Raw genomic sequence first — 60,948 nt, forward strand, 5'->3', positions numbered from 1 at the left:
CTTCTGAGAGGATTACTGAGAACTCTGGGGCCAATTACTAAGTATCCATTTACTGTGTGCACAACTGCACTCACTGACAGTCACACCTAAATAATCTACTCTGCTGGAGCAGCATGTGATGGTGCTCAAAACAAACAACACAGACCGCAATGTTCATTTATACTATGTGAACTTATTGTTGTCTAAATGAGTGCAGGGCTTGAAATGTATGCTTTGCAGATTACTTAAAGCTGCAGGATTTTTCTGTAAACTGACACTTTGAATGCCACACATTGGATAAATTCTCCTTAACAATCCCCAAGTTATTCCGCTCCTCAGTTTAAAGGAAAAGTCTGGAGATATTCAAGATGTCTATTATTGTCAGCAAATATATGCTATTTTTCCAAAGGCAGAAAAAGCTTTAGCATGTCCCAATACACAGTGTGTCAAATGCAGTGTGAGAAAAATACCAGGATGTCCTTCTGCGTGTGGTCGCGTTTTGCTTTGTGCATGCCTGCAAGTTTTTTTCTGGTTATTCTGACCCACAATCCTTTGCATGAGCAAGAAGGTCACAGTTCAAGCCAGCATGTTAGGAGGAAGTAGAAATTGTGGGGAGGGCGGGGACTATTTGCATATTCATGACTCCTTGAATACTAAATGTATGTAAGCCATTTTAACAAGGTATTTGAACTTATTTTGCAGAAAAAAAACATATCAGACATTATTACTTCTTGCAGAGCATTTTATATTGTTAGACAATGACTGGAGGTCGACTTTAATAGTTTAATCATTTCTTTTTTATCACTTGCATGGCATTTTACTTGCACCGTGCAAGTGGACAAGCCTTATTGTTGACTCATATGTATCCATCACTGTGATGTTGTAAAGGTGTTGTAAAGGTGGAGCTTCTTTTTTTTAACTGTAATGTATATACTGTTTTCCATCCTGGGATAAATATAGTTTTATCTTGGCCTGTAATAATACATCATAATTAATCATGATTGATTTAATGATTATATATTGTATAATATAATAGTACATTAATCTCAATCTGCAAAGTATTTAAAGTCATCAAATAAATGTCATGGAGTAAAAACTACAATATTTGCCTCTAAAATGTAGTGGAGTAAGTATAAAGTTGCAGAAAATGAAATACTCAAAACTGCACTCAAGTACAGTACCTAAGTAAATGTACTTAGTTACTCTCTTCCTGCTTTGGTTCTGTGTACTCACGTTTGATTGCTGAGGTGCATGTGAGGCTCCTGCAGGAGTCCACAGAGGACAGGCGGGACGAACACTTCTTTATTTTCGCTGCTAACAAAGCTGGGCCTCTCGGGTAGGATCTGCGAGAGCTCCACTGCAACACACAACACAACAACCCAATTGTAACGCATGCTGTTTGTATTCCATACAACGCAGTCACGTCCTTACAGACTGCTGTCAAAACAACCCAGATGTAATTATACAGCACATCTTCATCATCGCCAGAAGGAATACAAAGATATTAATCTAATCAAGCGAGTCATCTAATCCTCTGTTTCAGTCTGTGAACCTCTGGCATGCAGCTGTTTGCCAGCTGTTGTTCAACAGGTTTTTTTTCTATGTGAGGGGTCATTAATGCAGTGTGAAGAAAAGATTCTCTACCTTCACATCAGTGTAATAGGCCATATTTCCACTGCATGGTTGAAGGAGGGGCTCACTTACCTCTGTTACTGTAATATTTTGTGATGCACTAATACACTGCCTGGCCAAAAAAAAAAAAGAAGTCACCACCTGGATTAAACAAATCAAATAGATTTCACTGGATAATTACTGCAGTGATTAATATGTTTCAGCTGGCAACAAGTTATTTAACCCTAAATGATGCAGTGAGCAGCTTCTCATTTCTTAAACAACCATGTCAGAAGACATATCCTGTAGAAAAGATGTTAGTCTGTTTCAGAAGGGTCGGATTATTGTCCTGCATCAAACAAAGAAAACAACTAAGGAGACTGATGAAACTACTAAAACTGGGTTAAGAACTGTCCAACACATTATTAAAACCTGGAAGGATAGAGATGAACCATCATCTTCCAGGAAGAAATGTGATTGGAAAATAAATCTTTAATGATTGTGATTGGAGATCACTTAGTTTAGTAAGAGAAGCCACTTATCAGTGAAGCAAATCAGAAAAAAAAAGGCTTCAGTCAGCTAGGGAGCACAAAGATTGGACTCTTGAACAATGGAAAAAGGTCATGTGATCAGATGAGTCCAGATTTACCCTGTTCCAGAGTGATGGGAGCATCAGGGTAAGAAGAGAGGCAGATGAAGTGATGCTCCCATCATGCCTTGTGCCTACTGTACAAGCCTGTGGGAGCAGTGTTATGATCTGGGGTTGCTTCAGCAACTTTATGTGCCCAAAAAACTGAGGTCAGCTCACCAACTGAATATACTGAATGAACAGGTTTTTACATCAATGGATTTTTTCTTCCCTGATGACACGGACAGATTCCAAGATGATTCATCAGGCTCAAATAGTGAAAAAGTGGTTCAGAGAGCATGAGGCATCATTTTCATACATGGATTGTCCACCACAGAGTCCAGACCTGAACCCCACTGAGAATCTTTGGGATGTGCTGGAGAAGACTTTACACAGTGGTCCGACTCTCCCATCATCAGTACAAGATCTTGGAGAAAAATGAATGCAGCTCTGGACAGAAATAAATATTTTGACATTGCATAAGCTTATTGAAACGATGCTGAGGCGAATCTGTGCTATAATGAAAGTTAAAGGCGGTCCAATGAAATATTAGAGTGTGACTTTTTTTGGCCAGGCAGTGTATAAATAGACCAAAAACACATTTCAAAATGCAATTTTACAAAGTGTATATATGTGTGTGCTGAACCCCTGCTGCATTCGTTCACGTGCAATGATTTAACAAGTGTTTGCAACCTCTTTCTTGCACTGACCTTTTTGTCTCGATTGGTCTTTATTGATCTTGAGGATTATCACAGCCTTATGAAACATAATGACTCGAGAATGAAGAGATTTAAAGGATTTGGATCCCCTCTGACACATTTTGTTGGCTTCAAGAGAATAGGAGTCACATAACAACAGAAGTGCAGCGGGAATGTTAAAAAAAAAAAGAAGCTACATGCAGCGCCCCCTGAGAGTAACAGGATTTAACTGCAAGTTTCCTAGGCTGACCCACAACATCACTGTAATGTTCTTACAAGACTGAACACACACTAAACACTGGTTTCAGATTCATTGCAAATCCTGCTACAAACACACACATATTCATTGACGTTATGGACGCTAATTTATGTTAAGAGCTTCGGACCAGCTGATGTATCAGCCGAAGTGACCTAACTCTGTGGTTGCAATGTTCATTACACACAAGAAAACAAAACTACTGGATGGTTGAAGAAAGACAACTTCAGTATTCTGACTGAGTTGCACTGACAAGGATTAATTTTTAAACCCGATTAAATCATGGTTTAACTTTAAATTAGCACCAAAGTTTAAAAATAGCTTCAATGTAAACCTCTGTTTAGTTTTTACTCTAAACCTGGATCAAAACTGATCCTGTATCAACTCTAAACTTACACTTGAGGAGGTTAAACTGTTAAAATTGCTGCCTTTTGAGCTGGATGAAACAAAATAATGAAATTCCTTGAAGAAAGTTAAGGGACAGACTCAACAAAAGAGACTTTCATGTTGCGTTTCTTCTTTCTTTAACTCCAGTTGATCTATTAAAACAGTGTGTCAGTTGCTGCCAGACTGTCAGTTTTTTTCTGCACTACGTTGTTGTCTGTTATTTATCTTGGTTCATATTTGCTACATTAATTCAGTCAACAAGTTTTTCTCAAAGGAGGAGAAATTAAATCTAAATTAGATTTACAAATTGATTTAATTTACTTTGGGTAAGAAGCACCTCCATACTGATTAAACAACACATAAATAAACTTTAATCAATAAACTAGTCTTTAATTATGCAACAAAGGCCTGCTTCATTTTTAATCTGGATTTATGCCTGCTCGTTTTAAACCAAGTTTTGCTAAACTTTGATCAGAACTTATCTTATATTACATTAATCTCTGTTGGTGCAACCTAGTATTAGATCTGCATGACCTGAAATTTCACATTACCTGAATAAAAAAACCTGTAAGATTTAGAGAAATAGTCTCAGATTTTGCTTCTTCATGCAATTCAAGGTCCGAAGGGGACAAAAGCAATGCTGGGTGTATCAGACTCACATATAGTCAGCGGTTTGTGTGTGTGTTTCATGGAGGCCCTGATGATGTCGGAGCCATGGATGCGATCCTGATGGCGGAGCTGCTTGGTCTCGTAGAACCATTCTCCAGTCATGTACCTCAGCTGGCCCCTGTCATTCACAGTCCTCTGCAGTTTCCTGAGCGCACAGACATAAATATACACTCACACTGTCATTCACAACGCTCGCTGCAACACTAATGAAGAATGAAAACGAATGAATAATACTGCTGTGCTGCAGGCAACCCATCCAACAAAATTAGGTTGAAGAGACGTTGAGAAAAAGGGCTTTCCCGGTTGTCCCAGAAACATTTGATTTTGCTTGAAAATGAAAGATTAAAGGACATCCACTAAAGGACATCCACCTACATCTAGTTTTAATTGAAAGAAAAAGTGAAAAGACATGTTTTTCATGTCGTTGAAAAGTTAACTATTCGAGGACTAAATTTAAAAACTTTTATAAAACACTTTTCGTGTCTGCTTTTGGGCTTCATGTGGATCAAACTGGACAGACGAAAAAATGCCTAAATTTTAACGTCTATTTTCAGGCTAAATAAAGGCCACAATGGACGGACCAGATTTAACCCAAAAGACAATGTTGAAAGAATGTTGGATACTTGGTGGGGACATCTTCAGTAGCAGATGTATTGTGTATTTTCTATATAATCTCATCTATAACAGATCAGACTCATGGACGAGACAAGTCAGTGCACTCACTGGACACGCAGCTCCTCAGCCTTCTTCAGCTCAGCGTCTCTCTTCAGCACAGCCAGGATGGTCTCCTGCTCCTCCTCCGTCAGGAAACTCAGATCGATCATGTTGACTCGCCGCCCGCGTCCTTCAGCTTCCCACCGCTTTGAGTCAACGTCTAGTGGCTGAACATGGTTCTTCTTGAAGCTGCCAAAGGTCTCGTCTTGTTCTCCCAAGTCAAGTCAGTGTCAGTGGTTTACATGAACCGGGTGATCTGAGCTTTATCCATCATAAAATGATCATATTGAGACAGTGACGAAGGCCCGTATTGCTTTTACTCCTCTGTAGCTCTGCTGGTTTTGGATATGTTCATATCTTCAGCTGGGGTTGTGCTGTGAAGCCATGTTTGACTGACTCTCTGTGGGCCGGTTTGAATCTGAAAGAAAACAGCAAAAATCAAGCGGGAATTCTGTCCACTGGTGGTAAAAACATAGTAACTTATTTCCTTGTTGTGGCAGCTGTGATTAGACTCATTTCCTCATCACTGTCAGACTTCCTTGAGAAAAACTGAAGATTTAACAACTGCATTATTCTGGTTTGCAAACATATTTTCTGTAAAAGTGACCTGTAAGTGACTGATGGCATCAAACAGAGGTCCGAGAATCAATCCTTGGGGAACTCCACATGTTACTGGGAGATGCTGTGATGTGCAGCTACCAGATGATACAAAATAGTCTCTTTCCTAAGATTTGAACCAATTCAGGCCAATGTTAGAGAGACCAGACCGGTGTGTTTATTAATATATTTTGATTACATGTAGCAAATGCAGCAGCAATTTCCAGTAACATGAAACTGTACCAAATCTACAGTATGCTGAGAATGTCATTCAGACCCTCGATAAGAGTCTTTGCACTATGCTGGGGTCTAATTCCAAACTGGCACGTGTCAAGGTAGTTATTTACTGCCAGACAGTTGCTGAGTTGTCCCCCCTACGCACTGGCCACGGCCCTTTTATTAGCTCAACAACCTTTAGCCACGTAGGTCAAGTCGAGTAGTAGCTAGTGACAGTGAATACATGCTTGTTTTTAACCTGAGTCAGGCCATAAAACAATGATAGCAATCACGTCACATCCATTCAGGTATAGTAGTGTACAGCTGTTACTGCACCAGTATTGTATTGGTACTCAATATCTGCCCACACAGAAAGGTCATTAAAGGAAACAGCAGTGGGAAGGAATAAATGCTACTGGAACATCTCTAATTGCAATAAATTGTATAAAAGAGAGAAAATAACAAGAAATGTACAAATAAAAGTGTTGTCCTGCTCAAAACAGTGGGCAGCGGGCTTTCCGGGACAATAAATTGGAATCAGATGATGACTAGTAACACATGAAACAGAGCAGTTCTCAACTGATTAAAAAAAAAAAAATCCCAAAGTTGACCCAGAAAAATATTGATACTCAAGTCACTGCAACAGCTTGATAAAACAAGCTGCTTTGCCCCGACATGTAAAGCTGACACACCGTTGACTGCTCAGTTTCTCACCAAAAACACTCCTTCTCCTTGACTAACCCTGTCTGACACACAACCACAGTCAGGAAATCTATCAGTGTGTTTGACAAAGGTTATGATACAAATATTTACCTGATAAAGAGGGATAAATAACTATCATAAAGCAGCCATATACATTTTCATAGAGATTACAACTTCAGGGTATTTATCTCGGCAACGCTGCAGGTTTTCCTTTAAGAGAGGACAAAATCTTTGTGAGGAATGTCTGCATGTTCTAACAATGTCCATATTATTCACTCACATCCAGGAGGACTGTGGGAATTTGTTGGAAATCTCATTTGATTGTTTAGAGGTTCATGTTCTTAAAATAAGCACACTTTAACTGTAACTTTAATAACTGTTCTCACCAAATAAAAAAAAAAAGGTAAAGCCACCCAGCTACTGTGGAGAAAATGATGTAATAGTGACTTTGTTGTAGAATAGTTGTGGTCACACAGGCTCCCATTGTTTATTCATTATCCAAGTGAGGAAAGTTGTAATCAAGTCTTAATCTCGAGTACAAGGCTGCATGAAGCTCTGAATAACTGTGTTTTTCCTGCATGAGGTGACACAGGCTCGTGTGGAAAAAATAGACCACTTTTTTTTTCCTTACAAAGAAGAATGTTGCAGGTCCTGCTCCTCTAAAAGATAATGGACCTACTTCCTTGTTGTGATAGCTAGGATTTTAATTATTTCCTCATCTCTGTCTGACTTCCTTGAGAAAACCGAGGATTTAAAAACCTACTTTATTCTTTTTTTTTTTTTTTTTTTTTTTTGCAAATAATATAATGTCTTTTTATCTCGGTGGTCTCTGTGGCACCAGATTCAGTAAAGTTGAAATGAATGTGAAAGCTCAAGCCAGTTAATCTCCAGCAAACTTCAGTATGATAGGAGACTGTTATTATGACTTCATTGTGCAGTTTGTGAGCATAAAAATGTTATGTGATTCACAGAGCAGCAAAAAGTAATACAGATGTGTCTTCGGCAGTCCTTATGTGGACAATAAAATGTGACAAACAGGCAGATATCTTTAGAAAATATGTCACTTAAAGGGTTTTAACTACAAGAGAAAAACAATGCTTCTATATTCCCTGAATCTAACCTCATCACATAGAAAGAAAGCAGCTGTTTGCATCATGTTCAGTCTGCAGATTCAGATACTACAGGGGGTCAAAACATCAAACTGCATGTTTCTGTCCAAACAGTCCAGCGCAGGCCAACGAGGCCAGCTGGGGATCTGAGTTAAACTGGATTTAATAGGATAACATGGATTTGAGTTTCATAATTAGTTGTTAAGCAATCAGATCAGTTCTTCTGCACAAAATAGAAAACATAACAACTGGCAGCTAGAAGGCTGTTCCAACCATTTACAGTTTCCTAATAAAAGGTTTATATCCCCATGAGAAGATTTGACACAACTTTGGTAAATGAATTTATGAAATAACTACAATGTTGTAACATTTGCCATCCGTTATGTTACCAGGTGACGGTAAGAAGAATGTGTAGTTTTACAATGAAGTAAACTGCTGAAACATTTGGCTGCTCTGACATGAACACTAAACATTCGTCCCAGACAGAAACATGCAGAGGACAGTGGAGAAGATCATTTACAGAAAGGAGAAACAGTCATTTCAAGTGTAAAGTCAGAGATCAGTCAGCTCACCTCTCGCTGTTGCTCCTCGCTGACTGAGAACTAAACTGCAGCTGGATCCTGAGCTGCTGCTGCTGCTGCTGCAGGTGGGAGGAGCTGGAAGGCAGTGGTGGAATGTAATTAAGTATATTTACTCAAGTACTTCCTTTTTATGCAGCTTTACACTTCTGGTCAACAACATTTGTCTGACAGCTTTAGTTACTTTTCAGATCATAATTTTTCATGTTTCCTGTCCAGTGAAAAAAAGGTGAATAAACTTTAAAAACCCACCTGAATCAGCTGGACAATGCATCGTCACAAAGCTGAAAACAGGCTGTTTTTCTGATTTTGTTGTACAGATACGTGGTTTTCACAGAACAGCCATGCTACAAACATATGATGATCTTATAGACCATGATGCACTGCTGTAGATGAACCTCGCCAACAGTATATAAAGTAGTTCAAAGAGCTCAGTACATTTTGCTGATTGTACTTCAACTTAAGCTTTTGAAAGCTGGCCTTTTTTCTTGCAGTGAAGAATTCTCACAGTGTGGTTTTAGTTGTTGTGTAAGATTTGGCGGCATCACCCTCCCACCTGTGTAGGAGGACCTATGACAGCAGCAAAACTCGACTGAAGCATGAAAGTTCGTATTAAGAGCGAGGGTTTGGTTTGTCCATTCTGGCCAACTGTAGAAGAACAGGAACCACTAAATGAATGAAAACACACTTATAATTATTATATTCCATTTCTGACATATTCTGCCAATAGATCCCCCTAAATCTGACACACTGGGCCTTTAGATATAATCAAAATGTATCATCTTCCAGGGTGTCATTAAATGTTGTGTGATTTCAGCATTCAGAAGTCAGTGACACATATTGTACGTCCAAACATGATGCAAATTATGTAAATAAATATCAAGTGGGTGAAACTTTGAAGGAGGACGTTTGCTTCGTGAGTTGAGTGCTATCAGTGACCAGAAGCATATATATCATTTATATATGTATAAATGGTGAGATGAACTTTACAGAAAGTAATAAACTGGGCATATTACACAATTTAAACCTAACACACACGTACATATATGAATATGAATATATTTAAGAAAAGGAATTAATTGGAATTTTGGTAGGTCAACCAATCAAGAATGAAGGCAGTTGAATCACATTTTAATTTTCAAAGATTAAAGAGAAGAAGAGAACATCAGATGCTATATAACATAGGAAAACAAACTATGGGGGAAAAAAAAAATCTGTATTTTTTTGCTATTGCAATGTATCAAATCATCATGTGGGTCATTTACAGTGATGAGCTTTTGGGAAATTCTCACCAGAATCTGAAGCTTTCTTCTTCTGTGTGAAGCTTTACTGTTCTGTTCGCTCTCACCGCTCTCAGAGTGTCGTTTTCAGCAAAGAAATCTTGATAAAAAACTACTGTACACCATCTGCTCAGCAGCAAACAGCAGACAGACACAGTTAGAGATTATAGCTGGTTGATACAGTGTGGAGCATTTATCACGTATTTTCCTCAGGAGTTGGTAGAGACCAAAAACAGAGCTAAAAGACAGTGAATACTGGGCTGAACAAACAGCTTAGAGAAACAACACAGACAATGAGAAAACACACAACATGAGATCAGTAGCACATGTCACACAGCTGCACCTGCAAACCACAAGGTGGCAGCAGAGCTCCATTCTTCACCAGGCTTCTCTCTGACATCTAACCTGCAAACATCTGAAACTGACTGATTGTTACAAATACTGTATTACTGCAATTTTGAAGAATTTAACATGACTAATCCATCAATCTATTTGAATACAATAATCATACATTAGGTGCTGTGTAGATTTATGCTGATCATAATCAATTTATTTGTGCTCACTGCTGTCTTAACATTTTTTAATGAAGCAAGATCATTTCTCAATATCATTTTGCAACCCGCTCTTTCGCAAGTTCCTTGTTTGCCAAATAGTTTTGATACTGACCCACCCTGACAGTCCTGATTCTGAATAAGCTAATGCAGACTGTTTAAAAAAAATCAAAATAAATTAAAATTAAAAGGAAAAAAGGAACTTTAACCCTTTTGTGCATAATGGACACTATAGTGGACAGCTATTAAAAAGTCATTTTCTAGTAAAAGCATGAGTTTTGATGATATAGTTGCACGTTAGCTACCACAGTGGACGCTACTGTGTCGTCTTGTACACCGCCACCCACTGGCCAGTCCTTGTAAGTGCAACAACATTTTCTCAAATCCAAGACGGCCAACAGAGAGTCAGAAAGTCAAGCAGTTTAGGAATATTTTGGCAATCCTTCTATAGCAGGAGACCCTTGCAGATTAAAAAAAAAAAAAGTTAATGAGTCATATTTCATAATAAGTCATAATTTCCAAGTATTGACTTTTTCTAAGGAGGAAATTACAATTTAGCATTTGTCAACTACTGCACTAACTTTTTTGGCTGTAATTCAACTGATTTATTTTATTAGAGTTAGCAATTTTCGTAACAAAAACAACATTATTTTTTTACATTCTAAGTTACATTATGTGAGCGACAGTTATTGTCTTTATATTTTGTGGAGCTCCAGTGCAGTTGTGTGATGAACAGGCCTACAGGATAGTGGAGTAACTACCATCTGACTCAAGTGAGGATGATGCTAGTGGCAGTGATGATGAACGGCTGCCAGAAAAAGGATTAGCAAATGCTTACAGTAGTCAAGAGTCAAGATGAAGGTGCTAAGCTGTACTTGGATATGTTATAATATGTGAAAACACTAGTTTAACTGCATTACAAATATGTGTTATATATTATTTTATTTCATCATTTTATTCATTGGTTTGTTAAATACATATTTCTTTAGTTAAAAATAATGTATGTAATGCCTTCAGACACAGATACTGTCATTTTTTATCATAAGCAGCAGAGCAAACTTCCTCCACCTTCAACATGTCGTCTCCTCAGTGCTTCTCAGAGACAGGGATGGATGAGGCGGAGGCCACACAGCATCTGGACGGGGCTGGACCAGACTGAGGCTTAAGCTCTGCACGCCAAGACCTTTGGGTGATGCCTGGCAGGAGGAGAAGGAGAGGGAATTTCTTCAGAACGTTAAAAACAGATCTTTCTCTTTAATTTTTATCATAATCCTCTTTACAAGCATGTCATTGACTCCCTGAGAGACCTGATCCAGAGGAAACAGCCCGGAGCAATTTTTAACCTGCTGGTTTTTCCACATCCAGCTCCTTTTTCTAGGGAAGGAGTGGTCGAATAAGGTTAACTGTCTGAAGGCGGAGAAGCAGAAGGCCTCAGTTCAACAGTGAGGCTTTTATTAAGTCACCAATTAATTCCATCATGAAAGTCAGAGCCTCACACAAACACACACTCACATCTCTCCGCTGCTGCATCCAGAATCAGGGGAAGTGGCAGCATGACAAAGACTCTTCTTATTGCAGGGTGGAGAGGCTTTGCCAAGCAGGATGTAGCTTTTATATCAAGGTCCGTCTGTGTGTGTGTGTATGTGTGTGTGTGTGTGTGTGTTGCACATGGATGAGCCACTGCACCTGTGGCTTCAGTGGCAGAAGCCTCCATAATGATGAAGGGTGGGACTCTGGCGCCCCAAAGGCCAAAGACTCCTCACTCCCTGAATCATCTGCCGCTTACTTCCCACAAAGGCAACGTCGCAACTTCCTGAATGAAACTCATTCTTGAGAATTGGGATAAATCATGTCTTACCAAAAAAATAAAACTTAATACTTATGTAATGGGGGAGGAGGTTGGCCTGTTACAGGGTTTAATAGCCAAGAGTTTGATCTTTTAAAATATATTTCTTCAACATAATTGAAGAGTAGAGTTCAAAAATCAAAATATTCTTTTGTTCCCATTCCTCAAAATGAGTGATCTCCAAAAAAGTCATTGGTTGGTCACTCACAACTTCTATCCTCTATATTGGAACAGCTATTTAAGGGACATCTTGTAAAGGTCACAGTATTCTTCAGATAAAAGCGTGTATAGTTAGACAGTGCCAAGTAAAAGTCAGATCACCCTGCGCGACATAGAGGTCTAATAATTCTGTCTCTAAATAAGGACAGCATTTCTTGACATTTATTAGTTATTTTTATTATAGTTCAGACTACATTTATTTTTGGTCTAACATGGCAGTCTACATTCATGTGCATGTATTAATACTTCCATGTTATATATGGATACAACTGAGAGGCAGATGCACTTACAACAAAAGAAGACAAGTGTCCAGGGTCTGTCGAAGGAGAGTTTCTGTCAAACGCCGTCTCCTGCGTTTCATATTTATGGAGTTTAATTGTCAGTCTTCCACTGTTGATAACCTAAATAAATACTGTTACAGACGTCTAATTGGTCTCTCTTTATAAAAAGGGACAATTTACTACTTTTCACATTGATGGTACATGTAGCCGCCTGAGGCAATAAATTCCTCAGTGCTGCTACACTGACAGAAAGTTGAGTTCTGCTGAAAAATCTATTGTTCTTCCTGCGTCCAGTGACATCATAGTGATGTCACTGATGTTAAGGAAGAACTACAGAGTATTTCAGCTTTGCCACAACATATCTGATATTATGACATAGTAGAGATGACTGGAGATTTTTTATATATAATCATCTGTAATATGTACATAATGACAGAACAGCTAGAACAGTCAGGTAAGTGCAGAAAATCATTTTACTGTAATGCAGTCAAAAATAACTATCTATAGAAAAATGTTCACTTTCTTCCACTTAACTGACTAACATACTACTCACTGATACTTTGTTGATACTTTGTCTGGGAAAACAAAACCACAGACTTGTTTCAGATGAATTCAAGCAGAGTCTGAGCTTGGGCCAGGTATTAAGTGAAATAAACTGTACAAAAATAGTTGATCTTCTCATGAATGGTCCGGTTATTTTTTGGGAAATGAAAATGCTGAAAATGATGTAATGCTGCTTAATCAAAGTTAGTAGCTCTTTTTAAAATTTTTCAACGGTTAAATATTTGTAAAACCCACAGACATAAAGGCCATTAGCATTGTTTGATGAGGGGGGAAATTGTGACCGGTTCATAACCACTTAAAAACTCCTTGGGAGAATTTGGCACTTATTTTTATATGAATATTCAATCAGTGCAGATGGGAAATGTAGTCAACTGAAGCAATAAAGTCCTCAGTATTTTTTGTACTGACCAAGAACATGAAGTCTCCTGCATGCAGAGCTGTGCTGGCAACGCCTACATATCCCACAATGCATTGCATGCAAACCTCTGATGCCCTCACCCATGTCGCAGTGCATCACCACCCTAGACTATAGCTGTTACTGTGTTGGTCAAAACATAGCGTTAGGTGACAGAATACTCACACTCAGGACGCGTCCTGGTTACCTAGAGGAGGAGACTAGAAATCAAAGCTGAAATAGCCTGTAGTTCTTCCTTAACACCAGCAGCATCACTGTGACATCACTAGATGCAAGAACAGACTGAGGAATTTATTGCTTTCGTTGACTACATTTCCCACCGACACACTGACTGGACATCCACATGAAAAGCGCAAAAGTTTTCAGTCGCTAGTTTTTTGATAAATACACGTGGAGCCAAAGTGTGGAAGCTTGCACTTTATTGGAAAAATCAAACAAACAAAAATATAATCTGCAGGGACAATGCAGAAAATATGCTCAGTTAATGAATTAAGGGCCACTTTTATGTTCAGACCATCTTTCATACCTGCACCCGCCCACTCCTGTGATTGGCAGGAGAAGTTTTATATACACAAAGCACCGATCAACAGTGCTCTATTCTCCTGCACAACTAGACCGCCCCCAACCCACCCCCCCTCCCAACTTGTCACCGTCTGACCCGGACCTACACCCGATGCCCCCACATTGTCCTGATGCCCCAGTGCTCTCCTATGGAAACATGATCTGAGCATGAAAGCGACCCCCTGCACATTCAGGTTGAGAAGGGCAGCCGGCAGATTTGTTAAATGTAAGAATAAATGGCATGCCAAAAGCGTCATAAGCATAAATGCAGATTCCTTTCCAATGCAATGTTGCCTCGATCACAAAATGTAGTGCTTCTGCTGATGTGAAAAATGTTCCCACGCCAAATCCATAGAAATCAACCCCACCAAATTTGACGGCGTTAATGAATTACTATGTTCATCACACATCCTCGGCGTGACCCCATCGAGCCACACGCGACTGTACAAGGCGTCGTCCGAGTACAGAGAATATTTAGTGCCCCAACAGCAAAACGTGTCATCTCTTTAAACTTTATATTAACTTTTTCTTTTTTAAAAAATCATCTCAATCACTCAAAATCCAATTCTACAATCAATCATACCTATGTATAAACCTGAAGACCTTCCACAAGCAGGAGGTCAGTGACTAGTTACATTTACATTTTCTTTTTTATGTCATCCTCTCTGTAGGTAATCATAAATAAATACAAACAATACACAAGGAATGTCTACTGCAAACAATACATAAAAAAAAGAAAGAAAACAAAAATGTGTGGTATGAAGAGGAGCTCGCAATCGTTTTCTTAATCAGGGGAAGCTTTTGAGAAGCTGATCATGACTGATAATCAAAAGAAGTGACTCTCCCAGCCTCACCTGGAGAAAGAGGAACAAAAAAAAAAAAAAAAAAAAAAAAGACTCAAACTGTGTGACAACAACCCAACTTTGATTTTTTTTTTCCCAGGTACAGAATCAGTGATGTCAGAGAGTTCTCCCTTTGGGTGTTGTGTTTCTCTTAGTCCAGGATACAGTAGGGGCTGATCCCTGTCCACATGGTTTTTGAATGGCGGCACACACTCTTCTTCTCCTTCTATGACTTAGACATGACTAGACGGGCACAATGTCCACTGTGATGCCTCTCTGAGGTGGCCAGAGCGGCTCCCGGTCACCGTGATTTTATTCAACAAGTCTGATTTGGGCCTTTCGTTCTCAGAGAGAGGTGAGTTCATTAGAAGCAGACTGGCAGGTCTGCTCAGATAGTTGACTTTGTCGTGAATCATCTTCAAACGGGAAACACTCCCCCACTCAGGTTACATAAACTGCATCTGGTGACAGAAAAACACAACAATGTCAACTCTTTTTGTGGAACAGAAAATTTCTGACATCTCTCCAATCTAGCACTCTGTGTCACACACACACTTCTCATTCATGATGAATGTTTTTTTTTTTTTCCACTTGTTTTTTACGTTTTAAAACTGGTCACCGTTCACTTATATTGTTTGGGAGATTCTGCAACACTGTTTTCCTGTGAAACTCCAGCAGTGTTTTGCGGACTAACAAAATAAACTCGACCTTCAATTGGCATGAGGGTGAGTAGATAATGACTCAATTTTCTGTTTTGGGTGAACTATCCCTTTAAAGGTCCAGCGTGTAGGATTTACGGGTATTTATTCACAGAATAACAAAGTATTTATTGCTCCAGTGCAATACAGAGCTATATTAATTGCTGTGTCTGGTTAAACAAAACGTATCTTTATCTTTTCAGGAGTCTTTCCATAATGTTGCCAGACAATCTGAGTCTGTCATTGGCAGACACAAGCACTTTTAGTGCTGTGCAATTGCTCATATGGATTGAATTACAATCCGTTTTAATGCCGAACTCAAAAAAAATCGTTGACCGCAATAGTCTCTTGGATACAGGAACAAAACTACAGTCCAGGTTGAAAAATACCCTTTAACTTATGTCATAAGACATGTCAAAACACATGCCTGTGTGAAACTACAATACATGTGTGCAGAATGTGCAGAGCAGCCAGCTGGGGAGTCGAGTGCGACAGCACCTCACAGTGAAGTGCTGTGGCTGGCACCACAATGAGCCGTTTAACGGCCACTTCCACTCAAACAAGGTGGAATTAAACATTCACTGTGTTGGCACACACTCTGGCCCCAGAGCTGCAATTAAGCACACGCAGAAGACGAGCGGCGCTTGTGAGGAAAGTTAGTCTCCTCATCGCTGCACACAGATCTGATGTTTTCAGCTCCTCACTGGAGGACGGAGTGACCAACAGGTCGCCTGTGTGATGTACGCGCCATGATAAGTTCACCAAGTCTGTTTCCACTGCAGTTTGTCACATTGCATTTTGTTTTTTTCCCCATGTATCAACTTTTTTTTTTTTAACCTCAGGCAACTGAGGCTTTTAAATGAACTTTATCTATTTATTTAAACATCTTAATGCGTTTTCCTTGTTGGCATATACTTTTATTTGATCTGCTTATCAGTATTAACTCACTTTGCATTTATTCTCTGAAATCTTTTCCTTTTAATACTGTCTGACAAATTTCTATATATACCCTCTCTTATTTATATCCTGCAGTCGGGCTTCCCCCACTTACCCTCAGTTTCTGTTTTTAATAAGTGCTGCTCTTATTTTAGCGCTTTATCAGTTACAAAGTCACTGCTGTGGGTGTATGTGTGGGGTATTGTTTTATTGTGTGAGGCACTTTGTGTTGCATTATGTATTTATGTAGAGTGCTATATATATAAAGTCTGATTGACTGAAGTCTAAAAACAATGTTGTGTTATTTTAAACATTTTTGAATATCCACCATTTCCACTCAGATATAAAAACAGGTGGATAGAAACACATTTATAGGCAGATTTTGTGACTGTGAAACTGTATAAAGATGTAAAATATATTCATTAATCACAAGTCGGCCTGTGAATGTAATGTTTAGCTGCAAACTTTCCAGTGTCACATTCACAATCTGAGAACACATTTTTGTATAATATCATAAAAGTCCCATCTCACAGAGAAACTGTAGGAGAAACACACTTGCCCATGTGAAGTTCAAGCTAAAGCCCTTTCACAGTTGCTTGATTTTAAAATAACCTCATAAAAAGACACTCTCTGACTTCCTCTACGCTGCACCAGGGCAGAACAGGTGGAGGTGGACCATCAGAGCTGAGCTGATAAGTCGTTTATTATAAGAGTGCTGAACACAAACGTCGATCTGGTTCAGAGCGGCTGGGTCACACAGGTCAGGTGTGGAGGGAGTGGGATGTGGACGTCCGTTACCTGTGCACCTGGATTGGCGCCAAAGGGGTTGGGTGGCCTCATCACAGGCTGGGAGTACATCATGGTTGGCTGTGTCGCCATCATCATGGAGCCCATGTGAGGAGGCTGATGGGAGAGAAAAGAGAACACAGACTGAGTGAATTACAACAAACAAAAACCTCTCAGAATAAGCTTCTTTGGGGCAGATGCTCCCATTTCCATCTGTTCTAAAAACAGCTCTGTGGGAAACCAGCCTGTTCAGTGAGACGACTGAGCATCACAATCGTCCTGCTGTAGTTTTTGAAAGGTATAATATGCAACATGTTCCTCCTGGTGTCTTTCTGGTGTATTTACGAACAACTCGGACAAATCTTACTGAGTCTACTTTTAAAGGACTCAATGCAGTCTGCTGTGTTGTCTGACAGTGACACATTTACTGTCCTCCTTCAGTTAAGGACTCATTCCCTCTAAGCTAACACACTAAAATATTAACACTCATCTACAATGAGAAAATAAGATACTCTACACACTGATAGACACCATCTGTTCTGTTTTTAGAGTGAAACAAGTTAAAGAGACAGTTCGACCCAAAACTACACTCATCGATCATATCACTGTGCAGAAGGAAGTGTGCATCTACACATGGATGAAGGGTTACAGCTCAGTGGAGGACACCTTTATGCTTACATCCGAGCACAAACCTTTCATCCATGAGCAGATGCATGCTTCCTTCTGCTTGGGGATGCAGCAGGCAGGTGTAGTTTGGCAGAAATAAAGTAGTTCCTACACACAACAAGGTCTGTGGCTTATTTTGAGTAACTGGGTCATGATTTCTGATTTACTGCTGAGTTGTTGAAATGTATTTTTGGCACTTTGAGCACTACAAGCTGAGCCATCTAGGACCATTATAATGAAGAGAGGACAGACCGAAATCTCCAAAACTCTGCACCTCACAACAAAACTACTTAAATTATATGTGTCAAACTCAAGGCCCATGTGGCCCGCAACAGGTTGCAAATAAAACTCATCATAAATGACATGTCCCAGAATGCATCCATGCATCAAAACTATTTAAGAAGATTTTTTTTGTTTTAACTTAAAAATAGTAGGCTAGTGTTAATAGTAGCCTGGCAGCTAAACAACATATTGTCATTTCATTTTTAAGCAAATTTGGACTTGAAGCTGGCTTGTAGGCTACCCACCCTTTTTGACTTTATTAGATTTTTGACTTAGACTTTTGTAGATTAAATATGAAGTTATTACTAAAACCAAAACCAATCAAATGTAACAGCAATAATATAATACGATAACAAGTATACACATTTATGTAACTTACATTTACAACCTGGCCCTTTAAGGACAACCCTAATGCTGTTGTGATCTGGGATGATGTTTGGCACCCCTGATCTAGATGGATAAACAGCACAGGTAAGGAGAAAATATGTATTTTGGATGTTGGGTGAACTGACCCTTTAATACACACTCTGCTACTGACTAATGCATACATAACAAACTCTCGTCCTCTTTGCAGGCTTGCAGTTTGTGTGTGCGCGTATGTGTGTGTGTGTGTGTGTGTGTCAGTCCCAGCTGACATACCATTGCATATGCCATCATGCCCGTCGGTGTGGTTGCAGGGAAGGCCATGACAGATGGTGCCTGAGGTGACACAAAAAACAAGATGATTCCTTCCACAGAATCAGGACACAGCTCACATTTAACACTTTATCACCAGATCTTCAAGTCAGGCTTCAGCATGCATGTAATTACAGGAACTAAAATGAACCTAGTCAGAATCTAGTAAGGAACGTCACGATGAAGGTTTCAGGAAGAAGTTATTTAACTTCAATTTATCTTTAATGCTGCAGGGACGTCCAGAGCTGACATTACTGGCAGGCTGAACCATGCATTTTTTTTTTTTGTATTTTTGATTCTATTTGAATGTTCCTGCATACTGGGGTCAGAGGATGGATGGCTTCCCTGGGTATAATGGCAATAAGGGGGGTGTTTGAGCAATCCCCAGAAAAGAAGCACTCAATTTCCCCAAAAATTCAATTGTTATGGATACCTCTCAAAAGGTTTGTGACACTAAATGAAGGGCATAAATATTTCTATGGTGTTCCTGAAGGTCTTGCCGTCTTAATGTGGTATTCAAAAATGGTTACATTTTGTACAAAACCTGAGTAATAAATGGTATCATTTGTGCGACATGACAGAGCATCATGGGAATGATCATTGCAATTCTATCATAATGTTTAAAGCTCTTACACACTCTAAAGGCCCTCCACACCGAGGACGATAATAATAACTATAAAAAAATATGTATTTCTGAAATTGTTCTAATTCAAGTGGATGAAGGAGTCTGAGTTAATACCAGTTCTAATTAATTCCAATCAACCTTCATTAACAGTCACAAAGGGGCTTCACAGGAGGAAGTGTGAGCAATGACACAACAAAGCTGACCTTGTTCAGACTTGCTAAGCTTACTGATGCTTCTCACAACTTCATTCAAAACTGAATGCACTGTACGCCTGCACAGATTTCATGTTTTTTAGATTTAAGTTCTACCAGAAATGATCAGACACATTTCATCTTCAGCATTAACTCCAAAACAAGAAAGTAGAAAGAGGCTGGAAAGACACCATTTACGCCATGAGACATCTAAGTTTCCACTGAAAGTGTGTCAAATTTTAGCAAAAGTCTGAATTAAAAAAGGGAAATGGCAGATAGAGGTAGAGGAGAGTAAAAAGGAGAGTGTGTTGGCTCCTGCGGGGTAAGAAGTTGGTTTGAGGGCAGGTGCAGAGCTCCTTGTGGAAAGAGATTAGAGAGAACAAAGTACAGACCCTTTCTCTGAGCGCTCCTTGCTTCTCCAACAGCCCCTGCAGTGATAACAAACCCAGATTTGTCTAACGCCCGGCCCTCTCGGGAAGGATACGTTTCATTAACTATTCAGTCATTGGCGAGGGAGGCACAAGTGAGTCAGACGTGACGCTGGTGCCAAAATTGGTGCTTTCATCACAGACTGTGCTTGTTTCATTGCACCGAGAGCTCTCCTCGCTGACAGGGTTCGGTTTGTTTCAGGGACGTCTCACTTAGCGTTCAGATAGTCTACGATGACATGAGAAGGACGGGTTTTTTGGAGGCTTTTTGTATCATGTTAGGGATTCTCCTTTAATGACTGATGGATGTTGGGTGCATCTGTGTCCTTCAAGTGACCAAGTCTGTTTCATGCTTCATCAGAGAACACTCATCAGCTGTGGCTCATCATCTGACATTCTGCCACATCATCAGTAACTCATTTGTTTCAGCATGATCACAAACACTGAGACGACAGTCAGACGTGGACTACTGGAGAATTATTGTCTAAAGCTCTCCTTTTTAAGCATTTCACTAAACCGAGACTACAGATTGATGTTTAATACAAAAACACTGAAGTTAAAAAAAAGATCAATCAGAAGAGATGGAAAACGGAGAGAAACAGGCTCTCTCTGACACTCAAGGGCCCTATTCACAGTCCTTCTGAGAATATTCTCGGAAAGCTCCTAACTTAGCCCAAAAATTCTAGCAAGGAAGCCTAGCTCTGGAGTGATTCAGGAAAACTCTCAGAGCAACTCTAAGCAAGGACGAGACAGAAACTTTGACACAGGTGAGGCTGTGTCTTTGAACCCATTGCTAGGTATGACACATGCTGTTAAAGATTGTAATTGGTTGATCCAAAAAAGAAAAAATGCAGTTTTAGTGATAATGGGAATAGAATGGATAGTAAAGTCAAATTTAGTGTCTATTAGGAAATGGTGTAATTATGAATACTATTTAAAAAGATCTCTGTTGAATCAAAAACACAGGCCTTTTCACTGATAGCTGACATATTTATTTGCTTAGGTTTATTTACCATGCTGGTAATTTTAGTACTTAATACATTTGATATTAATGGAGGAAGCCTGCTTTGTCCACCTGTGGGGACATCCGGTGAAGATGAACTGTGTCACAATTGTCACTTTCATTTCTTGCATTAGGTGGGAGATTTTTCAGCCTTGTCTGGTTTTCTTTTGTAAAACACTTCGTAACACTGTTATGAAAAGTGCTATATAAATAAAGTTTATTAGTATTATTAAGTGAGCTCAACCCTACCGATATCAATCACAAGCATCATCTCTGCACGGTCTAATCTGCAGTGTTTTACTAACTCACTGTCCTCCTTTGTCTTTCTCCATTTTCTCCTCTGCTTAAGAACCTCTTAAGCCTGTTAAAAGTCTTTTTCCCTAACAGTTTTTCAACTTAGAAGCTCTTCTAAGGGTCAAGATGCTTCTTTTTTAACAGGATCCACTCTTAAATTTAAGTGGAAATTCTTAGAAAATGTCTCAATTCTAAGAATTGCCTTAGAATTTCATCCACATCGCTACAGCCGATGTCTCCAAAACTCACACCAAAACTACCTAGATTTTTTACATTTCAAATGTGCATTTCTAATTTTGGGGTGAACTGTCCCTTTAAGTATGATGGCTCCAGTGAGACTGGAGTGTCTCTTTAACAGGTAACATTGAGTGTTTTTATATACAGTAAACGCAACATAGTTCTGTTTCCACTTCAGTCAATAAAGGTGTTGTGGTAAGTTATATTAGACAGCCACAAAAGGAGAAGTCCTTTTCATTCTTCTCCATTTCAGTTTCCAAGAGGCTACATGAACTACACTTGGATGGGCACCAAACTGCAAAAGGTTGAATGTTTACTTGGATTTTAGAACTCTTCAGTAGCTGTTATGGTGTTTGGTTACAGACTGCAAGCCTCCAGAGTATAAATCAAACTCATTTTTTGCTGTGACTGACATCTTCTCTAATAATTCAAAATACTGAGTTTGGAAAACTAAAAGACACAGAGGAAAACGGTAAATATTTCAGTGTGAAGGAGGCAGTTTGTAATCCGTCAATCTGCAGTTATGTCAAACACTGAGGGTTTAAGGGAAAGCTGGAAATGAGCCAAAGCTCCAGACACAGTGGAACTGTCATTTAGGCAAACACAAGAGGTTGTATCTTTTATGACAGTGATTAAAGAGAGTAAAGGACACTCGGGAGCCAAGACAGCTCAGTAAATACACAGTTCAGGAAAGACTGAAGGCCATCCAGGAAAGCCTTTAGTTCCACAATCATTCAACACCATCCACTGACTGGTCAGCAACAACAGAGCTAGCAGGGAAAGCGTTACTGGACATTTCTTGGCAGATAAACAGCAGAGAATAGATTTTAAATATCAGTAACATGATGCTGGTTAAAGTGGTTATACATCAATAACTTGTATAACTTAACTAACTAACTACCTTAAAGGGACTGTTTACCGCAGACTCAAAAATACATATGTGTCCCCTGGCCTGTAGCGCTGTTTATCCATCTAGATAGTTTTGGTGTGAGTGTCTGTCATCTCTCCAATATAATGAGACTAAATGCCACTCAGCTATGGTGCTCAAAGCATGAATGAAAAATGTCCCAGTTTTTCAAAGTCCAAGGTGACGTCTTAATTGTTGTTTACCACTTGCCTGATAAGACAAGTGAGTTGCCAGATTTACTTGCCCGACATGGAATTTTACTTGCCACAGCCAAGTGGCCGATCCTTATTGTTGTGGCCTGTCAAGGTTACCTTTAAGGTTAGGGCCTTCAGGTCAGCATGAGACTCAGAATGGGGTGAATTTGATTCCCTTAGTTAGTCCAGGCCTTATTGAAGCCCCCATATTTTTTCTTACTCTTACTTTCTTACTGGAGGACTTCCACTACTATGAAAGATGGCCAAAAATTCATTACTGCCAGACTCATGTGCTTTTCGGGTGCATGGTGGTGGGGGAATAAAACCAAATGGGCACAGACAGGTGACCGTGTTACCATGGTGGCAGGGTTCCAGGTGGTAGAAGGAGCTGTCTTGGGTTGCCAGTTGGTTCCACCTGTCAGCTTCTTCTCACCAGGCTGACTCCAGTGAAGATCACTGAAGAGATCACGTACAAATTAGAGTCATCATGTTTAGTATGCAGTATCAGGGACATGAAGTTAAATATTACTGGAGTGCACTTACTTCTTTGTTGTGCCGTTGCCAATTCCCAGATCTAAAGAGGATAAAAGCAAAGTAATGAATGCACAGCCATGAAAACAACACATGCAATTACATAAGACAGAATGTAGAGGGATTTTCCCTTTACTCTTTAATTTTCTTCCTAAGGTTACATTTCCTATCGTATTAAATAGGTTGAAAAACTAATCAATATACAATCTGTGGTTGAAGTAAGTTATTCTGCATTAATTTAAACTCTGATTAATGTGAAACAGACATATAAAACAGTTATTCCGTGCCTGAATGGAAATTTCAAAGAGACACACCATCACTGTAGCGCTCATGTCACGTCTCGAGTTCTAACCACCAACATGGTCATTTTAAATTTTATTATAGTAAATATTATACAGATTTCACTTTTAAATATTTGGGGTCAGCTGTGGTCCAAAGAAAAAAACAAAAAGGGGGAACTTACTTCCAACAAGATTGGCCAGTGATGAGTCCAGGTCGTTGGACACCAGTTTGTGGAGCTGTTGGCCATTGGGGGTCATGACCTGATTGGGTGAGGACGCCACTGTAGGTTTGAGGATGCCACCTAAAACATCTTAAACAAAAGGGGGCAAGACAAGGGGAAAGGAAGAGAAGGGACCACAGGGGAGGGTGAGAGGTTGGGGGTGGGGGCCCAGAACAGGTAAAGACACGATACAACAGACGGTAACACAGCAACATAAAGACAAACACGCGACAGTACGGAACATGCACACACACACACACACGGACAGGGAGAGCATGTTCAGCGTGGATGAGGCAGGAAGCACGGCTCACAGAAAAAAAATACTCATCAAGCCAAGACAGTGCATGTAAGAGGAGTGTGTGTTGAGTCAACTCACCCAGTCATGCATATGCCATGCAAAAAGCCAAGGCCCCAGGGAGTGTGTTTAACCCCAGGACGAGGGAGAAGAGGAAAAAAAAACACAATATGTTGTGAGATCGTGAGCAGCAGAGAACCCAGTGAGGGTGGAAGAGATTCAAGGTGCTTAAGTGTAGCATCAATTTATTCTTGCCAAATGAATGATGATACATTGGTGTAATTACCATACACTAATGAGGCAAAGGGTGAAACAGTCGTTAACCTCAATCACTCTCTAGTGGGACAGTTAGTGACAATGTTTATCAAAATTAAGACTAATTCTCATTAATCACAATATGGGATTTTCTCCAAAGTCTGTCTCAGCGGCACACAGTGTTAAATAAAGCGTACAGGCCATTACACACTGCCAGTGTTTCCAGTAATGGGCTCTTAAAGGGCTGTTTGAAGTGATATTTAGAATTTTAAAAACTACACTGATAGATTAATAGCTTTAAAACCTAATATTCCATTTATTTTATACTCCATTTAGACCTGGTGTTAAAATGCATATGTTAATAAATGTTAATGGAAGGTGAAGGTTCAAAGTTTTTCAGCATCTTAAAGCTAACTATTCTGTCAGAAAATGATTTATTATGAAAGTGACAATTTCAAGCAGTTTCAAGCACTTTATCCAGAATCCAAGCAGTTTACAACCCTTGAAAACATTACATTAAAATTCAAGTGTTTTCAAGGATTTCCAGCACCCCATAAGAACTCTTTTGAATTCAGGGGAGTGGATAGTGCATTCTGAGGTGAAGGACACACACACACATCTTTACTACTGGTTGAGGCTGTGACCGCCTCTCAAAGTTCACAGCTCCATGTGAAGCAAAGATGTGAATTTGTGCATGTGTGACTGCATTTTACATCTACTCTGTGTCACAAAAGGGCCAAAATATGTCTTATTTAATGGAAAATAAAAGCAATGATGGTAGGAAATGAATGATACATAGTAATAAACAACTGTGTGTGTATGAGGGCATGCGCTGCACTCATCTGTGCATCTGATCGGCTGTTAACAAGGCAGATATGCCAGGACAAACTGACTTTTTTGTAAACAGAGAAATGAATAACTTATTGAATTTCATTTGCCCAATTTACAAGAGGGGTCAAAGAATTAAGAAATGGTTTAGACAGTATTTCGCAAAGTTTATAAAGTTTTGCCCAACAACAAAAAAGAAGAAAATGATTTTTTTAAGGCTGATTGGCCTTGATCTCAAATTACTCAATTTACAGTGAACTGAGCTCAATGAGAATAAACACATAAAAATATGTGATCTTGGCTATATGCAAAGCCAAGATCAGATGGTTTATTATCTGGATGATGCATCCAGATACAGATCCCATTTTAATAGCAGGTGTTAATGGGCTTATAAGAGTCCATTGTAAGTTTGAGTGTGATTGCGTGTCCCACTCAGCTGAAATGATTTCTACTGCCACAGAAAACACACTTAACACACAATGAAACGGCATCATCTCCTGCACCTGAGCATGCTAATAATAAACATTGTGATGAGGCAGCACTTCAGCAGGTATTCACAGATGTAAAATGTGGATGACAGCTCTCTGTGATGTGGTTGTAACTATTGTACCCTCACATGACAGCTTCAAAATCACTTTGATGCTACACTGACTTGCAGTAATAAGGTGAATGGTGCCTGTCATTCTCACTCTGCAACCTGAATGTCAGCTCTCACACACTGAAACATGGGTATCCAGGTATGAAATGTGGAACTGCCTTTAAGTATATGACTGTTAGCAAAGCTGTTGACCTGCTAGTTTTTGATCATAAGTTATGTAATTGTACCAGATACACATGTACAGCTGTCTATGTTTAACACGCTGTATAAGCTAATTGCGCTGAGAAACTATAGAGAGCAAAATCTTACATAATGTTGCTTTAACACGTCTTCACTAAAGCATTATAGTGGTTTCTGAAGTAAAATCCTATCATTGTGATGATTAATAAGTCAGGGTTAAAATTGTTACAGTGCAGAGATGTTGGCAGTGAAGTGAAAATATCTGCTGGAGATTCCACTTTTGATTATTTTATCTGTGAAAACAGTGAAAAATACATCACACTGAAATATAAGAGTGCAAAGTCACCCATCACTATAAACTTGAATTGGCATGAGATGGTCATTGCACATTATGACAATACATTTTGAAAAGTAAAATAACAAAGCGGGCAAACATAACAAAAATATGTAATATAAATCTTCTATGATTGGCTTGGAAATACACAGGGCATACAGATATTCTCACTGAGACACGTTTTCAATGACAGAGTGAGCTTATTATAAAGTCTAACCATGCATTTCAGATTCTGCCACATTTTTGATGGTTCTGTAGGCTTCCTCATTTGTTGTCCATATAACAAAGAGCCACTGGCACCAACAACCTGGTGGCTTCCTTGAAAGATCAGCCTTTTGTTGTATTGAGGAGAGCCATTTTCACAGCATGATGAGGCATGAATGCTTGGTTTGTGATAGGCACAGAACATTCATAGTCCACATAAGCCACGCACACTGACAAACAAATCAAAGTCCAGCACTTTGATTGTCCACGGCCTCGACATGATCCGGCGAATGTGCAGCTGTCCCCCAAACCTTCAGGTGGCAGCAGAGTACAGGAGGTCTGCTGGTTCCCAAACGCCAAAGGGAAGAGAAAACGTCAGTGTGTGTTGGAGTGTAACACCTACCTGTAGCATCCAGGGTGTTGGCATTGGTGTTGTTGCCAAATACTGAGTCAAAGTCGACGTTAAGGCCTCGAGAGTTCTGTGGCTGCTGGGGTGTTGGGGAGGCTGTAAACCCTGGTGAGGCAAAGAGAAAACTAATCATCAGGATCTCTGTTTCTCCCAACACAATCACAGGCAGGTTAAAAATCACCAACTAATGGAAGATTCTTCCATCTGAAACAGGCACACACTTAAAAACCACTTGTTTTTCAATCTAAAAGTATTTGACAGTGCTAGACTTTATATACTGGTGTAGTTGTGTATTTATTGTATAAAGAAGTCAGGTGATGCCATCCCACACTGTCAATTTCTCTTGACAAAGACAGACAGATTAGTGTGTCAGGATACTGTCCAACTTCCCAGTGTCCACACCCCTGTCCCCTCTGCAGCAGCCAACAGGCTAGCTGCATTTTACACACAGAGATAATAATTTGATGACATTTATACAATAGTATTGTAAACATATTTATTTGCTATTATACATTCATTCTTTTGATTACTTCTTAATATCAGTGCCAATATTTCTAATGTCATGATTTAATATCATCTGTAATATTACTTTTTATTATTATCATCATCATGTAAAATAACATTTTATTACTTCTCAATCTCACTTCCAATAGTACTTTTCAATGTGACTGCAGATACTACTTTTTCTGTTTCAGCTACGTTTGCACTTCAGTTATTTTTAACTGTTATTCTTTTAGCCAGTGTTTCTTTGTATTTACTCCTTATACACTTCATATTTTTAAATTTTACTCATATTTGAAGCTCTATTTTTGTTATTCCCATGTTACAGTAATTTTTGGAGCAATCTGGCACAAAAGTTTTCTTTTAGATAACTGATTATTGAGGCTTATTCCCAGGATGACAAATACAGACCTTTTTTGTTGGTAAAGCCTCTTAAAGACAGGAAAATAGTGAGAAAATAAGAAGGTATGGGCGAAGGGAGGAAACGACTGAATGCAGGTATCATTTGACTGGAGAAGTTTCAATACTACTTCGTAGTGGGTTATTTCAATCGATACCTTAAACGGTACTGATTATTGATACCCAGACCTAGCTTCCACACTAAAGAACTGACACCAACTCCTGACATTTATCATCTGTTTTAGATCAGTGACACACTTATCAGTCAAATTCAGCTGTAGCTGTGCTGCGAAAACCTGAATATTCCTGTGGATATTTCATCAGAAGATTAAAAAAAAGGTGTATAAGGCTGGATTTTTAAGTAGGACTTGTTACCAACACCTTAATCAACCTGGGTGTACCTACCTCTGAATAGACCAGCTAATGCAGGGGGCTCAGATTGGAAGAGAGCAGTGGTGTTGTAAGGGCTTGGCCCACAGAAGGAGTCTGACACACAGCGACAACAGCAGACAGGCAGAGAACCAGACGGAGAGAGAGAAGGGAGGAAGAGGGGAGAAGATTATGAAGATACGAGACCAGAAAAAAATAAGAGCGGTGAAAGAGGAGCGAGGAAGCCGAGCAACTGTGGGAATGGCTTTTTAACAGAGGAAAAACAAAGATCAGGATTTGCGGGACAAAAGCAGAGGAAGCCGGCACTCATCACATGGCTAGACTAAATAAAGGGCAAAATTCAGGGAAGCGCACAACTGGTGGCTAACCACAAAACAATGCAGGCTCACACACAGCAGGGAAGGTGGCATGTCCAACTCTGTGTTAAACTCTGAGAATACACCAGGTCAACCCAGTTCTCATGACAATTCACAAATGTTACAGCTCACTACTCTCATGTCAGAAGTCTAGCAGGCAGACGGCTGTCCTCCATAGTACCTGTGATCAATGTCTCTATCTGTGCAGCAGCATCAAGATCAGATGCCAGGGAAGAGCTTGAGTCAAAAAAGGGATTGTAATGATCTGGAGGAAAACAAAAATTCTGCTGATAAAGATGGAAATTCATGCATCAAAGAGTTGTGGCCTTTGAAATACAAACAGAAAGACAGAAAGCAAAGATTACACAGCCTAAATCAAAGAATGTTAAGAGCTGAGAAAACAAACATGAGGAACTTAGCCTGATTGTGGAAGGAAACAAATATTTGGAGGAGGGCAGCATGCCAGATCTTTGATGGATGTGAGAAAAGTGTCAAGAAACAGTATGTTCTGACCAGTGACCCTAAACCACTCCAGGCATTTCCTCCATTTATTTCCCTACTGCTCTGAAACATTATTCTATGTTTTCACTCCATTGCCCATTGGGATAGATTTGGATTATCTGAAGTGTGGTTGTATGAGGTACTTATCCATGCAGTAGATGGAGGTTGACACACCCTGAGTTTGGAGAATGAAGTAGTACCCGACAGATACACTGGTTGGACGACGACATCTGTCTGATATTAGCCTAGTACAGTTTTATCAGTCTGTATTGGCTTATTAAAAACAAAGCCGAAATTAAGGATATAAACTGATACATTGATAGATTTCTTTTACTCCCCAGTATCAGTATCAACCCCAAAACAGGTTCAAAGGGACATCCTCAAGAGGCTCAGTTGTTCACAAGCACAGATGGGATGAGGTTCTCCACTTTGTAAAAAACTGTGGACAAATAATCCAATAATAATAATAATAATACTAATAAAAATAATATCATGAAATGATTCCAAGAATCCAGAGACATCTCTGCATGACAAGGTTTCAGAATTCATGGATGTCACATCCCCCAAGTTAAAGACAAGAAGGACCATCCAGCATTAACTTCAAAATCCAGCATCTGTTGTGATATGGGGGTGTGTTAGTGCCCATGGCACCATGGGTAACTGTCACATTTGTAAAGGCTCCATTATGGCTGAAAGGTGGATACAAGTTTTGGAGCAACATACAGTATGCCGCCAACCAGACAACATCTTTTTGAGAGACGTCCCTGCTTTTTTCAGAAAGACGCCAAGACCCATTCTGCATTTGTTACAATAGCGTGGCTTTGCAGTAAAAGAGTTCAGGTACTAGGCTGGCCTGCCTGCAATCCAGACCTGTCTCCGATTGAAAATGTGTGGTGCATTATGAAACACAAAATACAACAAGAGAGATCCCGGACTGTTGAGCACCTGGAGCCGTACATCAGGCAAGAATGAGAAAGAATTTCACTTTCAAAACTTAAACAGTTGTCCTCATTCAGTGGTAAACATGCCACTGTCACAACGTTTTTGGAAATTGGAGTTGTAGACAAAGCATACACTAAACTGATAACGATTTTACTTGAGGTGTCTGACCCTGTCCACAGCAGTACATTGCTTAGCTTTCTACAACTGTACTCCTGCTGCTTCTCCAAACTGGGGGTGTGTTGACTACCATCTACTGTAGGGAATACACTGATCACGTACCTCATACAACCACACTTCAAATAATGCAAACTATCCCTTTAAATGACAGTGAAAAAAAATCAGCAGGGTTGATGTTTTGATACTTGTTACATCAGTACAACAAGTTACTCTAACATGTTGTGTGGACATGCAATGAAATCTAGAATGTAAAAAGAAAAGACAAGATGCAGCAAAACAACCCCACCGAACACTTCATGGCTAAGTGTCCTAGAGGACAGGCTGCCAGCGTCTGAGGACGCCGTGGACGGGTGGACAGCATCGACAACAGGTAGTGTGAGGAAAGGGTTTGAGTTTGGAATGGATTCCTCCACAGCTTCTGCAGCAGAGGTGAAAGGATCTGAGCGGAGAGAAGGTGGAGAAAAGGAGGACAAGAAAAAAAAGAAGAAGGGACAGAGAGATTATGGTGGAGAGGAGGGTGAGGAAAAGTTAAAAAAAGAAGTTAAATAAGTGCATGCAAGATGACGTGCAGGGGAAAAAATGTCAGTGATGCAGGTGAGAAGGATTAAAACAGTGTTGTGAGATACAGCTACAGACAGACTGTTATCATGTACTCTGTTGCACAGCTCTTATTGGGTCAGACTTCAGGCCTGAAGAAGGACTTTATCACAGCTGCTTCAAGCAGTCCACAGGTTAAAGGTCTTCATTATCAGAATGGTCAGAGTCCAGCACAGCGGCTGATATCCACAGACAAACAGCTGCGGATGATGTTTGTGTTCAGAATGTGTGTCAGTTTGGACAATCATGCCTTACCTGTTAAAATGCAACAAGAACAAGGCAACCATATATGGTAACACTTACAGATACTGAAGTTATATAAGTTATATACTGATGCTTATTGCCTGCATAATAAAATGTTTGATTAGTTCCCCCAGTACAATAAATTGTAAAAGTTACTTAAAATGAATGAGCACGGACTCTGTGGCCTGATCTAAAAAATATATTTTGAGTCTGCTCACTACTATCTTAATTTATTACACACAAACAGAGCTGTTATCTGTGTCAACTGTAATATTTACATAATCTTTGATATGAAAGTGAAGTGAAAAGCACACAACATTATAAAAAGATATGAGACAGGGTTGCAACTGCAAGGCTGCAGTATGCAAGTTAATATAAAACCCCTAATGTCGGTTTGTTTTTCCAGAGAAAACATTGCAAAATCCATGACATATACAAAGTTCCAACATGTACTTAAAGTAATAGTTGAGGAGATTTTGAAGTGGGGTTGTATAAGGTCCTTATCCGTAGTCATTCCACTATCTACAGTAGAAGGTGGTCACACGCCATCAGTTTGGAGCGCTACTATAATTTGCACTGCTTTAAATTGACATCACACAGTCTTTCCTAACAAGAAACTGCTGTTATACAAGCCAAATATTGCTCTTGCCAAAGCACCCATATTCTTCTAACAAACAGCAATTTTACCTTGCAGGAACTAGGTGTTGCTGGTCTACCATTGCCTCAGTCTTTTAGTTTGTTTGTGTTATTGTGTGACTTTAGTGAATCTAAACTAATTCTTCTCAACACTCAACTCATACAATAACACAAGCAAACCAAGTGATTGAGGCAGTGACAGTCTGGCAACTCCTGGGTTCTGTGAGGTAAAATGACTGTTTTTGTCAATGGACTCTGATAGCAACATTTGGCTTATATAATGGCAGTTTCTTGTTGGAAAACGCTGTCTGATGACAAGGTAAAGCAATGAAACAATCTAAATACAGCATAGGCTTCTACTGTAAAGAATACACTGACTACCTCACACAACCACACTTCAAATAATCTGAACTATCCCTTTATGGTGCAGTAATAAGACACTTGCAAGAAATGTGCTCTGCAGGTATCAAAATCTCCTTAAATTAAATGTGAGACAATTTTTTATGTTTAATATTCAAATAAAAATCAGACATTCAGCTCACTAATCCAAACCCATTCACATACACATGACCTGACACGACCTGTGAATATAAATCAGGTACATGATGATATACCTGCTGTTAGGACACTGTGTTTGTAGGGCCAGTAGAACAGGTTAATATTTAACAAGAAATAAATGACACACCAACCACAGGTTACAATTTTTGCCAACACCTCACAAAACAAATATCAATTAATATATGTAGGCTTAATATAATATTTATGTTTTGTATTCTCAGCTACAACAGTAACGTAAAAGGCATAAATTCTCAGGTATCAGATTGAATGTGGGAATAATTGAGAGGTGTGTGTGTGTGTTTGTATCAGTGCGGATTGAAGAGCTGGTAAGAAGAGTGGAGCTCTCACCTCCCCATGTGTTGGTGGTGGTAACAGGCAGTGGCTGCTGGAAAGCTGGCTGCAGGTCCAGCAGGTCGTTGGCTGCCTTGGAGTTGCTGGAGGGAATGAAAACAAGGGCACAGAGGATAAATCAGTCACTCATTGACAAAACATTAGCTTCCCTCCTCAGCTCCAAGGTTGCAGTTAGAAGAAAAAAAGTTTTTCATTTTTATTGCATTCTGTGTGCTGTATCTTATGTCATCAGTACTGTTGCTGCAGCGTCCCAGTTTCTACACAGAGATCAAAGTTTCATCTGTTTTAAGAGAACCAGTGAAACCATTTTGAAATGTTTGGGAACGACCATGCTGTTAAGTAATTCTTCATTAATCAACATCAGTGTTCAAAACTTATAGATATTAAAGTACAAAAAGCTTAAACACAGTTGGCATAAAACACAAAATGGATTTAAGTCAGTTCAGTCAGTTTAAAACCAGTCTTCAAATTTCTAAACTTTATCTCCAGATATGAAACTTCTGCAAAACTGTCCGGTCCAATTTTAACGAATTAAAGAAAAAAGTGTTATAATACACACCGACCGCATTTTAACCACCTGTCTAATATTGTGCAAGTCCCACTTGTGCAGCCAAAACAGCTGTGACCTGTCGAGGCCTGGACGCAGCAGACCTCTGAAGGCGTCTTAGCAGTACATCTGATAAGTTCTGTAAGTTGTGAGGTGGGCCCTCCATCATACAGATGCTCGATTTCATTGAGATCTGAGTAATTTGGAGGCATCAGGGAATACTGTTGTCATGGAGGGGTGTAGCTGGTCTGCAACAATGTTGTGGAATGTGATACTTGTCAAAGTAGGACTAAGGATGCACGATATGAATTTTTTTCAGCCAATACTGATAATGACTGGCTTTTCATGGCCGATATCACTTTCTGATAAGTACTGGGCTATAAGTCCTTACCTGTTGGTTGAGCTGGGGGTGGAGAAGAGATCAATAGCAGGGGCGGAGTTGATGGTCCCGCCCACTGTGGAGACCGGGGAGGAGTCTGTGGTCGCTGTAGCAGGATTCTTCTGGAGCTCTTTCAGACGCTGCTCCTACAATAATTAGGGGACTAGTGTTAACAACACAGAGGCTGACTTGCATCCACCTACTCAGCACTCAAAATCTTTCAACATTTTTTAGCAACTTGCTTTAATTTAGCAGAGATAGACAGGAAATATGGAAAGAGACAGCAAGGAGCTTGACATACAACAGCTTGAATCAAACTGGAGATGTTAGAAGTACACTGTATACATCTCAGACCACTAAACCAGAGGAATGTCCAACTACTCAAAATCTATAAGAGCATCTATTTGATATAATCACTTGAAGGGGGACCTGACGTCATGTCTGGCACGACTTCATTCAACTACCAAAGTACAGCAAAATGCCTTCAGGCATGAAGTGCACTACTCTGAAAGTTATGTAGCTGAGTGAGGAAAGTATACCTTTAGTGCTTTTAGGCGAGCCTGCTCTTCTTCCAGGGCTGCCTGCTTTTCCCTCTCGTCCACTTTGGTGAAAGATATGCCCGTGTTGGCCAGGGAGGAGACGGCATTGGAGAGGGTGCTAGCCCTGGATCGAGGGACAGAAAAGACAGAAAACAGTGACTCACCAAGAATCAGTAACAATTTAAATATCAGTAAGATTTGTACACTTATACTTTTACCACTGGACTTATGTGCACTTAATGGTTTGGTAAGTTTATAAAATAAGTTTATTGTGATTTGGGTTGCCATTGTTTGTCATTTTTAAAAAGTGCGTCCCAAGAAAAAAAAGTTTGGGGTAACATTGTTCTAGACCAACCAGCTAATTCATTAATTGACAATGAAAATAATTATTAGTTGCAACCCCACAAAATTGTGCATTTTTAACCATCTTTCAAGCTGGGGAAAAAAAAAAATCAGTCCAATACTATCAGGTTGCTGAAGCAAACATGAGCCTGTGCTCTAAGTGTAAATGGCACGGAGCCAGATCCAGCAAAGAGAGATGAAGCAGACCTACCTGCTGGCTGCTGTTGAGTCTTTGACTTTCTTTCCCTCTAAAGAGGCCAAGTGCTGCTCCAGGGCATCCAGCAGGCTGCTGGGGGCCTAGCGTGAATGTCATTGACACACATTAAGTTTCAAAGACTGAGGAAAGCCTAATACAAGATGTCCTTTGAAGAAAAAAACACTGAGGCATGCCAAGTTATTGCCACAAACAGAGCTACTTTCACATACAGAGCCAGAGAGAGAAAAGGTTCAGATACTTACACACACTGTAAACTGAAGATGGAGAGATAGAAGGAAGGGAAAAATACAGAAAATAAAGGTGGTAACAGTCAAGATATTATTGTCTAATTCTGCTTTACTTGCGACAGTTACAAAGTTCTATTCTAATATTTACATCACAAACGACAGAGCCTCTGAGTAAGTGTATTTTGTACATAAAGCACCACTTCAGCAGGTCACTGGTCTGGTATCTCACACTAAAACCCTGGATTCACACCTTTATTTGCTGTATGACGTGCAAGGTCAGGAGTGAGTGTGAGCTGGAAGGTGTTTGTGAGTGCTATAGTGGGCACATGCATTGCCTGCCTAGCACAGCACTCTGTGTCAAAAGTGTTAGGCCTGAAGCTGCAGGGGGTTAGCAGCCTGTGAAAAGACAATAATAGCCAAATTTGGAAGTTCATATTATAGAGGTCACTAAACCTGTCTGAACACACACAATGACCTACAATTACACTGTGTCAATACACTTAACAGTGTAAATAAAATGCTGCATGACAGTATAGTCTTAAAAAGTTTACCTCTATCCAAGTTACCAGAAGTAGGAAAAGTACAGTAGAGCTTAAAGTATTAAAGTAAAAATTCTCCCTCTGAAGGACATTTCTACTGGCTATTTCTGTGCAAAGCTCGCTGACCCTCTCATTTTTTCCATGGTTGGGTCTCCCTCTCTTGTCCGTTTTAGTACGTCTTTTACATCATTTTCTGCTTCTTCTGTCTTGTCAAGTCGTTTTCGTCTTGTTACAAAATTTTTGTCTTGTTGCATTGTTCACTTCTTAATACTTTGTTTTCGTCTTGTCAGATTGTTTATGTGTTGTTACGCTGTTATGCTGTTTTCATCTTTTTACATTATTTTTGTCTTGTCACGTTGTTTATGTCTTCGTACATTGTTTTTGTCTCGTACATTGTTTATGTCTTCGTACATTGTTACATCGTTTACGTTTTGATATCTTTTACGTCATGTTGGGTCATTTGTGTCCTGTTTTCGTTTTATGCTATTTACATTTTGTTACATTGTTTTCATCGTTATATTGTTCATATCTTGTTATGACATTTTTGTCTTGTTACTTCTTTTACGTCTTTTTCATGTTGCTTTCATGTTGCTTTTAGTCTTTTTGTGTCGTTTTCTTCTCGTTACATCTTTTACATTGTTTTCATGTCGTGTCAGCTGTGTGATATTCATTGATGATACACAAGGAACTGTCTTTTCTATGTGTTTGGTCTTGATGTTGGGAAGGCGGCCTACAATTATACAAAATAAAAATAATTAATAATTCCCCTGAAACGCTAAAGTAACAAGACTGTTTTAAAAAATATATTGAGTAGAAAGTACAGACATTTGTATTCAAATGCAGAGTGTGAGTAAAAAGTTGTTGGGAAAATAAATACTCAAATTAAGTGCAGATAACTGACAAATCTACTTAAACTAGTAACTAAGTATTTGTACTTACAATTCTTGGACTCTTGGTAACTTACAGAGGTGGGAAGTAACTGAGTTCTGTTTTTACAGATTCTGTGACATGTTAGAGTCTAACAGTGGTAGTACTGGTAGTATTACTGTTCTACCAGATCAACTAAAACATACAAATAACCACCAAATTTTACCAAATAACTATAAACCCTAATGTCACTTATAAATCTGAGTATCCTGAGTACTAGGCAAAGCGATCATTAAGTCATCAGTACTGACAACCTTATGAGTCTCAAATAGATTAGTGTTACGCAACAGAAATGAGTTCTTGAATTTCTCACACATTTTAAGAGTCTGTTCAGCCAAATCTCAAATTTATAAGACAAAAAAATTGCACTGAAATGTCAAAAATGAAGTCTAAATTTCAGTATTAGTCCCAGGCATTGTGATAAATAAATCAGAGGAGGAAGATTTTTTAGTTTTTGTATTTTGAGAGTTAAATTGAACAGTTGAGATTTAAGTCGAAATGCCATTTTGACATTTTGATTGCATTTTAACTGTATTAAACAGTGGATATGTTAAAACCTCAGCACATAAAGAAGGCATGACTGAATACCAGTTGGGTTAAATTATAAACAGTTTTTCTTGTCATTTGGTGAACTGACCCTTTAACATACTTTACCAATGGTAAAATGTTATATCTAAAATTTTATTCCCCTAAATTTGGCCATTCTCCTCTTTTTAGTTAAGCAAAGCCAGCAAAGAGATGAGTGGTAAAGTAACTGCAAAGATGTCAAATGGATATCTTTAGAAGTGGCGTTAAGGCTTACCTGAGACAGATCTGGGATGTCTCCTCGATCAATCCCCACTTGCTGCGGGAAGAAAACAAAGACCATCAGAATTTGGATGGGAAGAAACAGCAAACCCATCTGAATGATCCCAGGCCCCTTTGTAATAACTGAAAGGCTGATCTGAAACCTGACTTACCTCTGCAACTTTAAGGAACTCTGAGATTCTCGTCATCCGTGTAAGGAATTTCTTGTAGATGTCAAGTCCTTCTTTGCACTGGACTTTCTTCATGTCAAAGTATTTCTCTGTTAACACAACAACAACAACATCTGTTACTTTTCATATCCAGAGGGTATATAAATCTGTCTCTCTCATTCCACAGTATTCAAACTACTGAGAATTGTTTTTTTCTCTACAAGAAGGTGACACCAAGGTGGTACCAGCCTTGTCCGGCAGAAGCTGAGCAGTTCATGCTCGTCATGCTAAAACTGGAGAAGAAAGCTCGCTGCATATTAATTTTTGGCTTGAGTCAGAAAAGGATTCATGAGGTCTGCAGGGAAATAGTTTGCAACCGCCGCCTCTAAACCTTCTTTGAAATTCACTTGTTAGAGGTCTGCACTTCCAGGGAGCCATCAGTTTTCAAGTCCTCCATTTTTCTTCTAATTAAAGACTTAGATGAACTGTGCGGAAATGCTAACAAACATTCCCTCAGCACATCCTTGATTTCAAAGCTGAGCTGCAAAGTATTAAATAATCGCATGGCCACTGTCCCTCATTATCTAAGCCCTTCAATCATAAGGCACAGGGATGGCATGGAAAGGCCGACGGTCCAAACAGTGAATTTGCAAATGTGAATTTTCTTGAGAATATGCCAACACAAAAGCTTGTTTTTACCCAGGAGGTTGATTATGCCCTCATTGTATGCGGCAAACAGTCGGATCGCATCTTTGAACAGAAGCATGAAGGCTGCATTGATCACACCATTTGTCAGTTCATTGGCGTTGACCTGGAAGAGAAGTGGAGGTGTTGAAAACCATCAGTTTTAAGTTCATTAGAGACAACCGTTTCGAAAACCAGCTGGGTCACAAAAACAAAAGTGTCAGGAATTTATTTAGATCCTGATCAGTGCGAGATCAGCCAAAATAAAGGGTTGTCTTTACTTATCAATACTGAGCACTCACATTGAAATCAAGTAACACATCCATCTGATTTTGGATGATAGGGATGGTCTTGAGGAGCTTCTCTGTGTTGATGGTTCTCATCACTCCATCAGACCTGTGGAAAGAAGAGGAAGGACAATGCTTTAATAAACCTGATCTATTACCTGCGGATTCCACTGGGGACGGCATGTCTTTCGCCACAGTTTTGATCCGTCTTCCACACACCGGCACATCCCACCAGCAGCATTTCAGAAGCATTTTCCAGATTTGGTCCTCTTTCCTTCATTTTTGTGCTTCTACTGTGAATTAGTAGACTATGTTGTCAAATATTTTCTTCATTGTCTGTTGTTATGATTGTGAGTCTGCACAGGGTCTTTTATTTTGAAATTTGAATGTATTCTCTATGGCTTTTCTGCTTCTGACTTCCTGCCCACTCGATCTGCTCTGTGCAAACTGACACAGCATCGACCAAAAATAGACTCAGCACACATTTGAAGCAGTGTTGAGTGGAGAGCTGCTTCTGGGAGTTGCTGAGTCGCTGCTGGTGGAATCATGCACTGTGAGGAATGGCCGTGATCAACACCGGTGGACGTGGTGCAGCTATAACACAACACAGCCATGCCTGGTGGAATCAAGTCGTTACATTGTTCATTTTTTGACTTGATGTTGTGCTGTGAATGGACATGGGTGATCCTTATCATCACAACTTCAGTGAAACAACATGCAATCAACATTCAACAGAAGTTTCGGTGAAAAAATAACATAACACCTGCCACCTACCATTTCAAGCATTACGCTTTTATAACAGGAAGTAAATGCTACATATATCTGATGGAATTATGCAACTTTTACCAAACCTGTCACAATGGGTTTTTTTTGCAGAAAATAGAACTATTGGAATGACATTTTTTGGTATTATTCTGTTCCCTCTGGGCAGTCTCTCCCAAAGACGGGGCTGAGACCCACAGGAGGGTACCAGAAGAATTTTTTGGGGTTGCAAAATAAATAAAAGCCTTTGAAAGAAATTCAGCAAATTTAAGATTTATATCTGCTTTAACCCTTTAAAAATGTAGTAAGTATTTCCTAGTTTTTCAATAATATGTGTTAAGATTATATAAGGTGATGCAGAAATGGCAGCAAAAATGGTCAAAAACACTTATTTACGTACAAATGAACTCTTCCCAAGATTTACTGACAAGACTTACTGTGAAGTGGGCTGTGATGGTTTATTTTAAAAAGGTGGGTCCCCCAAGAAAAAGAGCTTCTTACCCTCTTTTCACTTTAGTGAAGTCAAAAGCAACTTGTCTGTAGGACACAGCCTTCTCATTCAGGTAGCGGCTATACCTCCTTATGAACGTTGACATATCATAGCCTGTGTCACAAACACAAAAAGTGAGGGGACATGATAAATGTCATGTCACAGGTGAATTTTGGCTGAGTATTTAAATGTGTATTGTTGCATAACGTGTGGTGTTAGTCATGTAGATACCTTGTAGGCCACTTTTGTCCAAAAAATTGCTGAGGTTGAATAGTGTGTTCCTTGAGGCCAGATATTGTATAAATCTCTGCAAGAAAAACAACGGATGAGGAACTCGGTATGCTTGCACAAGCTGCGTTTACCACATGTAGAGCTTGTGGAAGCTCACTGTTGTGCAATGAACAGCTTTATCTGTGGGGATGTGCCATTTAGTGCAATACTACAAGATGATAAACTATCTCACACTCCATGTCAATGGGGATGGGTACCGTTTTAACTGTAAAACAACTCTTACAATACCGTTCATCAATCAATCGACAATGTATCAGATTGCTTAGTTAACAGAATTCTGCAAAGGTGGAGAACAGTCATTCTTGAAGTCCTGACCTCATTGCCATAGACCATCAGATGGTGTGTGGTGGTGAGGGACTTGAAGACAACCACCCAGCTGGTGTTGGTGGTCCTCTCAAACAGTGTGTCAGCCAGCTGAGGGATGTTCACATTCATCTCGTTTGTGCACTGAATCAAGTCTGAGGGAGGAGACAGAGAGAGAAGTATAGGCAGGGGGCAATCAATGCACAGCAGCTCAGAGGAATCACACAGGTTTGCTGTTCAGTTACAGAGGGATTTTCTCCATGAAGCTTCCACACTTTCTCTTTTTCTTTTCTTTTATCTGGCCCCTTTCATGACACCACGCTGACCACAATCGATAAAATGCTGGAGGGCAATGGAATGCTGCTGAGTCAGAGTTCAGGTAAATAGAGAATTTCAGGACAAACAAACAGTTCTAGAAAGCTAGGGTACAGGGATATCTGGCAAACTTTCTGGAAGTGGATGGTGTCGTACTCATGACCCCTGATCAGTTGCGTGTTAGTTAAAGCACAACCTCAAATCCAACAGATCAGAAAATATGAGACAAATCCCACTTCAATCAGAAATTTAGAGGACATGATAACAAAAGTGATGGAACTTCCTCTGTCACTGGGAAGTGAGAATTTATTTCAGAAAGTGAGATTGAGAGTGTATTCAACACTGGTGCTGTGTGGGCATGCCTCTGATTTGTGGACTGACACTGACAGGGTATACATCCTTAACATGGCTACCATGGCAGCACGCCACGACCATCTGGCCTGAAGTGAAAGCAAATGCCTCCTGGTTTTATCTTTCTTTGAGGGCCGTGGGACTGATCAATGATGCCAGACCTCATCAGACAGCACATATATCTTCACACACACAGAGACCTCTATCTCTCAGTGGTGTGTGCCCATTTTTAACTGCACAACGTGGGCCTGAACTTGATAGTTACCTGTAGCATCACAATTTTAAGTCTTTCACATTAAAAGGTCCAGTGTGTCAGATTTAGGGGGATATATTGGCAGAAATGCAACATAATAATCCAAAGTATGTTACTTTATAATCATCTGAAAATAAGTTTTTTTTTTGTGTTTTCATCACCTTGAAATAAGCCCTTCATCTCTACAGAGGGAGCGGCTTCTCTTTCACAGAGGCCATGTCGGTGAAAACAAACACTGGCTTGAGATATCTGTGATGGCCATGCATGTTTTGCATGAGTTTTACAACACATGCTTGGAAGTAGAGCTGCAACAATTACTTATTAACTGATTATAAGTGAATTTCCAACTATTTTGATAATCGATTAATTGGTTGGAGAATTTTTTTAAGAAAAGAAAAATTCTCTGATTCCAGATTCTCAAATCTCAGAACATTTTCTGATTTACTCCTTTATGACAGTAAACTGATCTTCTTTGGGTTGCAAGCAAAACAAGACATTTGACAACATCACCCTGGGCCTTGGGATCAACATTTTTCACCATTTTCTGACATTTTTTAGACCAAACAACTAACTGATTAATTGAGAAAATAATCAACAGATTAAGCAATGCTGAAAATAATCATTAGCTGTCGCACCAACCTGGAATCAGAGAGTGACACGAGGTGTTTGTAATCATCAATCTCAAAGCTAGGGCTGCACCATTTAGTAGAGTTTAATATTGTGATTATTTTGACTGAGATGCAATTTGAACGCTCATGTCACTGAGAAGAAAACTATTAAAATTGTGATGATGTGATATTTACTGAGGTCTGTAACATCTGGGAAACAAGACTTTCGGGCCATTTTTCATTTTTCAAAAAACTGCAACTTCGGTTCTGGTTCTACGGGTGAATATATGTGAAAAAGTGTGCCTGGTGGTTTTATATATACCGTTTCTAGATTCTACATTGGGATAATCATCTCAGACATTTGGGGTTTTTTTTAACTGACATTAACAGATTCCACACTAAGCTGAAAATGACTGAGTGAGGCGATAACTGACTGACAACTGACTGACTGAGGCGGGATAATGAGCTCAACTGACTGATATGTTCATATGACAAACAAATAAAAACAAAAAATCCTGAGCAGTAAACTCTGATAGTTACTGACCAACATCATCTGATATTATCAAATTCTGATGAAACACTGAAGAATTGCCTTTATTTCGTCCTCTTCCAGAAAATCATGTGACATACTAACTGTTGACAATGATCCCAGTTATCCAATATTCATACCCATCAGATGCCAACAAGAGTCTTGGCACACATAGCAAATAAATATTTAAGTGAATTTTATATTTGAGAGTAGATGAATGATCCTCTCCAGACCCTACCCATTCCTCAAGATGTGAAATTAAGAAAAACACTGATGTGTTCCATTTTTATATCCCAACTGCATTTCAATTATGGTTTATTGGCTGTGGTATTTCTGGAGATTAATTAAAATGGAAAGACTATGGATAGGTTTTTTGAGTAATATAGTGTACACATCTAACAACAGTCTCACTTCACAGAGCCACATCAATGAAACAAATTAAATATATAAGTTAATGGTTAACATTAACTGTTATGTAGGAGGCGGCCGTGCTACCCATTGAGGCCTGTTTACATGGGTGGTCTATGAATCCTCCTCAGTGTTTGTTGAAAGCCACACAAAAGGCTTTTTGCTCTTTACATACACAATAGGCCACCCATGTGACAACAAAAGCCTTTTCAGATGCAACTGAAACGGCTGTGGAGAGGACAAACTCACCACCAACTTTCTCCACTGCTGTTCCTGAAGTTGCTTTGGTACAGGGACAAATCACAACACCCTGCGGCTCAAGCTCATCAGATAGACAAGTTATAATGATCACTACTAGACTCATCACACACAGATAAACTGGGAGAGTCTTTTCATGTACAGACAGACAAGGTCAAACTGATATCTGGAATCTATCTGACATTTAATTCATCTGGTTCCTCTCTGTCCTATTGCTGTTTGTGAGTGACCTTCTGTTAGAAGTGTGCTGTCTCACACATGCTCATTTTCATTCCATGGTCGCGTGTATCAGGGCTTGTATAGCATGTCAGCATTCTAATGTTAGCCTTCAGCTGAGGTTGACAAATTACAGCTTTGACTGATCAATGCTTTCCTCTGGCACTGCCCTCCCACAGGCTAAATTTTACAATATTTGCAGCAACAAACTAAGAATAACAAAAGTGCCTGTCAATCTGTATTCTAATACTGACATTAAGTAGAAAATTGGCACCCTGCAGTGCATTTTAAAAGGATTAGAATTCAAAAGAGAAGAATTTCATGCTGGAAAAATAAAAACTGATTGACACAAGCGGCTAGTGAAGTCATTTTAAGATAGTTTACGTTAAGTCAGTCATTAAAAATAGTTTGTACAACTAGATGAAACTTGAATTATACCGCATGAGTTGTGTGAACTTTTTTAAAAGGAAGTTTTGCTATACTTTTGTGATTTTTAAAATCAACTTCAACATGTCTAGACTGCTTGTTTGGTAATTAAATGTTCTTTTAGGTTAATTATCATGTGAAAATGGCACCAACTCAGCACAATCAGAAACTACAGCATTAATCTTGACTCCATAACGCATATTTTTTTACTGATTATCGGCTGATAATGCCCTCGGTTAATCAGAAATCTGTTGTGTGAAGCCCGTGTGAATGACATGATGTGATTTAAAAGATCTGTTTGTACCGCTAAACAAGTTCATCAACAGTCTCCCTTAAGGAAGAAGTACATTTTCCACCAGTGATTGGTGTGTTCAGACCAGTGGGTTGTCTCTTCCACCTCTGTCTCTCATAATTGTCTCTGCTGCTAAATGTCGCCGACTGGGTTGACCTACCTTGTGGTATTCTGAGAATGTGTCAAAGTCACTGTTGATCCTCCCTGTTTGTGAAATGGCCATTGTGTGGAATTTATTCGAAACCCACTGACTTCCCTAAAAGCTACTGTTACGGAAACAGAACTGAAATTGTTAAAAGCCTGAGCAACATTTCCACAGACATTAACACAGCTCTTGGCAAATACTACATTTAAAGTCTTCTGTCAGCAAAATTCCTGAGACACAGCGTGCCCAATAAGACAGGACAGAAAGGACATTATTTCCTGCTGTCTTTTTATATGTTGGCTTGGCCACTATAATCACACATTAAAACGTCACTAAATGCACTGCAACAAGAAGCTTATAGAACCCACACACACTCTGTGGGCTGGAATGGCCTGCATACATTTGATCTGGCCAGCAGGCTCATTTTAGCTGTACGTTTCGTGAGGCCTGCGAGCAGTCCTGACCACAACAGATCTGCATAACAAATCAAACATACGTCTGTGCTGTGCATGGCCCATGTACAGAGAAGCATTAGCCCACAACTGTAGATTACACTTGGTCAACTTTTTTCTGGTGACCCAGATTTAAACTGCAGTTCATGGCCTCTTTCATTCCCTCTCTCACACACATAAAAGCGTTGCAAGCTGTCATATGCCAAGTCTCTCTTCTAACTTATTTGTCTGAGATTCTGGGACTGTCACAGTGCATAATGAAGGTCCCTGCTGCTCTTTACTGTGGATGAGTGTGTGCGTGTACATGTACGTGCGCTAGCGTTGAGCACCCACACGCCATGTGATACCTTCCTGTCTAACTGCTGAATTGGTTTTACCTTTCTTGTTGACCAAAGGCTCCCTTTCGGTCATCTTGGCCTGAGCTGAATTAAACATCCCTGCAACACTGTAACAAAAAACACTGTCTCTTGATATTGTGATACTTAATACAATTCTAATTTAAAATAAAATCTAATGAATTGTACAGTCCTCAGATGAGGTCATAACTTTAAACTGCTGGTGGGTTTCTGGCAAGTGAAAGTGTCTCAAAGTGTGCATAGTTTGTGCATGTGTGCATGTGTCCGTTTTACTAAATGATGACACCAATTGATAGTGAATTAAAATTCATTTCTTATTAATATCATATAATAATGTAAGTAAGTAAATAAAAATACCATATATGAAAAATTAAGCAGTTGTAGTTGTAGTATAGACTGTGAACGCACCAGAATACCCATGATAAGTTCCAATTTCTGGAGCTCGCACCATTTTAAATAAATATAAAATATGAGTTACATTTTTGTTCTAATGTATCCCCAAGTCAAGGAAGATGAAGTGCAGCACTGGATCATGCACACTGTGTGCATGATGTGTCATTAGTTACATGGCATGCTTTTGCAATAAATTCAGCTTGTTAAGTCATCCTCACTTTGTTTAAAGTCTTACATCAATCAAACATAAAATAGATAAATAAATAAGGCAAATATAAATTGCAGAATTCCTGCTGCACCATCTGAGCCAAGTTACCAACCATGTCAATATGCCACCTTGCATGCTTGGGGAATTTACCACCACAACTGAATAAATATCTAGGGGAAACGGAAATACATTGCGCAAACATTTATTTGTAAGCCCTGAAAAGATAGGGTGGCAGCACTTTTAGTGCAACTCCTTATGACAAAAGAGCTCATGGTAGGCTGCAGAAAGTCAAGAAAACTTGGCACACACTAGCAGTAACGAAGTAGTAACTAGAAGAAACGAGGCAGCTGGTAGAATTCAAATAAGAGAGATGATTTGTTAGAGGCCGGGTTCTCAGGTTTAGAGAAGGTTTGTAGCCATGGATGATTTCCAAAAAAGGTAGTATGTCAGGGTGGAGGACCGAAGTAGCTCGGTAAGGGTGGCTGTTGTTATCATATGCAGCTAACTGACAGTGTACTCAAAACGTGAGAAAGGAAGTGATGATTAAACCCTTACCAAAAAAGGATATAGGAGGGAAGTTCTACTGTGCACTCGACTCTATAATCACACTGAAAATTAACACACACTGGAAAAAACACTTCTTTGTTTCAGTTGTAATTCAGTTCTGCGTTACTGCATGTGACACTGAAATGGACTTAGGATAAGAACAATCCAACTGTTGCAACTGAATTTTTATCAAGCAGCATGATGAACGATGACACAGCTGTCCGACATGAAATGATAATGGAAAACACTACACAGTGACACAGGCTTCTTACCCCAGAAAGACTAATTATATGGTACATCTATTTGATCAAGTCCATTACTACTGAAAATAAAATGGTGATACAAAGACTGATGAAAACTACAGTGTGTTCAAAAACCCAAAAAGTGAATTGTGTTTTATCGACTGTACAACACACAAGACAGATGCTCATCTAACAGCTGCTAAACTGTAAGATTCTGAGCATTATTATTACAATCTACAATTATTACAATAACATGACATAGAAAACATGTCCCCTGACACATGATGGTCATGAGGGGCTAACAGGCTAACTGATTGTGTGTGTGATGCACTTGTGAAGTGAATGAACAAATGAAAATATGAAAAGTAAGCTATTTCCTGGCTTTTCATGTCAATATCCAGTCGGTGTTGATGGTAAATGTAGTCAACTGAAACAATAAATTCCTATTGACCAAGAACATTTAATTCTCTCAATGCTCACAGAACCTTCCTGGCAGCTCCTTCATGTACCAGGATGCATTGCGCACAAGGTTCTGATGCTCACACCTATGTTGCAATGTATCACCAGCCTAGCCTATAGCAATTACTTGGCCAAAAGATAGAGTTGGGTGACAAAAATACACTTAGACACTAGGAATCCAAACTGAAATAGCCTATAGTTCTTCCTTGACACCAACAACATCACTTTGACATCACTATGATGTCAATGGAAGCAGGAAGAACAGATTTATATATAGCTGAACATATATTTGATTGGAAGTGGTGCTACATTGAACATCCTGTTGTGTACACAAATGCACTGCACTGCAGAATGTTTCTCAAAGCCAGTTGCACACCATGGCACAGTGTTTTGAGAAAATGTGCCGTTCAATCCAGACACTGTAGCAAATCGTTGTCAGACTGAACATGTCCCAGCTTTCTCTGTTCATTGCTTCAATTGACCATCAATTTACCATCGACACTAACGGAACATCAACATAAAAAGTTCTGAGTTTTTCCTTTAAGAAACAGCTTAATTTTTTATCTTTTGATTTTCTTGTGATCTTGATCTCTAGTGGCAGATGAGATAGCTTCTTTTAAAATTAAATACACTTGTATATTTATATGTTATTGTCTGATTCAATAACTTCCAATAAAAGCAATAAGAGTCAGATTTAATAGGTCATACTGTGTCTGATGTGTATCTGCTAAATACGAAGCTCCATTAAAACACACCAATAAACATCAAATAAAGCTGGAAAAAGATTGCTAGATACCAGCGGCAACGTTTTTCATGTTTAAGGTTGCAGATGCAATATAGACAAACCACCAGAGAGGACCCACTGACTTTTAATTAGTGATCTGTGGTACAAATTGCTGCTTTATGACACAGCAGTCAGCACTTTAATTTTAGCTTTGACTTCGGCAGCTTTGCTAAATGTGTGTACTTCCTCTCTGGATAACGCCCAGGCAAGTCCCAATTAGATCCATTTCACTTTGGAGAAATCATGTGGAATTTGAAGATAACATGATTATAACATGTCTGGAGTGTCGTGGGCATTCCAGCGGCCGAGTGTGGTCACTGGAATCATGTATGCTTGTAATCAGTGGCGTAATTGTCAGGAAGTGCATCAGAAGTGTCCCAGCAGCCAATCTCGCATTTGATCAGTTCAGCTCCCCTGTGCTCTGGGAAGGGGCTGGGTTATGTAATGACTTCCTGTTGGCTGTTTACCCCTTGGCAATCCAAAGACTTGCTTTAGGAATGAGAGGAACACTTCCTGCTTCAGGAAATGTCTAATGTGGGGTAAAGCGCACATGAGCCCCTGAAACGTCATCTACATCAGTGCAAAACTCTGATACTTCGTGATGTTTCACTGGAGAGCTACAGGAGGCAGGCTACAAAAGTATGCGCAATTTTTAAATGAATTTTTAACTTGAATTTGTGGCTGCAGCGACAAATGGTATTTACCGACAATGGCTCTCCAACGTGTTCAACAAGCCCATGTATTATCAATTACACAATTATGTGGGTTTTTAATACAGTGCCATCTGAGGGGTCAAAGGGCATTCAAAGTTGGTTTTTGGTCTTGCCCTTTACATGCAGAGATTTCTTTTTTTTTTTTATAATTCAAGTTTTTATTAATTTGGAAGGCATGGTACATGACATACATATCTTAATTTCTGGCCATACAAGGATACAAGGCACGTATATACATACATACACATACACACATATACATACATACATATACATATATATACATATACATATACATATACATATATATATATACATATACATATATATATATACATATACATATACATATATATATATATATATATATATATATATATATATATATATATATATATATATATACTTATTATAATATGGAGGTGGACTCCAATCCATGAAAAAAAAAAAAAAAAAAAAATGCAGAGATTTCTAACGGTATTATGGATTGTAGATGGTATAATCCCTAAATTCCTGCAATTTTGTGTTCTTAAACGTTGTTTTTTAACTGGTGGACTATCAGACCACTCAGTTTTTCACAAAGCCGTGAACCTCACCCCAACCTTGACTTGAAAGTTTGTCAGTCTTAACATTTAATATCTTGTACTGGTACTGTATTCAATTGAATACATGTCAAAATCATTGTATTATATATATATATATATATATACATACATATATATATACACATATATATACATATATATATATACATATATATATCTATATATATATATATATATATATATTTTTTTTCCGTTTTACACAGTTTCAAAACTTTATGGAATTGGGATTGTATTAAAATAAAATGTATGTATTTTTTTTTTTTTAGTTTACTAGGTTTTTCTGCATAGTGTTAACCAACTACAAATGTACACAGAGTAAAAACTTTCTGTAAGATCTGACGGGTCACAGCCACATGAAAGGCGGTGAATTAACAGTGTTCTGAGTTGTGTTAAATTCGGTGTAACTCTGATCGACCAAACAGCACGTATTGGAGTAAGAAATCAGAATTTTTGAAATGCTTTACCTCTCATTCCCACAGTCTCCTCCCACTGAAATAGTGCAGCTAACCAATGGAGGCTGGTTGGGAGTCGAAATGACAAAATCCAAAATGTAAAGTTTGTACAGTTTGTTTCTTTATGGATTATATTGATGTCTAATTAGAAGAATACGGTCTGTCAATTCATATGCCATATTTCTGAAAGAGAGCCGGGACCTTTGATTTAATTCTTACTGCTAATATGTAGATTTTTTTTAACGTTTTGTCGAAACTATAGAAACACTAAGCAACAGCTAAAGAGATGCTTTGATATGGTTGTCTGAGGTTGACTGTGGTTACTTAGTAGTTTAATTAATGGTTTACAGTCTAATAATTTATGTTAATTACTACTGGTGGCTGATCAGACTAATTTTCTGCTAACTGTACCATTTTGTCTTCATACAATTAAACGTCTTATTGTCATTGCACCATTGGTTTAGGCCTAAGTGTCCGATATTTTGTCTGCAATGCCCCCAGAAATTTGTATTTATCAAAGGTCAAAGTGGCCTTACTATAAAAATGACTTAATTCCAGGCCTGTAAGTTTACACAAGAAGCAGGTGACAGACAGGTGTCACTTGTTGACTAAGACCTCTCTACTGCATGACTGTGGTCTCTGGTGGGTTACAGGAGTGAACACGTCATGGTAGCTAGTTTGAGTTGTGCTATTGAATCTCACAGGCCTTTCAGAGTCACAGTGGGCTCCATTCAGCTCAGCTGCTGGACGGGGCGTCAGCACTCTTTTTAAGGGCCGTCACTTGATGCCACTGCAGTCACATGCTCCTTGTTCAGTGTGGCGAGAATGGAGCTATGGGGCAGGGCCTCTGTGAGGGTGCAAAGGTACTTGTGTATATTAGTATGGGCTGCCAATATGTTTCAGATGAACCATGTACAGAGAGACCCAGCTGAGGCTCAGGGAGTGTAAACTCAGGAAGAGAACTCACCATCTTCACCTCCATTGGGAGGCCAAGATAATATAAGACTGGGGAGATCAGAAGAGGTGAAACCTTTTCACTGCAAAGTTGTGTTATCACCATCTTGTTCTCTAATGATTAACCTAACATTGGGATTTAAGATCCTCCTCCACTAATTTAATAATACTTCATGCTGCACCAGCAGGTACAAATAAAATTGCCAGAACTATAAAACAACTCAAATTTTCAACAGTTCCAACTCCTCCAATAAACCTGCTCTATTTTCTATAGCTCTTGGTTTACACTTCCTGAATGATGCCTCGCTATAAAATCCTGTTTCAGGAAAAGCCAATGGAGAAACATTCTCAAAATGTAATCTTGTAAGGCCTTTCAGTCCTCTGCTTTAAACATTTTACTGTTTCATTAACTCTGTACTGCACATTTGCCTCAATTACTTTTAGAACCATATTTTACATCCACTACTTCAGCAACTCTGTCAACCCAGAGTCCTATATTAAGTCGCTTTACAGAACAACGATGACCACAGCCAGCCATGTAAACTTGGCTCACGGGCCATACAATTCCAAGAGTTACATGGTGCCAACAGAGAAGCAGATAAATCCAAGACCACAATTCAGCCGTCAAACTCAAAACAGGTGAGACATGAATGAGATCTTTCAAAGCGCCACAGTGCCATTCCATACAGATTTGCATGTAGGCCAGGGTGTGGGTGATACTGAGAGAAACATAGAGTCTCACTCTATAACCTTACAGACCACTGACTGCTGTGGGAACCAGTGAACAACTGAATCTACCAAAGATGGAAGAGAGAAGATTTTTCTCAACATTACTTGCCAGTTTTCTAATATAAGCTCAGCCAATCAATTACACACAGAACTGATCCAGTCAGGTTATAAATTTCACCTTTTTTATACACCGATAGCTGACTAAATTAGAGCTGCAATGATAATCGACTACTAAAATAATGAGCAACTATTAATAACAATCAATTAATCGTTTTGGTCATTTAAGAAGATAAAAGTCCAGAATCCCTGATTTCTGCTTTTCAAATGTGAATGATTTCTTCTTTCCTTAGTCCTCAACATTTTTCACCATTTTCTGACATTTTATTAACCAAAAAACTAATCAAGGAAATAATCCAAGGATTAATCAGTGATGAAAATAATCATTAGTGGCAGTAGTCTCAATCATTACATACAATATGCAACATACACATCAGCAATCAGTTCAACATTAACCATGGCCCTGTGGCCAGTGGCCAAGACACAATATTATCACCAGCCACCAGCAAAATGCTGATAAAATATGCAAATGACTAGTAGATTTGCTTCACTCACCAGCCACAAAAATATGGCAAAGTATAGCGTGGCTGGTAAAATTTGAACATTCATTTACCATTCGGCCAGTAGACAAAAATGTTAATTTTGCTCCCTGCCTGTGGCCACAACAAGTGATTCTGTGGCCACCAAACATTCCATGTAGGTGCCCCTTTGTGGCCACTAAGTTTTACCCCTGTATTGCAAGCCTTCGCAAATTGGAAGCAGGAGTTAAAGTGTCTAGAATATGACACATCTAGGGGCATAATCACATGCATGTGTGTGCCAATAGCTTCCTCAACTAGCTGATAAGTATAACTTATTTTTCATCAGAAACAATAACTTAAGGAAACACCACATCACAACTCAAGGAAAAAGTGGACAACACAAGACTCACGTTGCATGAAATTGCCTTACAGTTTACATTTGGGTCACCAGAAATATACTTTGCACCCACAACTTGGTGGCTCCAAGGCCTGTGGTTGTTCATGTCTACAACAATAAAAAACAATGTTAGCAGAGCAGAATACATTACATTAGTATCAACTTTCTTCCTGTAACAGGAAGTGGTGCAAATGTCTTGTTGGAGGTGAGCAACCTGTAATAAGCCTCCAATTACACAGCCCTTTCACACAGATAGCCTTTGACTAAAATCCAGATATAAAAAACTGCTGGACAATGTCATTACTATAAGACTGTAAGTACAAACAAAGTCAGCACATTATGATTATGAGAAGGACAGCTTAAATCTCTCAACTTGTTTATTGCATATGTGTGTTTAAACTAATCACAATATTCAAAAGGGAAGTTTTATATTCTACTTTTACTTCACATCTGCACAAAAAACAGGTGTATGTGTTCAGCAGTCTTTGATACTCTTCACTCTCTTTTCTGTTGCAAAAACAATATATTCTGGAGAGAAATGGTACATTCTGGGAATAGACAAGCACACAAGCCTTTCCAGCCACCAAAAGTTTATGTCAGATTGAAGAACATGTGCCGCTAATATCCAATCATAGATCTAAAAATCCTATGGGAATTTCCTCTTGAGTCAGGATGTTTATACCAGTACCAAAGGTCAACAGCCACTGCTGACTTTATATATTCATCACCTCATGAGCGACCTTTGAGCAGTTTAAGAGCAGTGGGTAATGAACTTTACATAATGGTAATTAAGCTGGACAAAAAAGATTGCTGCCATGCGCTTGGGCTGCCCACAATTCAACAGCAACTCTCTGTGGAGGAAATACCATAGATTACGTAACTGTGAAGCTACAAAGACCACATCCAAAAATCCGTCGTTTCATACACACTGCTGGGGTGTAAGCTGCACTAAACTTGGAGCAAATTTTCCCTGAAGTCATTTCACACTTACTTTAAACAAACACTTACGTAAATAAGCTAAAGCTAGCAGCAGAGGTAGATTTGTGAAACCTATACTTCTTCCTGTCTGGTCTGCAGAGTCACTTTAAAGTTACATGGTGGAGTTTATCTAGCATGCCAGTGTTAAAGAATGTGAAGCACGGTCCAGCGCAAACTCAGCAGAGAGGGCACAGGGCCATATCTCACCTGCAATCCAGACAGGAGGAAGACAGGGATGGCAGCTAGACACATCGTGGCTATATCTGGCTGGCCAGGAAACTCCAAACATAAGTGTACTCTTCAGCCCTCTTTAAATACCTCAGACCTAAGTGAGATTCCTGCTAGGCAGCAGCTCTCTAGATTACCTCAGAGTGAGGCTTCAGTTCAGCAGCTCCACAGAGGAACCACATATCACCTGGCTGTCTGGAATCAGTAAGGTCACTGGGACATGGCCTCATTATTGCATACTCCATCAGCTGAAAGCTGTGGTTATACTCACAAAGCAACAAGTAACAACATCAAACACGGTGCCCCCCGCTCAAGCTACGCCTAAAAATAAATGGTAAATGGACATGGATTCCTCACTGCACCAAGGGGACGCCTGCAATCAGCAGTGTACTGAACCACCTTGGCCTACTACAACAGACTGAGAGCGTCACAATTCTCCAAATCCACAATTTGATTTGACGTTAGACAAGATTTTTTTCAGCACGGACAACTATGCCAACAGATCACAGATAATTTGTTTTATGTTCTGACAACTGTCATTAACATTTTCAAATTCTTCTCTATAAAGAAAGGCTGCATGGTTTCAAGCATGACATAACTGCCGTAGTTTTGTTTTGTACATATACCAAACAAAAGCTATGGTCAAATTAATTTAAAATGTAATAACGGGCTAACTTATTTCACCAGTCAGTTGGGAACAACAAACACTGGAAGAATTGCTGATCCTGCCTTTGAATTTGATTACTGAAATTGAAAGCTCAATTTGACAGCAATTTTCAAAACACAGGAGGCGCAACATTTGTTAAAGGCGAAATGCGTGTCAAAACAACATTTTAAATTAAATATTTGTCATGCTGTCCTGCACATCATATTCTGAAGACTAAAGAAAACATCTTTCTTTGATGCATATCCTCACAAAAATCACATCACAATCATTTCAGTATGTTTTTGAATGAAAATGAGTATGTTGAAAGTGATCACTCCCTCTAATACTGCAAATCATATCACAATTACATTATCAACAAAATCATTTAAATTACATTATCAGCAAAATCATTTAAATTACATATTGGTTTCAAAACCGTTCAGCCCTAACAACAGATACACACTTCATCTATCAAATTTTTATTATAATCATCTTAACAGGGTCTTTGCTTGGAGCTCATGCCACCATTTAAAGGATGAGTTAATTATTTAAATTTTTTATGTTTTTATATCATTCTGTAGCATCCCACTATAATTTCTCATGCATTCAAATCCAAGCAATTAAATGTGAGATGAAGTACATATGTCTTGACATACATGACACACATGACATAAGCCCTTCTTGTTATCATTTTGGGTTTTTTTTCCTGACACTGATGCTCAAACAGTATTTGTACCTAAAGAGTGCATGAACTAATACTTGAGAGTCTCCCTTTAAACTACAACCAGCTGACATGAGAATACCTGAATGTATGTCTGTTTAGGACAGGCATGTCATTCAGGACCTTATTCCATGGATTTGATGGGCTGACTGATGGCTGCTATTCAAATTAAACTGTGATAACCAATTTGCATAGTAGGTGCCCTGCCTGTCTGCTGTCTGTGGACCAAAGTGCTGCCAAGTTCTGGTGCCTGTGCCACATTTCATTTGCAAGGCTGAAAGAAGCAGGCAAAAATCAGAGACAAAATCTAGTAAGTCTAGCCCTGAAGAAAAAAAACAAAGAAAGGAAAAAGAAAAAATGTCGTGAAAGATGAGTAATACAAACAGTTAGCAAATACCTTCAGGGCTGCAAACTGTCACACCTAATGAAGCTGAGACCCAAAGTGCAAATATATGAAAATATAATGGATGTCATTAGCTTCACTCTGTTTCTAGTATGTAGGGTAGAGCAGTGTTATTCACTTGTTCAGCTGTCTGAAAGTACATATTTTGGAAACAGTGTTAACTTAGCTGCTATCAAGATAACAGTCCACAGACAATTGTGCTTATACTGGTTCGCAAATGAGAGCAATGCACTCAACCTAAGGAATTTACCATGTAACAAATGGGCTTCCAATCAGCAAATCATGTTGAGTCTAAACTAAAACTAAAATGAACAAAACACTGACAGGCAGAGGAGGAGTCTGAAGTCAAAAGACCAGATGATGGTAACAAAGAAAAACCTCAAATACACCTAACCTACTTTACTATAACTATGAGGCTACATGCAGCTGCAGCTAATTTTGATCTTCAATTCTCAAAACAGATTTTGATTTTGAAGAATTTAACCATAATTAGCAAAAGGAGCTGATTAGTCAGAGCACCAGTCTTAAGCGATGTACATTTTCCTTACAGGAAAAAAGTTAATTATTTCCCCTCAGAACTGCTGTTATTCTTTTAAATACTTTTCTGTTGACATAAAAACAGATAGACAATAAACAGCATCCTTGCCTCAACATAATTATCCCAGCTAAAGGGGAGTTTTGTGGAGCTCATGCTGAAATAGAAATATGTAATTGTTAACTTGTGCTGCACGAAAAGTGCCTGTATCTTCTTGGTATTACAGCTGTACCCTTCTCATTTTGTTTCTCCTGCCAAGACTAGGCCATGTGAAAAAGGCATCCTATTTACAATTGTTCCTTTGGAACATGGAGAAATGTAAAGGGTACCTGAATTTACATCTACCTTAAACAGTGAGTAAGATCACAGATAAAACACAGGCTATACCAGACCACAAATATTAGTACATATCCAAATATAAAAAAAAGGATTCAGGTGATTTTTATGTTTTCATTCATGTTTTGCTGAGACTGCCACTCTACTGGCTTATGGCTCTTATGAATGTATGTCATTCATGTTCCAAGATATACAAGTTTTAACCAGCACATACCATTCTTATTGAAATATGGCACTGATTATTCCATTGCTGTGTGGACTTAAATGGCTTATCACTGCTATTTCCCCAGCAGATAACACCCCTCTGGCATGGTGGTGTGTCATATGCTGATTCTTAGAGGTGTGCCACTTTAATTAGTGGTATCTTGCTACCGGTATTGTCAACACTGTCCCCCCTACAGACGCAACGGGGGTGTCTGTATATTATCCATTTCTGACAGCACCATGGCGATCAAGGACAGATCGACTGAAACTCAAACATGACACAAAAGTCAGGTAGTCCAGAAGAAAAACCTCTGAAAATGCACTAACAGAGAATGAATGAAATTCATGAAGCTGGATACAACAGCTCAACACTAAAATGACCTTATCTTGAAAGGTGTCGACAGTGGTTCAGGTTGTGAACCTGCTGAATATTCAATTGCTTGTATGTGCCTTGATAAAGCTGCATGTTAAAGTCCACAACCACAGAGCCACTTCTCCAAATAAGAGCACGCTCTAGGCAGTAGAATTGCTGGCCTCGACAAAATTACGCAATTATGTAGGATACAGTTAGAAAACAGTCCTAATACACAGCTCACGTATCTGTAACCTCAGCTACTCTGAAAAATCTTTACAGTCAAAGAGTGGAGATGCCTAAATTAAGCCAAGGTTACAGTTACTACTATTTCAAAATAAAACCCTAGTTTTGGATTATACTCAGCAGATTACTAGCTGCATTGTATGTTTTAGCAGAATAAGACACCAGGCTTTATTGAAATATTACTTAATATTGGGGATATCGGCCATAGATATCTGCCTTCTATCCAGTATAATGGAGCTAGATGACAGTCAGCTTGTGATGCTCAAAGCGCCAAAAAAAAAAGTTACTCAAGATAATCCACAGAACTGTTGTAAGCCGTTACATGTAGGAACTATCTTCTTTCTACCAAACTACACCCATCGACCAAATCACCAAGTTAGCCAACTTAGTGGTGCTTACATTACAGATAAGCTGTGGAGGACATCATTAAATCCTAGATTTGTCTAGAGCTGCACGTCCCTCTGCACTGTGATACAGTTGATGAGTGTAGTTCAGTAGAAAGAAAATAGTTCCTACATGAAACTGCTCACAACGAGGTCTGTGGATTGTCTTGAGTAACAGGGTCATGACTTCAAATGTATTTTTTGGTGCCAATACACTGGATAAAAAGCAGTAGGTTAAATTCTCCAAAACACCATCACCAACTCACACCGAAAATAGCACTATAGGCAAAAGGAAAAACGTGTATTTTTGATTTTGTGATGAACTGTCCCTTTAAGTTATTTCTCAGCTTTGAAAATAACCAGTATGTCCTGCTATCCTATCTTGCTAACACATAATACAGCAGCAACTGGGCTTTTAATTATAACTTTGGGCTGACTGGACCATTTGCTATCAATTCCTTAACATTTTAGAATTGTCTTTCATAATAAAAAAAAATATACTTAAGATGTCTGGTGGAACCTACATGTTAAATTTAAGGCTGAAATTCTAATTTCATTAGCTATACAACTTAGCCTCTTCAACTAAACTAGTAAACTCTTAATAGCTACATTCTTCTTCTCTCTACAGGGCTGGCTAACTTATCCAACACTGTTTTCTACTTGGATTAAACCATTTGTATGTGTAATTTCCAACTAAATACCACGGCTGACTGGAGAATGTGGTTAATCATTTAAAAGACAAAAAGCCTTCATGTTACAATGTATTAGCATTAACAAGCTGCTAAAACTGTGCACATTGTCAGCTATCACAAATGTTAGCATGGCTGCTATCTAAAATCAAATGGACCACTTCTCTCTATTGAAAGCCTGCATTGGTTTAAATAGAACCGTTAGACTACCACAGTGTAAGTTAATGTAACGTTAGAGCAGGCCTCACAGCCACACACACAGCACTCACATTCAGATGTTAGCTCAAATACAGCCGAGCCGAACTGAAACATGCACCAATAAGTTATCGATAACCAATAAATGATACTTACAGTCCAAGTGTTTCTTTTTTGGCCCCATGATCTCGTGCGTGGTGGCCTTGCACACGGTTTTGGAGATGGCCGAGCCGGTGACACTGTGCTGAGCAGCGGTTATCCTGTCTGTGATGCTCTGTCCAGACATCCTGCAACGGCTCCGATATACGCTCACCGGTATACAAACGTTCCCAAATCCAGCCGAACAGCCCGGTGTGTGTGGACGGTGTGGGTCTTCAAAGGCTCCGTGTGTCTGGGCCACCTGACAATACTGGAGACAAGGAGAGAGACAGAGAAGACATGACGAGACGACGGCAAGCAGGCAGCGTTACATTCGGCTAGCTGGCTCCTAACTGACGGAAGACTAATTCCGCCACAGAGCTTTAATAAAGACACTGACTGAGGCTGCAACAAGAAGCAGCCATATTTAAAGTAACATACGAACCCAGTCTCTAATCGATCCCTCACGTCTACAGTCTCTGCTCCTCTTCCCGGACAAGTCTGTCTCACATACCGGAGCTGCACAGACAGAATAAAAATAGATGCTACATCCGGACACAACTTTTCACAATAAAAGCTAAACTGAGGGCAACGTTAGAAAAGCAAGAAATGCATCTACTACTGCAGCTACTATCACTGATAATATTATGTATTTAATAGGACAATAAACAACCTAGAATAACAAGAGTGACATTAAAAAGACAGTGAAAGAATGCTTTAATTGATGTAAAAGAAGGTGAAAAATAAAACCCACTAAATGATAACAGTCAAAAATAAGAAAGATGCAGAAAGCATCTTCACATGAAAATAGATGTAGATCATTTTGAAACAGGAATAGAGTGCCATAATTAACGTAAAATATAACGGAGAATAAAGTCCACTTGATATTACTACTAAAAATAAAATGAAAATAGGAAAGAAAATGGAATACATGAAATGCATGAAATCAAGAAAAATACATTTTAAAACAAGTGCAAAGCAAAGTGCAAAGAAAAGTTTGTTGCTTTCTTTTCAAAATATTTAGCGAGCTGTCTCTTTTAGAAGGCTATAAAATGAACAGCCACCAATCTTTGTTAGGTTCATTTATATTTTTATGTTTCACAAGCACACCGTTTGTTGCACTGTTACAAATCCCCCCACTCCCTTTATTTTGGAGTCGGTATATGTCACTTCCTGTGTTGGCGTGATAAACTGTATCCAGCTTGACTCGGTTCATTGTCGCTTTCTTTGGTTCCCACGCTGAACTCCGTCCAATTTCTCACAGCGCCTCCCCCTGCTGGCGTTAAATCATCGATGTTTAAATGGACTGAGGGGTTTGAAGGAAAATGGCGGGTCTATTTCCTGGACAGGCCTGACCTCTCACCGCTCCTGCACATAATACACCAGGCGATAGACCCCTGCTGTGAGGTTTGTTTGAGTCCACCTGCTTGTACCGTATCTGAGATTCAGACCTCTCACATGGTCTGTGTGTGAGTTCAGAAAGATATTGATTATACACAGGCTAGATATTGGCTTCAGTGACAGTAACTTTGATTATTTAATCAGTGGAAACTTTAAATCAACTTACTGAAAGTCAAATTTTACATGTGTTTTCATATGTGTGTGACTTATTATCCACCATTATTGTTTTGTTATTGAGATTCTTGTAGGCCCACTTTACTTTAGTATATATAAAATATTGTACTTTTTACTTCACTACATTTATTTGATAAGTTTCATTACCAGTTACTTTACAGGTTTTAAAAAGGTAATGTGAAAAGTCTAAATCTGATGCGTTGTTATGTTACTGTGAGATTCAACTTGCGTCCCATGGGCCAAATGTGGCCCCGACATGGTGCCGGGTGGCCCTCCAAGCGTTTTTCCAGTTCACAATGACTCACATTGTTTCCCCAGGAAGAAGCAACAAATATGTTAGTCATGTATTAGCTGAAGAGGAGCAAAAGTTAAGCATATATGAGGATAATTCTGATACCACAAGTGTGTATATACTCAAAGAGCTTTAATACACAATCTGAATCATTTTGAGCAAATTTAACTTAAACAAATAAGTTCACCTGCTGCCTTTAAAAAAGAGAGTTGATTGAACTTATATTAAATAATTAATTCAAAGTTGTCTAATGACTAGTAAACTCCCAGCAGTGCAATTTCAAGTAAAAAAAACTTCAACTGAGAACAAGTCATTTGCGTAAATGTTCTGAAAATAGCCAAATTAGTTGTTTTAACCTGAGAAAACTCTATGTGTTTTCTTATGTTGGTATTCAATTCCAGTGTGACGTCTTACATCATTCTGTTCCTGGTAGGATCAGTTTATATTGATGAATCATTCCAACATTTCACTCATTGCATGATAGAGGAGGTTCCAGCATGTTTAATGTCCTAGAAACACTTTCAAACTTTATCACACAACTAAAACACATTTTCAGTTATTAAATACAGTAGAATATCTGATTTATCTGTCAGTCCTTACACCAAGTTCATTTAGTTTATAAGTTAATAATAATAGTTTGAAAATCAAGAATTTAGAAGGAAGATGAGTTATGGGCCTTGTTATGTTTTTTCATTATATCTGATAAATAATGTTATTGTTCATTTTTGCTTATTAACTGGCTCCTGGCCTCCTGTCATTTTGCAAACACGCCCCCCTGGTAAAGCCAGTTGAGCAGATCCCTGTTATACTGTATATCATAGTTTTGTTATTTTCTTTAAAAGTTGGTTGTTAGGTTTGGTGTTTTTATTGCTGCATTACAGCTTTGATTCCAGGGACAGAAGTTTTTCTCACTGTGTGATGAACCCTTTGACAAAATAAAAGTCTGATTTTGCAGGGAATGTAAACAAGAATTGCCTCAAAAACGTACTTACTTTTTGAGTACTCTCTATCCTGACCCCGTGCAAAGTAGAGCTTCAACAAATAATTGATTAAATTAATTGCCAGCTACTGTGATAATCAATTAATATATATTTTTTAAAGAAAAGAGTAAAAATTTCAGCCTCTCATATGTTACTATTTGGTGCTTTCTTTACTCCTTTATGACAGTAAACAGAATATCTTTGCGTTCTGAGGAAAACAAGTCATTTGATGATGTCAGTTTGTGCTTTGGGAGATTTTTTTTACCATTTTCTGACATTTTATTAGACCAAACAACTAATCAGTTAATGAATAAGATAATCAACAGATTTATCAACAATGAGAATACTCATTAGTTGAGTCTTAAAGTAACCAGACAGATCCTGTGACAGAGTCATGCCTGCTCTGGGGTGGGGGGGGGGGCTGTTTTGCATGTCAAGTGGCACAGAGCTATTTTGGGATCCAGTGGAAAATATGA

At 39.0% G+C, this 60,948-nt stretch overlaps 2 protein-coding genes across 11 annotated transcripts in view; both read right to left on the reverse strand.

Annotated features, from left to right (window-relative positions):
• Window positions 1-5,375, reverse strand: part of sytl2a (synaptotagmin-like 2a) — a 21,281-nt gene extending 15,906 nt beyond the window's left edge. For 2 of the 3 annotated variants that reach the window (XM_084730750.1, XM_084730748.1), the window contains exons 1-3: window positions 4,952-5,373; window positions 4,219-4,373; window positions 1,213-1,336 (exon numbers count right to left, since the gene is read on the reverse strand). In XM_084730750.1, the coding sequence (XP_084586876.1) occupies window positions 1,213-1,336; window positions 4,219-4,373; window positions 4,952-5,052 (380 nt within the window). In that variant the 5' untranslated portion in view covers window positions 5,053-5,373. Of the gene's footprint in view, window positions 1-1,212; window positions 1,337-4,218; window positions 4,374-4,951 lie in introns of all 3 variants that reach the window. The other variant, XM_084730747.1, reaches the window with a different exon arrangement.
• Window positions 5,376-13,702: 8,327 nt separating this feature from the next.
• On the reverse strand, window positions 13,703-58,188 carry picalma (phosphatidylinositol binding clathrin assembly protein a). Of its 8 annotated transcripts, none has more exons than XM_084730753.1 (21): window positions 58,071-58,188; window positions 57,644-57,896; window positions 39,915-40,057; window positions 39,540-39,615; window positions 39,320-39,422; window positions 38,072-38,165; window positions 37,785-37,896; window positions 37,089-37,195; window positions 36,932-36,973; window positions 34,431-34,516; window positions 33,878-34,001; window positions 33,351-33,484; window positions 32,410-32,495; window positions 28,067-28,147; window positions 26,756-26,866; window positions 23,620-23,718; window positions 23,169-23,199; window positions 22,982-23,081; window positions 18,711-18,770; window positions 17,136-17,240; window positions 13,703-15,164 (listed from the first exon to the last, which is right to left on the reverse strand). In XM_084730753.1, the coding sequence occupies exons 2-21, from the start codon at window positions 57,771-57,773 to the stop codon at window positions 15,150-15,152; spliced, it is 1,839 nt and encodes a 612-aa protein (XP_084586879.1). In that variant the 5' UTR covers window positions 57,774-57,896; window positions 58,071-58,188; the 3' UTR covers window positions 13,703-15,149. The 8 variants fall into 8 exon arrangements, with proteins under 8 accessions (XP_084586879.1, XP_084586878.1, XP_084586877.1 ...); XM_084730752.1 differs by having other exon boundaries at window positions 23,620-23,739; XM_084730751.1 differs by having other exon boundaries at window positions 23,620-23,748.
• Window positions 58,189-60,948: the final 2,760 nt, after the last annotated feature.

Source organism: Lutjanus erythropterus, chromosome 11 (genome assembly GCF_056507025.1).
Source record: "Lutjanus erythropterus isolate fLutEry1 chromosome 11, fLutEry1.hap2, whole genome shotgun sequence".
NCBI classification, from domain to species: Eukaryota; Metazoa; Chordata; class Actinopteri; order Lutjaniformes; family Lutjanidae; genus Lutjanus; species Lutjanus erythropterus.

Excerpts from the sequence above, each read along its gene's own strand:
- picalma (XM_084730751.1), bottom strand. The coding sequence starts at position 57,773 with ATGTCTGGACAGAGCATCACAGACAGGATAACCGCTGCTCAGCACAGT. Across the intron at positions 36,974-37,088 it reads AGTTCCTTAAAGTTGCAGAG|CAAGTGGGGATTGATCGAGG; the intron begins GTAAGTCAGGTT and ends TTCTTCCCGCAG. Across the intron at positions 26,867-28,066 it reads ATTAGCTGGTCTATTCAGAG|GGTTTACAGCCTCCCCAACA; the intron begins GTAGGTACACCC and ends TTGCCTCACCAG.